The 72089-nt window shown below is 40.1% G+C and overlaps 1 long non-coding RNA gene across 3 annotated transcripts; it reads right to left on the minus strand.

Moving 5' to 3' along the window:
- Positions 1-7491: 7491 nt before the first annotated feature.
- On the minus strand, positions 7492-54517 carry LOC117828278. 3 transcript variants are annotated; one of them, XR_004634376.1, is made up of 5 exons: positions 54307-54517; positions 52567-52631; positions 42371-42554; positions 11966-12033; positions 7492-7646 (listed from the first exon to the last, which is right to left on the minus strand). It is a non-coding gene; the product is annotated as an uncharacterized LOC117828278 (long non-coding RNA). The 3 variants fall into 3 exon arrangements; XR_004634377.1 differs by lacking the exon at positions 11966-12033; XR_004634375.1 differs by lacking the exons at positions 11966-12033; positions 42371-42554 and having other exon boundaries at positions 54307-54511.
- Positions 54518-72089: the final 17572 nt, after the last annotated feature.

Consider the following 72089-nt stretch of genomic DNA (forward strand, 5'->3'; position numbering starts at 1 on the left):
CATCTGTTACATATTAAAAAGTCTTCTGACACACAAAAATAGCATTGATAAAAACAATAATCAAAATGATAAAATATGGAGATACAAGGTTTCTGCTCAACTGCAACAAAATGTGAGTATGCTAAATGTGGAGATATTATTTGATATATCTAGCTTATTGAACAGCAATGCAAGCACTGACATATTTGAAATTGTATCATGATAAAGTTACAGTCAAAGCACAGTTAGCAACTTGTGTTAGCATGTTGTCCTGTCATGAAAACAAATAATAAGACAGGCTGTAGTAATAGCCTTATAAACATCGATTATGTTGTTGTGTGTGTAATTGATATAAGCCTATCTTACATATCTACTATCTCAATATTTTCATTTTAATGTAGCACTGAAACGATAGCATTGCCAATATTTCTTCACCATAGTTTGACCAAATTATTATCTCAAGTAAGATAATGATGAATTCAGTAATTTCAGTAGAACAACAATGATAGTCTTAAATTATCCAGAAACAAAAACACTGGCAGTGAGCTAATGCAGATGTTAGCCTGACAAGTTTCTGGCCAAGAAAAGTCTGACGTAAGCTAATGTTGTCTCACATTAAGCATCACAACAAGATTGTTATCTTCTGTGGAACGAGTACCCTGGACTCTGAGCCAATGGGACGTGTTCCAGCAGTAAATAGTAAGGGAACCACTGATGAACAACAGCAAGGACATGGTTTCTTATCTTGACAAGATTATCTTGACAGTTGAACCTAGAGTTAATTGGAAAGTGTCATTCATACAGGAAGATGGTGGAATGGGTCAAAGAATTTTATCTTGCATCTGGCTTTTGGCTAACTGTATCTAAGAGGAAACATCAGGTAAGAAGTCCCCTCTGGGCTGGTGAGTTTTGTGTTAATGTATCTGTTGTGTCCTCTGCTTTTGTGTTTCTGATGAAAGAGACACATGTCATTATTGGTGGCAACCAGCAAACCTTTGACTACAACTTGATAAAATTGGAACACACAACCAACTTCATGGATATTACCTTTGCTAAGCAAATACATGGAGAATAATTATGTTAATGTATGTTGCAATAACAAATACAAATGGAGTCACTCAAAGCTAATTACAGCAACTAAAACGGACACAAAGACAGAATATTTAGCTAGCTCTGGTTAGCTAGCTTAGCCACAAAGACTACATGTGTAACTCATGAAAATCAAGCTAGCTTAAGTAAAACCCCAGTTATTGTTGAGAAATTATTAAGAAATTATTAGCAACAATATAGTCACCAAGCATTCTGTAATTCAACTAGATGGCATTTCTGACACGTTACATGCATACATTAAATATTTCAAACAAAAAATAATATCCTGTTTCTCCCTTTGAGTGAGGAAACTTTTAGTCTCTGCAACATTCCTGCCTCTTATTGATTATGGTGATGTGTTGTACCTGGGAGCCTCGGCTAAATGTTTGTTCTCTTTAAATAGTGAATATCACTGTGCTCTGAGGTTTGTCACGGGTTGCACACGCCTCACTCACCACTGTGAACTCTACGCCAAAACTGACTGGCCATCCCTGAGTGTGTGCAGGCATACACATTGGCTACGTCTAATTTATGAATGTCTTCTTGGCTTGGTCCCAATGTATTTATGTGTTTACCTACAAAGATCAAAATGCCACTATGCCTTGCGCTCCTGCGACACTTTACAAATGTGTGTTCCCCGTGTTCGTACAGAGTTCGGTATGAGAGCATCCAGTTTTGCTGCTCCTACTGCTTGAAATAAACTCCAGAAGGACTTGAATCTGTCAAATTTTATCTCACTGGACACCTTTAGGTCCATCCTAAATGAAAGACAGACTCCAGAACAGTGCCTGTGTTTTTAAATGCTGTTTTGTAATCACAAATTGCACTTTACTTGAAATTAAGTTGCACTTTTAAATTATTGTTTGCTTCTACATACTGTCTGTATATATATGCTCCATGTTGTTGAGTTGTGCTATTTATTTTGACATGTGCTGCTGACCTCTTGGCCAGGTCACCCTTATAAATGAGGTCTTGATCTCTATGGGACTCATCTGGTTAAATAAAGGTTAAATAAATAAAAATATTAAAAAGGTACCAAGATACTTTTTTAATTTGTGTTAGCATTCTCAGACCTCTAACAACACGCAATACTGAAGCTTAGTTCCATTTGAAAACTCAAGGTTAATCTCAATTAGGAAAACCATAATTGTTAAAACACAATATTATATAACATTAATAAAAAGTGCTTACTTTACTTTTCTAGCATCAAGTTACGTAAAGGGAACCATTAGCTCTGCTATACTTGTAACCTTGACATTAACTTTTCTTGTCACAATCCCATTTTTCTAGAATATAACATTTTTAGAATGCCCTACACATGGATCATGAAAACACTGATTTTTAATTATGCATGAACTGACACTAGATGTATTATGAGTGCATAATATTGGCGTCAAAACTAAATCATACAATTACAATGAATTATTTTTTGAGTGTGTATTTCCGTGTGTAGAAGTGCCTAAACTCCCTGAAAGTGCAGCCAGCAGTGTTGTACTGATGTGGTGTGTGTGTGTGGTGACTAGCACCCTCTTGTGATTTCACCGCAGTCTCGCTGTCACCTTTGAGCTGCTTAGAGGATAAGATGCAATCCAGCTCCTGCCTGGAAACTGAGAGCTGTGATCCAGCCCTGGCACTGCCGCCAAGCTATTTGGTGTTTTTGATGGTGATAACATGCAGCCTCAGTGGCGCTCGGGAAAACTGTGTTACTGCTGAGAGAGCTAAATTTATCAAAAAGGACATGAAACCTTGCAGATTAAGCTTAAATTGCCGGTCTCTATAAAGTCTAATCCTTCAAGAATTCAGATATTACAATTAAGCGATGGTACAAGAACACTTGCACATAAGCAGTGTTCAAGGCTTGTATGTTAAAAAGGATTTGTGTGTTAAATTTGATTTACTACTGTGCAGGCAGCAAACAAGTTGACACTAGAGCAGGGGTCCTCAAATTTTGCCATGCAAAGAACCTACAAACTCTAGCAGGGATTCCCCCACCTCTTGAACACTTCCCATGCTGAAAATCCAGACCCAGGTACAGATTCTAAATTTTCAGGTAGCTTGATTTTCTTTTTTCCATTTTCCCCCTCTTCCCCTCAACTTTCTGCCCTTCCTCCCCTTGTTTTCTATGTCATTCAGTTGAATGTGTTTTATGATGAACATGTAAGAAAAGGCTGCCTGAGTCTGTACATGCATCTGCGCCTACCATCATAAAAAAAGGGTTTGGCTTCTTCCACTGTAAGGCCTACTGGTTCCTGGTGTCACTGAGGCGACAAGAGCTTCTCCCCACACACTTTGACGTGCATGGAAGAACCACTCGATTAATTGTGTTTCATATCTGCTGAAAGGTGTCAGGACAGAACAGCATGACAGTCTTACACCCTCTATTTTTACCACCACTGACAGCTGTGCAGCGCAGCAGATCTGGGCAGCACATGGAACCCATTCCGACAGGTCGGAAAATACCAGATGCCGGACCCCCTATCCGCTTTGATCCCAACTCTGCGGATGAATTGATTCTTAAATATTGATACAGTTTCGGTTTTATGCCTCATGCAAAAAGTGAGACCAGTTGACCTCCTGTGGAACGACCTCATCAGTTTGAACTGCGCCCGTGGGGATTTGGGAACAAATTTCTTGAGGGTTACAATAAAAATAAAGTAAATAGAAAACACACTATCAGCCATCATGTTTCATTAAGCCTGGCTTCCTTTTTATTTCCCCAATAACAAACTTTTACAACCAATTTTATTGTAATTGATCGAGGAAGTCACGTTAAGCTAACAGACCACCCTCTTGGGTGTGTTGCTTTGGGAGATCCGGAGATGTCTGAGTTTATCTGTAATAATTTAATTGCTTTTACAGCTGCTTGATATTATGTTCAATTTCTTGCACAAGCTGTGATATGAGCCCACTGTAAATGCCACACTCCACCTATGAAATGATGTATTTGATTTGGCATCAGGATGCACACAACTGTCGACTTGACATCACTAATGTGACAGGAAAAGCTGAGCGCACGCCAATAAGCTCATTTAACGTCACTGTGATCGATGAAAAGTGGTTTAAGCAAAAAGATTTTCTCTCTAATTGCAGAAGAGTTCCATGACTGCGCCAACATGGTGTGTCGACGCACGTAACCCTGAGTGAATGTGATTAATCTGCAAACCGACACGTCCCCCTGTGTGTCCCTTAATAAATCTGACCTCAATTTAGCGGTTTTAGCCCAGAGAGCTGCTTCATTTCATTTCAGTGTTTTGCTTAATTCCCTCTTCTCTTAACCACAAATACCTGAGCTATGTCTGGCTGTGAGCTGCCAAAATGTTTCCAAGCTTATTACCGCCAGGTCTCTCTCGAGTGTCCTGTACATGGCTGGAGAGATGGCATCTGCGCTGAAAGGATATTCCTGCTCTGGTGGTTGAATGGGCTCTTTGTGAGACGGACTTAAACCCACGTTCTGCGGAGTCTCACGAAAAGTGCTACTCATGTCCTTATCGGAGAAACGGACAGAAATGAGTTCCAGACCTGCAGGGGGAGAGGAGGAAAGAGTGTGCTATCTTAGATCTTGTAGGTGATTTGTCATCCCTTTGAAGGCCACTTTTAAATTCTGGCATCATGTTTTAAAATATTGTCACTGTGAGTCACACTGCTAGCACTGAAGAGCGTAGCAAATTACATTTTCACTAAGTTTAGTTTGGTCTAAAATCAGATGGCTCGCTATAATAATACTTTAAGTAATGTTTTCCGTAATTCAAAGCTTGTGGAGCTTTTCACTCGAAGAGCCTCTTGAGTGCTGTAAGGCTTTATAATTCACTGTTCTGATCTCATCCCAGCTTTAACCTTTATTTATACCTTAACTCAAACTACAGCAACAGCAGCTTCACCTCTATATGTGCACATCTGAACTTGACTTTTTAGCCCCCTAACAATAAATAACACACTCACTCTGGCACTGTCCTAAACTATCCATGTGCTGGAGCTTAATCCTCCAAATAATAAACAATATTTTTAAAAAGAGAGTCCAACATGACCCAGTGATAGCTATTGTAGGCACGGCTGGAGGAAACTTTCTGGAACCAAAATCAAATTTTTTTCCCCTCTGTTAGCAGAGAGACTGATCCTTCTCTGCTGGAAGATGGTTGAATGATGAGGATGAAGACATCCACCAAGCTAGAGTCACTGGCTGAGGGATGTAATGCAGCAACTTACTGCCAAATTCCACCGATCCGCCACCAGATAGGTTTCTATTCAAGTCAATCTGTTAACTTCCACTGGGTGTGCTCCGTTGCGTTCCAGAGCCCTCCAAATCAGATACACAAGACTTCTATTTTGCCGGATCTCAACAGTGCAATGAGCGAGACAGGAAGTCAGGCATCAAAACAAATTAAAACATCTGGTTAATTTTCAGAAAAAAACTCTTTGTGTTATCTCTAGATCGTATTTCACTTAATTGCGACGACCGTCGTGATGAGTCCAGCCAGGCCTGGAGTCATCAGGTCAGAGGTTTTCAGAGGCCAATAAAGACAACATGGACGAGGAGAGGAGTTTGATATTCATTCATTCAGTAATTACCGTGGGAAAACCTCGGTCACATGACTCCAGCTTTCTGGGGGTCCTGCTCCGTACTACGTTCTGAAAACGCGGCCGGTGGGTGTTGTCAGACGCGAGAGTATGGAGCTGGACACGGATCTGGTGGATGTCTGATGTTAAGCTTGAAAAATTGAAATTCAAAATACATGACTTCTATAAATTTGAGAAAACATGGAATCCCTTTAAGGATTAGCTTGAAGTTAAGCTTAACACCCCACTCAGATGGATGTTACTCAACAGGAGCTGAGACACTTTCATGTATAACCATAATTTGTTGCCGTCTTTGTAATCCATTACTGAGAGAAGTATTGATTCATGTTTGATGCGACTGCCTTTTCAAAAAGTGTGTTTTGTTTGGATGTCTCGTTGGATTAAAGAAAACAGTTAAAATGTATGTTGAAAAGAGCTTTTTGAACAGTTTATTAACTGTACATCCATTGCAGGAGATCATCCTATGAGTTCAGCCACCTCGCTCTAAGTATATGATAACATCACAGAACTAACTTGGTAAGCTTCTTCCTTTTTTTCTGTTATATAAATACATTCCACGATTTGTGGGCCCACCTCAAATCAGATATAAGTTCCAGCTACTTAGATACTTAGTAATAGCAGCATCTGCCAGTCATTACTAGTGTCCCCAGCTGACACTATTGGTGGCCATAGGTTACCATTATTGCAGTTGTCTCTTGGTTCTGGCCATCGGATTAATCATTTTGGGTTAAGAATATGTATAAACAACACTTTAAGCTAATTTACTTAAGAAGGTACATTAAACTTCAAACTTCAGGTGCTGAACAGGAACGCTGCACAGACAGAGAGATCAGAGCTCTCCAGCTCTGCTCACCACTTCTCACTGTGAAAGCTCCTTTAAGATAGCACGTCTGTAGAAAATTCTGTCCATAGTTCTGATAAGGACAAGATGGAAAGTGTAATACGTTTTTCCTCTTGGTGAGGAAGGATTCTCTTCTTACTTTAAAGCACAAGTTAATAGGGTCCAGAGAATTGCTGACTAAGCTTCTTTAAACTTTCTACAAGTGTCCTGGAATATATTACTGAAAGTTTCAACAGCTCATAACAGGCTGATTATGATTTGTGATGTGAAGAGTCAGTATGTGTAACTGTGTGCAGCACATTTTGTATCCTTAATAAGTGTTGATTTTTAGTGACAATTATTTCAAGTGCTGATTTGAGGATAGTTTGTCCATTTACACAGCTGACGGGGGTCCGAGGCAGCTGTTGAGGACTATAACCGTGTCAAATCACCTTCCATGAGTGTGAACTAACAGGCACATTGGCATACTGCTGAGTTTTAACACTTGTGTTGTATTAACATGATAATTTGGTTGTGTGTATTTAAAATAGAGAGGTGAAACCGGTGGTTTCGTGCTCAGTAAACCATTGGCTCCAATTCTGTCACCACGGGTGGAAATATAGCAGCTGTATAACAAGGGACCCAAAAATACCACTGAACCACACACCTCAAGTCTGGAGATGAAGTTTACATCTTAAATACACAGAGCTGATACATCCATTATGCAGAAATGGAAAACACTTCAAGTTAAGTATTTTAAGAGAGTAAGGATAGACAATTCTTTATTGTAGCTTATGTTACTGATAGCACCTAAAAGTTCATAAAATATCCGCCTTTTCACTAATAAGGTATTATTTTGACTATTAAATGTATACATGATGGTAAATATGCTTACTTTCTTCTTGTAGATGCATTGGGAATGAGGCTAATGGCCGAGGTCAGTAGCTTAGCTCAGCAAATAGATTAATAGGAGGGATAGAGCTAGCATACTTTGACAAGGATTAAAAAAAGAAAACAGTGATGAAAAATACTTGAGCAAGTTATTGCTTTATTGTGAGCAAGCTAAAAAGTTGAACTCAGATTCCTTTTAGTCTTGGACAGAGCCATGCTAGTTGTTTCCCCCTGCTTCTTGTCTTTGTGCCACACCAAGCTAGCATTGAGGCAATAGCCAGCTTAGCAGAGACTGTAAAAAGAGAGAAACAGTAAGGTTAGTGCAAAGTAACACAATAAAAAAATATTCAAATGCCACAAATTAACTGTTAGCAAGCTTTGCAACAGAGTCTGTATACTCTTTTCTCCTAGTGTTTAGACTGAGCTGACGTTTAGTGCACTGAGAATCAGGCAAAAGCCAGAAACCCAGCTTAGCAGAATGACTTAAGAGGAAAACAGTTAGCTTTGTTAAACAAAAGTAAATATTCTACATTATTTTGCAAAGGTGAGTGAATTTGTCTCTGCTCTAGCTTCATATTTAGCTCAGGGGGAACATTTACAAGAGTGGTATTAGTCCTCTTGCTAAACTATCCTCCAAGATAAGGAACATATGTGAGCAAAGGCTAGCTTGAAAATAATTTGTTAACTTAGCAGACTGTATTTTCTTTTAGTTGTCATAATGTTTTACTACACTACTTTTCAATAAATTATTTATAATGACACTTATGTCAGTGATTTTAAAAACTAACAGAAACAACCAACACAAAACTTTTCTGGGGTCAAGAAAACGTTCATGAAGCCAGCAGGCCCAATTTGTTCACACTTTGCTTTTCAATTGGAAGCAGATTTGTTGTGAAAGCAGCTGTGTAGCTTCAGGGGGACAGTACGTCAACTCCTGTCGAGGGTTAGCCATAATGGTTCAGATCTATAGTTTGTGTGACATGAGCCTGATTAGAAACACCGTTCCCTCCCTCCAGAGATATCTGATTAGAGAATTAGAGAAACATAGAGAGGACTCTCTATTTGAGATGATGTCATGGTTACAGAGCAAAACTATGGTACTTTATCTCTATCTCTGCATTGTGTGTGCATTTGGGTGTGGGTGTTGGACATTTGTAGCAATGGATGGAGACAACAGAACTCGGCTTACCTAAAACCTTTAAAGTCCAGAACCTCTAGGTAACCGGTTTCAAGGCACGCAACAGATAGAAGGTCAGAAGGTTGTATGGGTGTGTGCATGTGTGTGTCAGATGGGATGGTTTAAGGAATTGAGACAGATAACTGATAGCGAAGCTCAGGGCCACAAAGCAGACAGAAAATGCTTTTAGTGTAAACCACAGTTGTTTGAGAAAGACTGTGGGCCCAGTGCCCCCTGGACTGAGGCAGACTCCAAAACTGCTATTTTTGAGATCAACTCAGGGTGACTTTCTCTGTATTTGACTTTGGGTAGCTGTACTTAGCTGGTGAAAGTACTTTTGTTGGGTTACTAGCAGACATATTTTTGAGTTTTGGAGAGAACCCAACAGGAAGTTTTAAGTCAGTTTGACTTCATTTGAACCATTGGTGGTTTCTTTGGCTGTTATTACACTGATTCCACCCTACATTTAATCTCCCTCTCACACCTCTCCTGTCCCAAACTGTGCCCAACATGTCTTTGTTAGTTTGAGTCATAGCTTTGGTCATAAAAATGGTAATGTTAAAAACATCTGTGTTTGTTAGAGATGTTCAAAACACCAAGAGCTCTCTGTAGAAAGACAGAACTGGACCAACTGGGCTAACAGCAGTTACGGCGTTGCTCCAGTAAAGTCTAACCGCCAATCCAGTAAGTCGATAAGAGTGAAGAAGAAAGATGAAAGCCAACAAGAAAATCTCTTCTCAATAAAACATGATCCAGCTTCAACAAATTGAAGATATTTGGGGTTGGTTTTCGTTCATGTTTTTGAGTACCGTTTTTGGGGCAGCAGTTGTTTAGTAGTAGAGTTGATCGTGGCGTTTTGATCTCAGCTCCTATAGTCCACGTATTGGGGTGTCCTTAGGTAAGTTTCGAACCCCAAACTTCTCCTCGTTGCATAGCCAGCAATAAATGTGTGTATATGGGATACGTTGATACTGATGGGCATTTTACATAGCAGCCTCTGCCATGAGGGTATGAATGTGGTGTGAATGGGACATGTAGTGTAAAAGCTCTATTCAACTAAAGTCCATCCATTTGTTTTTACAGTAGTTAGTGGTTATCGTCCATTGAGATAGTGAGGTCATAATGGCGCCATCACTATATTTTTGTACTTTTACACTTTATTTAACAACTGCATTATATTGAAGCTCCTACTGTTTTATTTTACATTACTTTTGGGGTTATGAAAGCAAACTCTAGTGTTTACGGTGACACTGTTTTGCCCTTGTTACCACCTCCGATGCCGGCTCAGCAGTGAATGATATTCGCCCAATCATTTCATCTCTGTGACATTACTGTTGACAGAATTGTGTACCAAATGCATAACAGACCCCTCTTGAATAAGCAATGTATAAAGGGCTGGTGAGGTCAACAGGAACCATGCTTTTTTAACCAAAGTTATCACCACAAAATTCCTAAAATAACAAATTCCTAAAACTGATTCCTTGGCTCCTCTTTCTTAAGAAAATCTATCTTTTTCCTCTTAGTGCTCCCCCTAAAGCATGGAAACTTATTTTGTTATGACAGGATATGCATGGTTTTAGAAGGTAATTTAATTTGTGGCTTTTTATGGTTTTTCACTTTGCAGTGTTTCTGTGTACTTGCAGCATTTTATTGCTGCATTATTTGGGCATTTTGCAGCACATTGTTTTCATTTTAGACACATTCCAGTCGCCTTTCTTTCGATTTTTTGGTTGTTGTTTAGAAGTTGACATTGTTTCATAATTTGCAGCATGTTTCTAATTTGCCTCCCGATGGAATTATTTTGGGCCATTGTAACACACTTACCCTTTCAGGACACCCAGCTGACTACATCTGGCTGCCTTGCATTCACAATTTTCCTGACTTTTAAATTCACACTTCTTACAATGCTTCATGGATATATCAATACATTTGTCCCCTCTACGACCCATACCATGAAGAATAACTAGCATGAATATAGTTCTTTGAAAGTTGTGGAAATAGAGAGAAATGGAAGTCATTGCAGGGAAACAACAGGGCATCCAGCAATACTTCAGGGTTATGTAACTTCTCGTCAAGTAGGAACATTAAAACTGTTAATAGACATAGCATTATCTATTCATTTAAGTGATAGTACAATGTTCTTTCATGTGGTCTTAAAGCTCTCATTGCTTCTCCCCCCCTGGAGTCTCTGTCTGTTCAAGCAACTAAAGGAGGCATTATGCAAATGACGAGGAATCTAATCTGAAGTTAACAGCGTCTGAGTGCTCTGTTGCAGGGATCAAAGGAGCCTGTGTATTGCTGCTAAGGCCTAACAAACCCTCAGGGCAAATGGGTCATGAAGCCCTCTGATAGCTACTGCCCCTGGGGAAGGATTTGGACAAGAGAGAGGAGGTTGGGAAGTATTTATGAGACCTACATTATCTTTTCAGAGAGACAAAGAAAGGGCCGACGATAGCAGGAGAAAATCCTCAGAGGGGTCTCTTTAACAGTCAGGGAAAGTAAAAGCTGCACTGTTTGATTCTTCTTAGTTGCATCATTATTCTTCAGCTGGACCACCAAAGCTATTGGAGCCTGTAAAAGCAGCCACGTTGATAAATCATCCTTCTGCGTGTCTTATTTTTTCTCCTTCTTTTTTAGTGTGTTTGGGAATTCCATATCTATCAGAAGAAAAAGGATCACTGATGTGAGCTGTAAATTGTTGCGCTGGGAATTGTGTCGATTTAAATGAAACGTTCAGAGACAAGGCTTTGATTTTCTGATTTATCTGAACTGCCGAAAAGATTACAAATGGGATTAGGGTGGAAATATGGGAAATAACTGAGGGCATCAATCTTTCACTGGAGAGATTTGTCATTCAGGTTTTGTTTGTTCTTTTAGAAACTTTAAATTTAAGGGAAGCACGTAGACACAAGGTGTTGCTTGTGTCAGGACCCAAGTGCAGAGGATTACAGACAGAGTTGTGTGAAGTTTCGTAAATTAGATGACTTGCGGCCAAATTCCACCAGATCCATGTCCGGTCCATGTCTGATCCATCACGGCATCGGTTCTGATAGGTTTATATTCTAGTCAATGTTTTAACTTCTACTGGATCCACTCCGTTGCTTTTCAGCTGCATCTCTGATCAGCACGCCAGAGCCCTCTGGATCCGAAATGCAAGACTTCTATTTTTGCCGGATGCCGGAGCACAACAGAGCAGATGGAGCAGGACAGGAAGTCAGGCACCAAAACAAAATGAAAACATCCGGTAACTTTTCAGAATAAAACACTCTGTGTTATCACCAGATTGTTTTTCACTTAACCGCAACAACAAACAGTCATAATGAGCGGAGCAAGGCCTGGAGTCAACAGGTCAGAGGTTTTCAGAGGCAGATAAAGAGAAAATAGATGAGGAGAGGAGTTGGATATTCATTAATGCAGTCAATCTGAAGGAAAACCTTGGTCACATGACTCCTGCTGTCCGGCAGTCCTGCTCTGTGCTGGGTTCTGAAAACGCAGCCGGTGGCTGTTGACGGATGTGAGAGAATGGAGCCGGGCCGTAGTGGAAGTCCCGGATTACGGGTACAGATTGGGTACATAGGAAGGCAGACAAAAAAAGAACACATTATACACAGCACAGAAGAGAGGCAACAAGTCAGAGTAAGGAGGTACAAACAGCAAGAAAAAATAAGAGCTAAGAAGCATAGATTCAATAATAAGACGTATTCTTGTGTTTTGTTTATAGAGACCGACTTAAAGAATTAGAGCGAGTTTGAAACCACACATAAGTGGGGTTAATTGACATGAAGTAAAACAACGTACGTACAAATTTGTGTAAATGTTTCCGTTGAATAATATTAGTCTCATCATGACAGATTTCCCTGTATGTGGGTCAAGTGTTTCTTAAAAGCTGCAGAGAGAATAAAAGTCACAGTACAGCTTGACTGCCACCTGTTGGATGGAAAAAGGAACACCTAGAAAAGCTAAAACCAGCATTAAAAAGTCCTGTACTCATCACACCAAGGCTTAGCTTGCTTTCTCAGCAAACACACCTCCCTCCATCAATCTTGTCACAATAATCTCATTTAAAGACGAATTCAATAAAATCCGTTAGAATCACAGAGTCATCTGAATGGCAGTGTTACTGTTGAAAAGTAAACACACACACACACACACACACACACACACACACACACACACACACACACACACACACACACACACACACACACACACACACACACACACACACACACACACACACACACACACACACACACACACACACAGCTGTGGACTATGTCATAGCTTGGGGGGTTAAGGCCTAGACACACTGTCTAGAGGACCGCTCATCACTCAGCAGCCTTGGGGGCTGTGCTGCGGGGTGTGTGCTGTAAATGTAAGACTACTCAGGGTATTAACTTCTGTTGGAGTGTGTATGTGCGTACAAGAAGTGTGTGTGTGTGTGAGTATAGAGAAGAACCTATGGTAAATCTGTCTCTACTTGTTGGGCGTTATCATAGAGTTGCTGCTTTGAGGAGGGATTTACGCTCCTTTCTTTTCTTGATCCACGCCTGACCTCACTATATATGAAAAACACTAAACAAACATGTACAGGGGCAGAAAATATCTATCTACAGTTAACCTCCTAATGTTGTTTGTAAGAGGAAGTGTTTGCCTTATTGGGGGGATTTGACATGCCGCTTTACAAATATCCTACCTACTTACACTGCAGCCCACCAGCATGAGTGTTTGTTTTGGCTCTGTGCTCCAGCACAGTGGATATGAGGTGGAAAAAATGACTTTGAGGTTACAGTGCAGACTCCCACCGCTAATTTTAGGGTGTTTACATCCACCACTTTGTAGAAATTATAGCCATTTTAATACATCTCCCCACCCAGAGACAGAATGTGCTACATGGTTGTGACTGCCTATAAAGGGCCTTTGACTCTTAAACCTACTATAACTGTTTATTTTGTCAATTTGGGATTGTAGAAACAAGCTGTAAATACACACAACCTACGTGTTATCCGAGTTGAAAACGCCTTGCTTGTTTCAGGTCCAACTAACTATCACAACAGCTTAAACCAGTCCAGTTTTATCTCTATTATCTTACTATGGACGCAGTATAAAAAGAAGGATGCTAAAAGGAGGCTAAAAGCCGGCCTCAGCTCCACCTCTTTGCCTGTTTCTTGACTGAGTCAGCATTTCCGATATGGCGCCCCCCCATCGTTGTGCCTCAAAACACCTCTTCAGAAACCAATGGGTGATGTCATGGACCCTATGCGTATGTTTCATACAGTCCTAGGTAAGCCATGGCATTTGCAGCCAACCTCAAGTGGACACTTGAGCAACTGCAGTATTTTGCACTTCAGCGTTGGCTTCATTATTCAACAACAGAGGTTACCTCTTGGTAAAAACTCCAATTCCCTCCAAAACAAGCATTTCCAATATGGCGCCCCCCATCGTTGTGCCTCAAAACACCTCTTCAGAATCCAATGATTGATGTCACAGAGCCTCTGTTTATGTCTCATACCATCTTTGGTAAGCCTTGGCTTTTTCAGCCAACCTCAAGTGGACACTTGAGCAACTGCAGTATTTTGCACTTCAGCGAACTAGCTTCATTATTCAACAACAGAAACTGCTGCTTGGTTACAACTCACCCCCCCCCCCCCACACACAAAACCAGCTAACAGGCCTGTAAACAGAAGGCAAACTCCATTGCTTGGTGACATTTATACATTCACGTGAAGACTTTCACAATAAGTTCTCATTAAAGCTGGGGTTGGTAATCAGATTTAGATACACTTTTTGTCATACTGGTTAAAATTATCTTTATGTCCCGATGGCAATCAATACATAATGTGTTCTTAAAAAAGAGTGAAAAAAAGCTGCTATCTACAGCCGGAGTAAACCTGGGAAAACACCAACCATTCACCGTCATTAGGGTCCAATTTATGAAACCAATCAAATCCCGTCCTGCTGTTCTGCCCGCCTCCTTCGCGTACATTTCCCCAGCATGCACTCCGAGTCCCTGTCCCCTGCCTCTGCTTCCCCTGACTCTACTGACTGCCCTTCACGCTCTGTCCCCTCTGACCCGATGAGGTGCTTTGCTCAGGACTGTAGTCCAGATCAGGGTCTAAAAAGCTCTCACCACGGGGGCTCTGACAAGCAAAAACAACAATGACATTTAGTAAGTCCTACAGAAAATTATTTTGTAGTGTCCATTCGAATGCAGTAGGGATGGCGAGCTGAATCGTGAACACGTTGATCTTTAAGATCAGACGGAGTCCTGAAGACTTTCTACATTCAAATTCATGCTAGTTTTCAGTGACTACCAACCCTAGCTTTACAGCAGCTTTTTAATATGTGAGTAGTGATAATGGCTGCAATAAAGACATCTTTAACACTGAAAAATTTGCTATATACTGAATACAGCATGAGTACAGAGCACATTGTGGAAAGCATGTCACTAAATGAAAAATAAATTAAATTAACAGAAGAAAAATCTTGTTTCTTTCAACAAACAAGCTTTTAAGATTTTGAAAAACATTGCACCAATGCCTCTATTAATGTAAATGTAATTATACAGTTCATAAATCCTAAATGAAAGAACTGGACAGGAACAAATTCTATGTCAACACTAACAGACTGTTAAATCCTGTGTTTGTGTATCTAAAGAGTCTGCTGGGCTGAGGTCAAAGTGGAGACAGAAAATCATGTTGCCCCTTTTAAGTACAATAATGATTTATTTTCTAAGTTCAGCACTACAAGTCTAAATGTATTCCCTCATGTGGTGCCCATTTCCCCGTCATTTCCCAGCAGTATTAAAGGAAACTGTTTTTCACCCCAGGGGGCAACTTGGTCTCTGGTTTGTTTACGTCCTGTAGTCATGTGAGGCTGCACCACAGAGAGGTGGTGCTGATGTTTAGGCTGTCTGCATCATGTCTTACCCTCTTTAAGAGGTGAGTCAGGGCCCAAAGGGTCCTAAAATACCCCTTGGTGGACAGTCAGACACAAACCAGACTGTACCAGAGGGAACAAACATGGACATGTGAGGACAGAGGAGTGTTTGTGCGTCTATATACATTAGTGTAAGTTTAGATGTGCGTGTGTTTTTAAGAGGTGGTTTTGTCTAATACGAATCTTCACCACTGGAGGGCACTAGAGTATTAGACACAAAAACATGGCACACATCCTTTTTGTTTGCATCCACACATTCAATACTTCACAACACAGGAAGAGATAAAGCAGCAAGCGGGCACAACATATGGGAAGTAGGCTTTTTAATCTGTCTGTCATTTAAAATGTGCTGCCCATCAGAGGGTGTTAAATTTGCATTAAAATGCAAAGAGCATCTGCATATAATGAGCTTATTCGTTTCAAGTTTAAGTTTCCCAGGGGCGATAAGTGTCTGGATGATGCTCAGGTGGGAGCTGCTTTTTATTTACCTGCGTCTGTGGCACATAAAAAGAGAGAACAAATCTATCTCCACTATCCAGCACTGTGGCTGTGAATAAAATAAGCTGTTTTACTTTTAGTGGAAGAAGAAACAGTCTAATGTTACACCTTTATAACTCTGCAGTATAGAGGCCGATTGTCTCCTATGGTTTAAGTGTTATAAATGCCAAACCTGGAACGTGATACCTGACTAGCTGAGTGGAATTTAATGGGACATTGCTTCATAAACCCCTTTGGGGCTAATATTTCTGTATGAGACATATAATTTATAGCTGGTTCAGTGAGGTGACCGTAATGAATTTGATATACAGTATGTCTCCAAATTGTTGCTAGAGGTGAGAGGAATAGCAGTTAAACCCTCTATTAAAAACAGCTCTACTCTATAGTGATTTATGTGTGCATGTTTCATTTAGATACTAACTGAAGCTAACATTAACTTTGATTGTCCACAATGAAGTAAAGCAGAGGAACATGAACACTATGTGAATATGTTAAATGATAAGCTACTTTTATGGCTATCTTGGCGTAACTCCATTCCTTAAGGACATGGCTACTTTTAGCTAGCTAGTTAGCTTCATTATTTGTATAGCTGTGAGGTGAGACTTAAATGCTTTCTTATTTATTCATGTGGATCAGACTATCCAATACGTTCAAGGCGCTGTTGGCCAAGCGTTCTTAGCACACCCCATATACAGAGGCGATAGTCGTTGTTGCAGCAGTCTTCCCCCACTCTCTACTCCCCTATTTTTTTTGCTCTGTCAACAAATTATAGTTACAATGTTGGTCTGGCTGCCACGGTGATGTAAAATAATGACATCGGCACACTTTAGAATAGCAAATTTCACTTTAACAAAACAGCTTGACAAGTCAAAATTAATATGTACTTTGTGTCAAACAGATATCGCATCACAAGAGCTTGCAGAGCACTATTTTAAAGTGTGTGAATCACCAGACAAGTGGCTCGGATCTAAGGGATGTCCTCAAATTGGCATGTTGTGACCAGTCATGATCACAACCTGTGTGAAACAGAGAAAACAACCAAAGCGGAACTCCTGGAAAGTGCAAGTACTGTCACATTAACAAGGGATCACTGGACGTTGGTGAGTAATCACAATTATTTCTCAATAACTACACACTATATTGACGATGGTTGGATATTTTGAAAATGAATTTTTCGTAATGTGTAGAAGTCTAATCTTCTGTTTTAAAACAATGATAAAAAATAAACTGTATTTCACAGAATCTCTTTGAAGCTTCCTCTAAGTCATGGTTTTAGACCATAATGGTTTAGAACTGCAGCATTTCAATGTTAATAAAAATCTAAAAGTCAAGATCCTAAAGTATATTTCATTGCATTCATTTGATTCCCAAATTAAAACATTTGTAGGAATAGCTTCACGTGGTAAATATGGACTTAAAAACATGAAAACTAATTTTAAACTTGTGATTAAAATGAGATGAATCCTGATTAACTACTGAGATTAATTGAGATTAAAATGATCAACAGTTTGACAGCATTAGAAAAACAGGGCAAGTCAGTATTTCAAAATGATTCTTCCTCATTGAACTTTCTCTAATCCACCTGATCATTTTGGAGCAGAGGGGCTGGCTAAAGAGAGACTTGTGTATAAACATACTTTATGCACATTCCCAACATTCACACCCCCTCCCCACCCACTTCTCCTCCCCCAAATTTTTGTTTTGTACGAGTGAGTCTGTGATGCTCTGCCAGTGGCACCCGGGCCTTCGAGCGCTTCTCAAATATTTGAGCTCATACGCGGCCAAGTTGACTTAGCTTGGAGCGCGGCGTTCCCAGAGCTTTGATGGGATGCCTGTGCCGAGCATGGGGCTTCCAGGCAGACTGCACTGAGAGCCTCTTGTGCCCCACTCCATCTTGTGTCTGGTGGGCTTGGAAACAGACAGGCTGGGCCGAGGGGCAGACAGCCACATGAGAGAGGACCGTGGCTTCCCCGCCATCAGAGGCAGACTCTGGCACAGGACTGCTGCTGTCCTGAGATGCTGACTGGCAGAGATCAAAGTGTTTGGTGGGTAGAAGCGATGTTGGGCTTCTTCGAGGTAACTGTGGAATAGTTTGGCCTCCATTTAGAAATTCTATCACTTCTAAATCATACCCCAACACAGTGGCCTTGTTTTTCTGACATTCCAATTATACGATGAAAATGTCTGAAGAATACCTGAACTAGTTAGTGAACTTATTGGGTCTTTTTTATCTTACAGTGTCTTTACCGTACTGTTCATTCTCTGCTGATTACAGCATACTATAGTTCTGTAACATTGTCTTACTCCCAGTCTGTCAAGTACCGCACCTTAATGTGTGTCATCAAGCTTTAAAACATAGCGATAAAGATACCACTCTAGAGTCAGTTCAGAGTCTGCAGAGCTCTGTGGCCAAGTTGCTGGACTATAGGAACAAAGAGATAAAGTAAGTGCTGTAATTAGGCAACATCTTGATAGATTTTTGCAAAAAATCACGGCAAACATTTCAAATTCATGAATGTTGGATGTGAAACAATATAAGGAAAGGCTTAACCTTAAATGCAACACATTCAGGTATCCACAATAACAAGTTGACATGAGTAAAATAATGTAAATTGCACACTTCATGATGTGTTGCATAGTGAACATGTATATTGCACAGTTAACAAAATGTATCTTGTACCATATATAATGTATTTGGCAATGTAAAAAATATGTTGCACGGTGAAAATGCATATTGCACTTTAAAATGTATATTACACTATAGATAATGTATAATGCACTACAGATAATGTTTATTGCACTGTTGATGACATATATATTGCACTGTAGATGATGTTTATTGCACTGTAAAATGTATGTTGTACTGTAGATAATGTATATTGCACAATAAAAATGTTTATTGCACAATGAAAATGTATATTGCTCTGTAGATGATGTATATGGCACAGTGAAAATGCATATTGCAATGTAGATTATGTATATTGCACTGTAGATAATGTGTTGCACAGTCAGTAATGTATATTGCACTGTAGATAATGTGTGTTGCAGTCAGTAATGTATATTGCACTGTAGATGATGTGTATTGCACAGTGAAAATATATATTGCACTGTAGATAATGTATATTGCACAGTCAGTAATGTATATTATACCTTAGATAATACATACTGCACTGTGAAAATGTATGTTGCACTGTAAATCATGTACATGTACACCTAAGATAATGTATATGAAGATGTATGCGATGCTCCTAATTTTTGATGGGTAACTTCTTCCTTTCTCCTAACAGAAGTCAACATTGTATTATTTTCCAGCACAAGAATCAAAAACCATGTGTCTGGATAGAAGAGTTTGTTTGAACCAGCTTTCCCCCCAAAAAGGACTTTGGCTGTCTACATTCAACATCACCTGACCTCCATACTACTTCCATATATTCTGCTCATGAATACTATCCAGAATTTGCCCTATAGGAGCGCCTACTTTTTTTTATTTAACTGCTGAATTTGTATTTGCCATTTTGTTTGACTATTTGGCAGTAAAGAGAGTCTTTCACCACAAAGCCACCATGCTGTATTAACAGCTGATCTCAGCTCTGTTGAGTTGGTTTAACAATTAAAATCATTGAAAAGACAGTAGATGTCAATTTGAGTTCAGTTCAATACTGCACAGTGTGTAAAAAGCAAAAATCCATTCAGTGTTATTCTCCAGACAACAATTACTTGAAGAGTTCAAACCAGTTAAACAGACTGAGGATATGAAACTTTGAGCTCAGCAGGGGGATGTTCAGTCGTTGATCAATATGTGGTGCTATACTTAGTAAACGCTCTGCCTCTGGAAAAATCTCTCCCTTTGTTTTCTGATGCAGTCTTGTCATTATTTTCCTGGTCAGACAATTGTTGAGGCAAATTTCTGAGTCTGTTTCAGTCCCTAAGTTGATGGTTTCTTTTTTGCCTCTTATTCAGCACATCAAAGGATTCGGCTTCATTGTGGCGTGTTGTGATGCTCGCTGAGGTGACAGGACCCCTTCCTGTTTAAACACTCACATGAATTATTTCCATTTTGAGATAAGAGACAAATCAGGCTTTAATAAATGAGTATTTGAAACACAAAGATGGACAATTTCCTCCCCTTGGCTTTTAGATAGCAGTGGAATAAAAAGTGAAAAAATCAGGCAAACACATCCGACAGCCTGACAGTGGATCTGAAAGCCTGTAATAAAACGTCAGAGAATAGAAATGAAATTGACTGTATAGGCGCTGGAAAAATCCCACGAAAAACACGAAAACAGAGAGGGTGAGCAGGCATGGCAGAGAGAATGAAATTCCATGAATACCTATAAAAGGGTTTGATTTTCTCAGAAAACCAAATCTGTCTTGCTCTGAGTGTAGGTTAAATAGGAGATGTTTGCAGTCCAAGGAGATTCCCATGAGAGGCTAGAACCCTGTTGTTTCCATGAGAAAGAGGAAACCGGGCCCACGCAGACACAGCCGAGCGCTGCAGCCCACGGGCCTGTGTGAGCTGGAGGTCATCCAATCGAGACAAGTCTGACAATGAGAAATCTGCCCAACAATCTGCACACATATGTATTCCCGCTGAGCAAACCCAATGCTTCCTCTCTTATGTTTCTCTCTTTGGTTTCAGTTGTCTTGAAGCAAAGGGTGAGTGTGAAAAAGTCATGAAGTCAGTTGTATGCTCACTGTTTCTCTTTTTTTTGCCGTTAACCCTTTTTCCGTTGTTGTACTTGCATCACATATTTTTCCAGTTATGGCTGCTAAACCTGTCATGTCTGATTTAAAAGAAAGGTGGTGAAGTTTGGCTGCAGGGGGATGTGAAGGTTCCACTTGTCCATTTTCAAATCTATCATAGCCTCAAGCTACATCCTTGTGTCCTGATTTCACATGTTCCTGTTATATGCAAAAACCATGGCCCTAATTTCCATTTCCTCTCTTTAGATAAACACAGCTTGTGACAGCCAGGGTGTTATTAGTTCATTAAACTGCTGTTATCTTTTGTCATTGAGAATATAGACATGAGGAAGTAAGGCCTTATTGTCCCTTCTAACTGGCTCATCAGGCTGTGATTATTGTTATCATTATTGGTCTGATGGTGTACCAGTCATTGGCTATGAAACATGTGGACAGGGCCACCATCACCAGCATTTTTGGTGACACCATTTGTTTTTTATTGAGCCAGAGAAACCCTGTAGAGACAAAAAGTAGTCACATGGTGTCATGGTATGATATGTAATTATGTGTGCCTTACAGGACACTGTAGTCACTCAAGAGTTATACGTCATCATCTGTTGTCACGATGCAGTCTAGCGTATTAGCAAGTTAGCAGTTACGTGTGTGCTCTAGTAAATAAAGAGCGTGTTCAACCATCAGTGGAGTCTCACTTCTTCTTGTAACATTCCTGCACATGACACATGGCTTAGTCTATTTCCTTGTTTGAAAGGTCACTATCACATTCTAGAGCTTACTCTGCTTTATCATCACTCTACATGGGAACATATTTTCCAAACTTGGCTTTGTACTGTATCGCAGCAAAAAACTTAAGATTGGGACTGTTAACTCATTTTCCTGAGGTATTGAATAAACAGAGAAGGGTCACTGTGTTTCATAAAATGTGACGCCCCCTAACGCCCAATAGAAAGAATGCAGGATTGAAGTACTGCAGCAGAAGCTTCAACTATAAAAGCAAGAGGCTTTCCTTCTTTAATATTCAGTCTATGGGGAGAGCCAATTCTGAAGTTAAGGCCAGAGAAACCATTGGCTGTAGTTGCCATGATAGTAGCAAACATAAACAACATACAGTACGTAGTATAAAGCACAAGACAGTTCAGACAAGGAGGTGGATGGAAATGATAGCAAAGCAGATGGACAGGCCGGAATCCATGTTTGTCATCAGGCACATCCATGTTGCACAGATTCAATCAGATAGGCATGTTGCCAGCATAGAATGCATAAAAAATGGACATAGTATCCGTGATGTCAACATCTGTCCCTGAATGCCGTTTTGAAACCAATCACCAGCGGCTGCCATATTGGAAATGCTAGGACAACCAAACTTCGACCCAAGCTACTGTGAGGTAAACAGGCGGGCTTAAGCCTCGTCGCTAATAGCTACAGGGTGACGCCTGTCAAACAAGTCAGCCATGCCCTTATTTGGGCTAAACTCGTAAGTTAAATTTACTCGAAAAATGCCAAGTTATAAAAAAAATCATTCCCCATATAGTGTGTGCCGATCAAGAAATAAGCTACCCAGGCCCAAGCTGTTTTTTGCACCAGGCCGCAACTATGTTTATTATTGCTGCAAGGATCATCTTTGTTGAATGGGTGTGTATTTGGTTTCCGGTGTTTCTGCAGCCAGCCTCAAGCGAACGCTCGATGAACTGTTGTTTTTAGCACTTCCACATGGGCTTCATATTTTAAGACCAACAGGTTCCCTGTCAGAGAATGGCTGGACCAATCAGAACCATTTCAGGCGAAAGAGGTGGTAGCTATGGGCGCGGTTTCGTTGTGTGGTAAGCAAGAAGCGACTGCAAGCCTTTTAACAACGAAAGCCTATGAAAAGATTAGCATTGATACCTGCTTTAGCTGCAGTTTTATCATAACTGGAGAATGTTTCTTTGATAAAAGAAGAGCAGAGGTAAAATTCTTTTACCATTTACATCATATATATGGTTGCTCTAAATGGCCCATAATGGATATGACAGACAGAAGGAAGCCAATCAACCTCTGAGTGTTTTCCTTGCCTATATGGATGTTAAGTACATCCCATGTCATGGGTATGTGAGTGGTATATGTAAGTGGTCTATTTGGCGAGTCAGGTTAGGATGGAAAGGTTTGTCTTAAACATAAGAGACTTGGGTTGTCAGAACATACGTCAAAGTTGAGTGCTGTTAATTCACAGCAGTACAGTTCTGACTTAAAGCAACTTCACTTCTTTACTTCCTTGGATTTCTTTGTGTTTATTATTGTGACATGAAAATAATGGCCTGGTTATGTTCTGTGCATTGCTGCAGATGGGTTTAAGGTTATAAAGTGTTACTCTTCTGAAAGATGCAGTAGGCCCTGTCTTAAGCATTCTAACAGCTAACATTTATAAGAGCCAGTTTTATGCTCTGACAACACTTGAGGTGGCTGCTTGTGATTAACATCTCCATTTTAGCTCAAACAAATCTCCTTTATAGAAGGTAATGATTCAGAGTAAACCATATTGAGGTCAATTTGACAGCACTGGCGTCTCTCACTACATTTGATAAGCATCCAAAAGCTTCCAGCTCGACTCAAATGATTTCCATATAACTGAGCGACTGAGAGATTGCATGTTTTAAATTCCTGTTATCAGTGCGTCAATACAGTTGTAGATAAGTGTATCTCTGCTTATTTCCATATGTCAAATATAGATTTTCATCATACATATACTCTGAGAGACTTATTTTGTCCTTTCTGTTTTTTTCTGACCTGGAAATGGAACCAGGAACCTTGTTGCTGGGAGCACCAGTGTAATGTAGACTTTTGGCTTATTTATGCTTCTTTTGCATATGAAAATAGTTCCATTCATGTGAAACAATGTAATGGTCCATACCCACACACTCCAATGAGTCCTATGTTGCTGTGGCTGCTGTGGCTCAGTGGATAGACTTGGTCGTCAATCAATCAGAAGGTTGGCGGTTCGATCCCAGCTCCGGCAGTCACATGCCGAAGTGTCCTTAGGCAAGACACTGAACCCCAAATTGCCCCCGCTGTTGCTCAGCAGAGGGTGAATGTGTGCAAATGAATACTGATGATCCCTCACTATATACAGTAGCAGCCTCTGCCATCAGTGAGTAAATGTGGTGTGAATGGGTGAATGTGACAAGTAAGGCATTTTTCGACCAGAGGAACTTTACCCCGGAACTGGGTGCGTTTCAACCGGTGGACCCAGGGTCTAAATTTAGTTCAGGGGTAGATAATCTCCTCCCTAAAAAGATTAAAAATATCCTCATCAGATATTTAATGATCGTCTAAAGACGTTTAGGAGGGATGCATCCGGCTGAAAGTCGGCAGTTAACAGGGTCGCTGTTTAAACCAAAGCGCCGGCCGATCTCTGCCACAGCTTTTTGAGTTAAAAAAGGATTTTAAAGCCGCGTTGAAACGTCTTTGCTACTCACACTTATCTCCTCTCACGTGTTGATTCAGTGAATCCATCTGTGATTAAATATAGCACGATCTAAAACAGTGTGAGCTGAGTCTTTTCCATACTAACAGGCTAACTGTTGTGTTGCTCATAATGATACTTGCCTGTTCGTCTGCTTCTACGGTGTCATCTGTGATGAATGGCATTCGTCTTTGTCCTACTGCCCTCTAATGGTCTGATGGTGTAGTGCATTTACTCTGTGTTTCCTCCATACATCACTGGCCTGATTTGCACAATCTACCCGGGACTTAAGCCCGGTCGAAATGCAGACAACAATGTGGGGCACAGAACCTTTTAGTTCAGGGTAAAGTAGTTAACGGGGCTGAAAGACCCTGGAACTCTTGGTCGAAATGCACTTGTAGTGTAAAAGCGCTTTGAGTGGTCGGAAAGACTAGAAAAGCGCTATATAAGTACGAGTCCATTTATCATCCATTTACTTTATCCTGGGATGAACATTAAACAATACCTCCACTAGATGGCGCTGGAACAAACAGGGGTAGTGTCTGCGACATCTCTTTCCTTGGCATCCAACTGACAATCAGTTCCCATCCGGTATTGTCCTAGCTGTTCAGGTGCCTGTGCAAGGTTTCTAGCCATTTCCTCAAAAAGTTCTGCATTTATCTCCCGTGTGTTTTCCTGCTCTTGTTGAGCTGCTAGATTTTTACCCAACAGATTAGATCTGTTAACGTCATTTTCATTCAGGACACATGACAGTTGATGGACTGCTTCCACAGAATTCGAATCACCTATGCAGGTAGAGTCTGGCCCTTGATATGTTAAGGCCAGACGCTAACAGACTCAGCATAAGGATTAATTTCAACCTTTAAAGTTTGACTGACATTCAGAAAGTTTCCCCTTACTGCCCTTCATTGTGGTTTAATTTTCATAAAACCACCCAACTCATGACTTAAACCATTAGCTCCACTGCTCACCTTCCTATAATGCAGCCAGTGCACACCACACTCATACACAACATGCATCCCCATGAATGCACACCAACACGCACTCACACATAAGGCTTGGTCAAGTCTCATGTCAGTCAGTGTGTAATTAAAGGGATCTTAATTTGCATTTTTAATTAAGCGGTGCATAATGGGGATACAGGGCCCACATATTGGAGGTATTTAATGGTGTGGAGGCAATCTGAGAGATGACTGTTAATTACAGATACACAGTCTGATTGCTTTCTGCTTTCTAATGAATTGTCTGCCAGGATAAATGGCTTTGATCTAATGGACGTTGTCCCGGTGAACCCATTGGACCAGCTTTAATAGCCATAAAAACATCATCTCTACCTCTCTATTAGAGAAATCCCTTGAAGATATTCAACTGAAATACAGTTTATCTTAAAGCTTATAACATATTTAGTATGCAGAGATTTAAGTTTGCTTAAGCTGTTAATTACTTCTGAGAATATCTTAAGAAGCTGCCCAGAGTTCATATAAAAGAAGATAAATATTAATCGAAGACTGTGACACTGAACAAATCGAAAAACATTAATGCCTTTATAAAAATGCATTCAGTCAAACATCGTCTTCGTTTTGGTCTTTTTATGTTTTCTAATAATGTGGTTGAGTGCTCTGTCAAGTTGAGTTAACGGGAGAAATAAAAGCATAAACATAAAAAGGTTGTGTGGCATCATCTGACCATGTTCAAATATATTAGTGTGTAAATTGTGCAGGAAGGCCACAGGAGAGTGCGATCTTCTGCTTTGGAAAGTTACAAGAATTATACAACGTTTATCAGCATAGGAGATTTCAATTTAAGCCACTTAGCTTGAAGCATACAAAAGGTCTTCCTAACCTGACCTCTGACCCCATTAATAAAACAGATGGGAGGTTAATGGAGGTCTAAGGGAGTATAACTTATTATTATACTGCACATTTTAAAACTGGCTTCAGAACATTGTGTTAATATTGTTAAAGTGCATCCTGTATGCTGTTAATTCACAGAACATGCATCCAAAGAGGAACTCCTGTTTAATGATTCACATGTGAACACTACAGACCAGCTGAGATCAATTAAATGTGCAATGACAACTAACAGAAGCCACTTTTACAAATGCACTGCTGAAAATTTCAAGAACTTTTCAGGTCAGGCTTCCAGTTGTTTCTCTGTCTGACTGTGGGGGTCTTAGGGGATAGGTCTGGATGTGAAATTCCAATCACTTCCATTTCTAGTCACTACCAGGGGTTCCCCAGGGCTCGGTCCTGGGGCCTCTCCCATCCATAATCTATATTCTTCATCTTGGCCATATTTTCCGTAGATTTAACATCAGTTTTCAGTGGCATGCAGATGACACTCAGCTCTACCTGTCAACAAAATCTGTCTCCTCCCTCCCACCTATTTCTCTCTCTGACTATCTAAATGAAATAAAATCCTTGTTCACATGCAATTTTCTGAAATTAAACAGTGACAAAACAGATGTTTAAGAGAAAGAAACGCACTTTATTAATCCCCATGGTGGAAGTTAAATTTTTCCCCTGTTATTTTGATGCTACACACATAGTTTGATATATACATACAATTTATGCACAGACATGCTATGGATATGCACTTAGGGAGAGATGTCAGAGTGAGGATGCTGGTTCTCCACCATATCAAAAGCTTGACAGTCTCTCACTTAACATTGACAATTCCTCAGTTTCTACCTCTCCCCAGGTCAAGAGTCTGGGTGTAATCTTCAACAGCACACCATCATTGCAAACTCACATCAATAATGTCACTCTGTATATTTCCATCTATATAACATTAATCGCCTCCGCCCGTCCATCTATAAACTTCAACTGGTCCAGAACTGTGTCGCTCACATCATCACCAGAACCCCATTTGCTGCATTTGCACTGTATCATGTCTTGTTGATTTTATAAATAGAGTCTGTTGTTCTTTCAAACTCTGCTTTGTAATGTGACCTTGAGTGATTTGAAAGGAGCTTATAAATAAAATGCATTATTAAAAAAGGACGCCGTGGAGTAATGTTAACAAGATAACCGAGATGTCAGCAAAGCAGAACCTGCGGCTTTAATGAGAGTTTTTGCTATTAAAGAAATCTATCTGTAAATGATTGTATTCACAGTATATATGAAACAGGGAAGATGGAAAGAGAAAGAGGTGCAAGAGGTGCTTCATGAGGTGCAAGAAGGTGGCACCAGCAACCCATTGGCTTCATAATATTAAGGTTGGCAGTCACACATGCAGCCCAGTTCAAAAATCTGGGGCGGTTTTAAGGAGCTTTTTGCATGTTTAACTACGGAAAAGTAACTGTTAAAATGATCTTTAAAAAAAATAATCTTCAAATTTGATTGTGCATGTTGGAAAGTTCATAGTGGACAACCCAGGGTTTAGGAATCCTCTCTGACGCACAAGATTTACTCTTTAATATTTGATGTTTTAACCACATGACCTTGAGACGCTCCATAGAAATGTGTCCAAATTACACAGACTGAGGCTTTAAAAGTAACAAACTATGCAATATCTTCCCCTTTTCATTTTCAATCTAAAAAGCTCTGCTGTATTTAAAGTCAGTATCCAAACTTCTCATAACATCCCACAATCATCAGGAACATCTCTGCTGTCATCTTGAAGTTTCCCATCAACACAGTATGCTGCTGTTTCCAAAATCAAGCTCATATCCTGCAAGCTTTTGTGGGTGAAGATGACACTGAACGTCGTATAAAGGCAACAATTTCTTCTGCACATCTTGGGGCGTGTTTCTCAGCGAGTCTCGACAGGTTTTTTTCTCCACTAAAAGGCTCATCTTTTACTTTCATTTTCCAGCACACAGCCATTTGCTCCGGAGATAATGACACAAGGCGAGATGACCTTACAAGGACACACAGTAAACAAGCACAAGTAGTTTTTGTACGCTGCATCCATTCACAGTGACGAGGCCAGGATGATCTGACACAGAGGAAGTTGTGATGTGTAGACTTGTACAGTAGATCGAGCTACGAGGTAACATCACCGTGCGCTTAGAACCTTGAGTGTGTCAGAAATAGCGCTTTCAGCCTCGTCGATAACGCTCTTTTGCCCTTTTTATCAGTGTTTCTCCTTAGCAAGCAGCACTCCAGCAGAGACACACAGAAGTTGTCTACAACACACATACACCTGCAAGGAGAAATTCCAGCAAGCACGTCCCTCTGCTCTTGTTAAAAATTAATGACTGCAGCTACACCATTTGGATAGAGGAAAGAGAGTGGTGAAGCAGCAGAGGTAAGCATGGGGTAAAGTGACACTGCAGAGAAAAATGATGGCCTCAAACGTCAGCATGAATATCTCTGAGGTGGTTGAAATGAAATCTGAACCATGGAGGGAAGAAAGTCTTTGTTGCTTTTTTAAAAGAGGAGGCAAAAAGGCCAACGAAAAAAAGACAGGAGGCAATTATCATTAGAGAGTGCGACAGGTGGAGACACCATCATCAGCCTTTTGCCGCGGTGAATATGCATCATTAGGGAGCATGGAAGAGAAGCAGCCAATCAGGATGAAGAGTTGACTTCTGGGACAAAAATGGATCAAATAATTATGAAGCTGCTGGAAGTGACATGCTGAGCAGCTGATCAGCTGTTTCACACAAACTCCAGAGGAAATGCGTGTTAAATGTTCAGTGATGACTGATTTCCTACACACAGGGTGGTGTTGTTTCATCCTTCAGCAGCACAAAAGAAATGAGCTCTTTATGATGAAAGAACCAGAAAGGTGATGTGGAGTCGATCAGATTAACCAGAGGCCCATATTACGAAGCAAGATGGCACTTAACAGTCCCAGGAGGATGGCTATCAACCTGTTTGGTGAACCCAGAGTTACCGTGAGCATTCACATCAACAGGGCCGAGTTAGCAACATTTGAATGAAAGGCAAACTTAAACATGTCTGTAGTCAGCAGATTATCAAACTTTATACACTCAGAGAAAATGATGTTAAAGAAATATGAAGAGGAAGAATGTGATCAGGACTAAAATAAACAGCTGTGTTTGCAAAATAAAAGTAATGGCAGATAAGAAACAAAACAGAGTCAATGCTCAGATTAAGACTTATAATATCTCTTTCGAACATTAGTGCAAACAGATAGACAGATCTGACTTTCATACCTCCCATTTATTCCGTTAAACAAATCTTTTGCTCTGATTTATACTTGTGACCTGTATTAAATCAATCAATCTTTATTTATATAGCACCAAATCACAACTAATTTTATCCAAAGCCGCTTTACAAACAGAGCAGGTCTAGACCGTACTCTATGGGAAATCAATAACAAAGTTCCAACATCGAGATCTAGTCCCATCTTACAGACAGGACTCAGTCTGATTTCATCTTAATCCACCATGAGCAGAGCACTTTGCAGCATTTAGCAAGTTACAGCGGCAAGGAGAAACTTCCTTTAACAGGCAGAAACCTCGAGCAGAAGCAGACATGTTGGACAGACATCTGCCTCGGCTGTGCTGGGGTTGGAAAGAAGGGTAGAGGGAGATGAAGAGAGAGAGAGAGAGAGAGAGAGAGAGAGAGAGAGAGAGAGAGAGAGAGAGAGAGAGAGAGAGAGAGAGAGAGAGAGATGATAGTGGTGAGACGGATAGTAGTAGTTGTAGGAGCTGGAGTCTGGTGCATCCATAGCAGTAGGCTGTCTACGGCTGCGACTCAGGAACCTACGAGACAAGGGAGCTTGGGGATTCAAGAAAAGTCTATGGATAGTAACTTTAATGAGACAGAGAGAGTTAAAGTAAGAGACAGGCAGACAGAGGACAGAGAGGGAAAGACAGGATCCCAGTGTGTCAGTTCCCCTGGCAGCCAAAGCCTATTGCAGCATAACAGGCAGAAACCTCGAGCAGAATCAGAATCATGTTAGACAGACATCTGCCTCGGCTGTGCTAGGGTTGGAAAGAAGGGTAGAGGGAGATGAAAAGAGAGAGAGATGATAGTGGTGAGATGGATAGTAGTAGTTGTAGCAGCTGGAGTTTGGTGCATGCATAGCATCAGGCAGTCTACGGCAGCGATTCAACATAATATTTAAACTGCAGCACCGATGGTATCAAATGGAGCGGTATGGTATGGAGATAATACAAATTATAATATCAAAAAAGTCATGCAGTCAAAGTGTTCGGTTTGTCTCTCGATTAGCTCAGAGCTTCATTATACATGATAAGCTAACATCCCAAAGCTCCTGCGCCTTTTTTGTTGACAAAGTTTATATTCAAAGTTCCACCCCTTCTTGATTTCGACTTTTCAGTGAGGGAGAGATGTTATTGATGAGCCCAGTGGTCTTCCAAAAGTTGATCTATTTTTAACGGTGAGCTGCAAGTGCGGCGAAAAAAAACAGCTGATGCTAGCGCTAGTGCTTTTGTGTGGTGCTGAAAATGCTGAACTGCATTGGTTTTGTATAGAAACTAGGTAAAAGCTGCTGTTAGAGTGCACATGCAGTTATCATGTTGTCACTTCACAAACAAATCAAACTGCCTTCTTGCTGAAAAAGCTTTGATGTTAAGACATCTGAAGTTTCTTTAAAAGCAGAAAGTAAAGCACGACACTCCCATCTCAATCTGTTTGCAATAATTTCGGAATCCATGGCTTTGAATAAAAACTAAATAACATCTGAGTCGTTAAACCAGAGAGTAGGAGGCGTTGGATTTGTCATAGCATATGTAGCCAGCTGGGTCCTCTTGAGGCTTGATGCTTCACATTAAGTTTGTCTGTAGTTGCACCCACTGACAGCCTGTTTGAGCACCCAAGCAGCCGCAGGTCATACTGGAAAGAAATGTTGGCCCTTGCTGGTGTCTGCTGACTGTCCGCCTGGCTCTTCAGACATGGACCTTCCAGCTTGTAACAGACAGATCTGGGCCTCCGCCTCACTTTGCTCTGTGCCTCCGAGCACGTTTCTTTATTCTGGGTTGCCAGGGCTGGAAGGAAAACATCCCACTTACTGTCCACACAGTAGAGACAGAAAACCTGACAGCCGGAGAGAAAGCAGAGCAGTCTATGTGTGCTGGGATTTAGGTACAGTAAGTGTGTTTATCACCGTGGTATGTGGCGCTGTTTATTTCCAGCCCTGCCCTGAAATGGTTTTTATTGTCACGCTTCCAGTTCTATAAAACATGTTCTCATAAAAGGAGAAAGTTTAGACTCTTGATGGCACACCTGTAGGCCAGCGTGTGAATGTGCTCTTTCTCTACATGAAAAGCCACACACGCTGAAGGAGGCGAGCATGACGCACCACAGAACAAACTTCGAGACCGCGGAGAAATATGTCACTGAAATAACATCCTGGATGAAAAGCTGGAGAAGACGGTCTCAAACTCAAACTCTGAATCTGTTACAGTTTCATCTTTAGGAGTTCTCTGGTTTTCATTTTGTTCTTATGGTTGTTTTACATTAGTCAAAATTGTTTATAGTCCACAAAGAGCAGTCGTCAGCAGTCAGTTAAGGATCTTGAACCAGCCAATCAGTGTTCAGCCAATCAGATTCAACTTCTACAGGATGAATCAGAGATTGCATATGCAACCTCAAAAATGTTAAAATGTTGTTGCAGTCAATTTGATAAAGAATGACATTTTACTTTATACAAATCTTCATTGTAATGTTGGGGTCGACAGTAGCTCAGTCCATAGGGGCTTGGCAACTGGAGGGTCGTCAGTTCGAGTTCCAGCATGGACGAAGTCTGGCAAGTGGACTGGTGGCTGAAGAGGTGCTGGTTCACTTGCCTGGGCACTGCCAAGATGCCCCTGAGTACCGAACCCCTAACTGCGCTGGTTGATTGCAGCATCCACATTCTGACATCTCTCCTTAAGTGCATGTCCACTGCATGTTTGTGCACACAATTGTATGTATGTACACCAAACTGTGCGTGTAGCATGACCACAACAAATATGACATGAGTGGAAAAATTGAATTCCCCCCCTGGGGATTAATAACGTACTCTTCTTCTTCTTCTTCTTCTTCTTCTTCTTCTTCTTCTTCTTCTTCTTCTTCTTCTTCTTCTTCTTCTTCTTCTTCTTCTTCTTCTTCTTCTTCTTCTTCTTCTTCTTCTTCTTCTTCTTCTTCTTCTTCTTCTTCTTCTTCTTCTTCTTCTTCTTCTTCTTCTTCTTCTTCTTATGGACTTTTCACCCGTTAACAGAAATTTTAACAAAAGTAAATCTGGTTGATATTTAGGACGTAACAGTATCATAATTTCACGATACTGAGGTACTAAAAGGGTCTTGATATCATCGTGGACCTGTGACGGTATGGAACGATAGCAGGCAAAAGGTGTAGTTTTGTTTCAGACACAGTGGGGCAGATTGGAGGAAAGTGGGAACTACAGAGACAGTCATCCCATGTGTGTCTACCTTCCTTTGCACTCTGCTCTCTGCCTCAGATCTTGTAAAGCGCAAATGGCAGAGGCACTGTTAAAGGAGAAAGAGAGACGACTTTGGAGTTTTGGATGCTCCTGTGGCTTTAAAATCTGTCTGCAGACACAGCCAAAATGCATTGACGCACACGTCAGTATGGTTGCACTGATGTGTCAGCTTTACTCATCTAAATCAAAGCCTCATAATTTAGAAGCTCTACTCATGAGTTGTGAAAGCAACATTTTGATGCTTTAACTTGTAAGTATGTTGTGTCACAGCCATAGACTATATAATAAATGGACCTAGTATCCGTGATGTCACCCATATGTTTCTGAGGCACTGATTTGAAGCCAATCGTCAGCGGGAGCCATATTGGTAATGCTGAAGTCAACCTAACTTCTGTCGAGCTAGTGTGAGGTAAAGAGGCGGGCTTTGAGCCTCCTTGCCAACAGTCACGGTGTTCCCGCCAGTCAATCAAGTCAGCTGTGCCTCTCATAATGGAAAATTTGTTATCTTAATATCTTTGAAAGTGCTGGGATATGAAATTCACCTCCTGTGCAGTGTGTGCCGATAAAGAAATGAGCTATCCAGACTACACTTGTTTTTTCTACCAGGCTTTAAACATGTTTATTTCTGCTGTAAAGATCGTCTTTTTTTAATTTGTGTGTACGTGGTTTCTGGTACTTCTGGAGCCAGCCTCAAGTGGAAACTCGATGAAGTGCAGCTTTTAAAACTTTGCATTGGCTTCAATTGTTGCTACCGGAGGTTGCCACTTGGTTACAGCAGAGGAAAACTACAATAGAGAAACAACTGATCCCAGGTGGAGAAAAATAATCCTTTCTACTTGACTAAACACCATTTGTCACATTTTAGTTATCAGTCCTAACTTACACTTCTGAACAAAATGACCTTCTTCAATAAGAGCCAATATTTAATTTGACTATTTGTCAGTTTCATGCATATTTATGAATCCTTTGACATGCCAAAATCTGGATGAATTACATGGATGCTGACAATCTGAGTAAACATTACCTATGAATATCAAATAAGAAAAATGGCTGCGCACACACACATTTCCCAACACAGATTCCTGATATTCATATTACAACCGGCATGTCAGAGGAGCTGCAGAATCAATGGAAATTCAATTCCAGGAGGAACGTTTCAGCACTGAAGGTGCAGAGAATTCAGATAAGCTTTATGTACAGGGAGAATAGGAGAGGGGTGACAGGTTGACACCACAAAAGGTTTTGTGTCGGCATGTCACTGCCATTGAATACACTATATGTAGGGATTTTACGGATAAATTACATCCACAAGATGTGTGGTAACACTGAAAACTGGGCAACCTTCCTCTCCTTTGTGAAATGAAAATGTTGCTTCTCTTGAACTCACAGGTTTCTGTCTTTCTGAAGCACATAGAGCAAACATTCATTCAACAAAACATATGACATGGTGTCAAATGAAGCCGCAATATTCAAAGACAAATAACAAATGTAGTGTTGCTAAAAATCCAAATGCTGTTTCATTTGTCATTTAAAAATGTGAAACAGTGACAGGCTCAGGATGCATGCCCTCTAAGAGCAGACTAATGCATGACTAAATTACCGGTTGGATTGAAATGATTTGTCCAATTATCCCAACAAGCGACCGGCAGAGCAGGGCCGGACGCAGGTTTTATGCAAATTGGTCGCGTGTGGTGGGCAGGCAAGGTAATGCTTGATGACAAGGGTTGATTGAAGGTTTCATGCTGCATAAAAGTTGTAACAATATTCAAATGTGCCTCTTTATAATTATGTGTTCCTAGCCTGACTGCTTTGTCCAATCTGAGTCTGTCACACTATGCTGAACATTAGAGCAGTATTGTTGTATTGCAGAAAAGAAGTAGTGAATGTTAATGGAACTAAATGATTAGGAAAAACTGTAAAACATTGACATGAACACTAATAGTGACCAGGACTAACTTTCAAACATAGAGTAAATAATGCACAGAGAATGTGCGAGTCCTAAAAAGTGTAAAGGCTGGTTTATACATCTGCGTCGACCCTACGCAGCAGTGGTTGACGTGGACGTGTACACTACATACTTGTGAAACCTTGGTGTAGTCATAGACTCAGACCTTAATTTCAGCAGCCACATTAAGACAATTACAAAGTCAGCCTACTATCACCTTAAGAATATATCAAGGATTAAAGGACTTCTGTCTCAGCAGGATGCAGTAAAACTCGTCTATGCATTTATCTTTAGCAGACTAGACTACTGTAACGGGGTCTTTACAGGACTCCCTAAAAAATCCATCAGACGGCTGCAGCTCATACAGAATGCTTCTGCTCGAGTCCTAACAAGGACCAAAAAAGCAGACCACATCACTCCAGTTCTTAGATCTCTACACTGGCTTCCTGTCTGTCAGAGAATAGACTTTAAAATCCTGCTGATGGTTTATAAAGCACTGAATGGTTTAGGCCCAAAATACATTGCTGATCTGCTACTACTTTATGAACCACCTCGACCTCTGAGGTCATCAGGTACTGGTCTGCTTTCAGTCCCCAGAGTCAGAACGAAACATGGTGAAGCAGCGTTTAGTCATTATGCACCACATATCTGGAACACACTCCCTGAAAGCTGCAGGTCTGCTCCAACTCTCACCTCTTTTAAATCAAAGACTAAGACCTTTTTATTTGCCACTGCCTTCCTATCTTAGCTCATTTTAACTCACTTTAAATGCATTTTTTAATTTGATTTATTACATATTTCTAATTTTCCTTTTCTTTTCTGTTTTATTATATTTGTCATTTTAACTGTGTTCTTTTATGCCTGTCTGAATGTTTCCAATGCTTTGCAATGTTTTAATGTAAAGCACATTGAGTTGCCCTCGTGTGTGAAATTTGCTATACAAATAAAGTTGCCTTGCCTTGTGTGTCGATGTGTCCATGATGACAAGCAATGGCTAAGGCTTGAGGGCATTGTGGTCTCTCTGAAAGTTGGGTTGCCTGTTTCCAGCCCCACTACAATGTCGGTTTACTTTTTCCACAAAGATTCAAAGTGTATTACGTTAATTACATAATTAATGTATTAATTGTTATTGTATTATGTTACAGCTGATACATGTTGCTGTTTATCATACAACAAAGATTACAGGGATGAATAGAGAGGAAACATCAAAGGAGATGAAATTGTTCCTGAAGTGCTGTAAATGCAGGAAATATAATGCCGCAGAGAGGACCAATCACAGGGCTTGCGGTCCGTGTCGATTCGATGCGTAGTTACATTTTGGAGGAGGTGTGCGTCAGCTATGTGCGTAGGCCTCTGGATATGTACGGGAGTTACACAGACCTACGGCGTAGGCTAAGCCGTTGATTCGATGCAGAAGTATAAATCAGGCTTAACCCTGCAAACTGATATAGTCGGGTATTATTCTGAATCTGCTCTCTATGTGGACGTAGTGCCCAGTTGTACACTTTTCTCACACTTTTGCATTTTTGCCCCCTGATAACAACAGAAGGACTTAAGCAGCATGTCAGTCTGAGTAAATTGGTATATTTGAACTTAATGCTGGTAAATCATGTAACCCTGATGCTATACTTTGCAATTTCAGATCCTACAAACAACCTGCTGTTGTGTTGGATCTGACAAGAGGTTGAAATGCCAGCGCCAGCTCAGAGAATTATTATATATTAATTTAATTAGCAGTAATCTCATGGATAAAGCTTTGAAAAAACATCAATCTATTCTGTCACTATCACTCTGAGCAAAAAAAAAGGGAAGATGTTTTGAAGTTATCAATTTGTTATGCCTTACTCATGCCATGAGTCATAACTATAACACGACGCCAGCAACACTTAACATTTCCAAGTTTGAGTATTTAGTGGGACACTGCCTGGTGTGACTAAAGCGTCAGTTGGAGGGATTAATTTCCTCAAACTTGGATTGAGAATAGATGAAAATGTAAACAGCAGAATCTCATACTGACACAACACATTATGCAGATTGTTTGAAACAAACTAGAGACACTGAAATCAGTTCACACCAGGTAGTTAATTCATAGCATCAATTTACAGACTCTAGAAGGGAGAGGTCATGTAAAGAAGGATGTATAGTGAAGAGGTGATTAGATGGATTAGAATCTCGACCTAGACATGAAGCAGACTCTTGCTCAACCTTGATCAACCTGAGATGGAAACTAACTCTTTACCACATTGTTTAACAATTTAGAATGCTGACACAACCTAAAGTTATTGCCATAGTGTCAACAGGCAGAGGTGAAATGCACCAGGAATTGATTTTACATGTGTGATCTGTTTTTTCATGGCATTGCTTTGAGCAATCAGAATCAACTATTTAACACAGTTGGGTAATAAACTCTTTTAATTTATCAACTCATGTTATTCTCAAAGGCGGAGAGAAGTCTTAAAAATCGAGAAGCTCATTACTGCCTTAAACCATTTCATACTATATATAATCAGTAAGGCATTCCTTTAATAATAGTAAATCTGCATTGAAGCTAATTAACTATTGCTCAACTGCTTATTGAAAGGCAGACTTAAATTGGCTTTAGTTTTGCAATCATTAATATGTTAGGGTAAGTCTAAGATAATTAGACTGACACATTCAGAGCTATGAAAACATATTTAAATACACGAGAATTCAGTAAGAGGATTACTGGTTTCAAAATGTTCAAAATTAACTGGACTGGGTTTACAGCCAATTATTGTGGATCTACAGTACTTTTTCTATGTTTATTAAAATAAAAAAATAACATTAACCTTTTTTTTTAAATGTTGCACTGTTGCGATCAAATGAGACCAAATGCACTTCTAGCATTTTTTTTTTTAAGTTAGATTTTTTGGGCTTTTTTTGCCTTTATGATAGGACCGCTGACAAGAGACAGGAAATGTGGGGGGGAAGTATGCAGTACATGGTAGCGGTCGGGAGTCGACCCGGCAACCTCTGCGACGAGGACTATGGCCTCTGTATGTGGGGCGCTTAGACCACTAGGCCACCAGCACTCAACTTCCATCAATTTTTAATAATAATCTACATTATGCAGATTCTTACTTTACTCTCTGAGTATGATAAAACTTGTACTAACTTGTTAATTTCTAAAAGTGTAGCATTTTATGTTCATTTTGCTCTATATAAAAAAAAGACATATGTCTTAGTTTGTCATGCCAATAACATATATATTGTATAAAAAAATGTTTTCACTTACATTATTTTTCAAAGTAACTTATACGTTTTCTTCCCTTTTTAAATGTGGGCTGCCTTTTACTTTAAAAGGACCTCATTATGTATTTAAAGAACATTTTCAAGGGCTTCTTAACACTAATTCTAATTAAATATCCATCTAATGTTAAATTTAAGCAGCAAGAATCATTTTCCCTGCAATTCAGATTTCATACTCTTTACTTCTATGATCAGTAGTCTCAGTAAAATGACTCGCTCATCTTAATGACCTGTCTGATGACTGGAACCTTGGACCCCAAATGTTTCTTTAAATCAACAGTGTGATGACAAGAGGCTGCAGAGGGTAAGCTACTTTTCAAAAAGGAGTGATCATTTTCTTTCCTTCAGACAAAAATCAATAAAAGGTTGTTAAATGTTCACTTTGTGGAATCATCTCATTCCTTTTTGGAGACTTTAAGTGACTTAACCTTCATTCATATTAATCACCCCCTTCAGTACAGTGATTTAGGTCCCCTGCTTCAACTCCCTGAGCCCCTTGCAGTCATTACATTCCTCACCACAGCACTGAGACTACATCATGATGCCATTCACTGCAGCGCTTAGGTTACAGTGACTGGTTGCAGTTTGCTCAGCCAGCCTTCAGGGTCAGAGGAGACTGCACCGTATAACACCCTGTCAGCAGAGGAGGGAGGGTACGTCAACATGTGGTTACACACCTGTAATAACACGCTGTCCACCTTCTATACACACTGTCGCACACCTGTGAGCCGCGTCTGGCTGAGTCAGCTTTTTATTTGCTTGCATAGCCACACTTTTTTGTAGCCTGGGTGCTTGCCTGTGTGTATTTTATGCCACTGCCAACAAACAGCACATTCATTCGACATAATAGTTTTTCACAGGCTGTGTTTTGTTATGTGGTCAAACCTCGGCACAGTCGTTATGCTGGACAACGTTTTGATTGCCACAGGGAACACAGACATGCTGGACAAAGGTTTCTAAATTTCAGCTTGGTACCAAATAACTTAAATACAAGCAAAAGGGTTCGTTTTTTTAAGAAAACGACATTATATGTTGCTGCTCAGAGATTTGAGGATGTTTCATCCTCACTAATAAACATAAACTCCATGTTTGATTTGTGTTGCTGGTAATGATTAGCCTAACATCACAGATTCTCAAATAACATAGATGCAACAGGTAGGATACATTTGAGGTGATGCAGCATGTACTTCTCTAAAAACATAACATGCAGTAACATGCAGGATGCTGTATTTAGCTCAACTATAGCATAAAAAAATGTTTGAATGTGGAGTTATTTTTTTGTGGCAATAAACAACCCAGAACACATAGACAGAAGTGTAATGCATGGGTTAGACTTCTTCAGCTCAGCTAGTAGTCACATGGGGTCGTTAGTAGAGTTGTTGACCTTGTTCCTGAGAGTCACTGACCTAGTTCCTGAGAGTCGTTCAGGTCATCTGTGAGTCGTTGAGGTCACATGATCCCTGGTCTGAGTGTGATGGAGAGTTCAAAAGGCCACCACCTCTGTCCTACCAACAGTCTTAATAAATAAAATGTTATAACACCAAAAAGTGCATAAAAGCTACTAGTTGTACAGCTGTGTTACTGCTAAGGCAAGATATGCATCATCAGCTAGACTAAATACAATTTTGCAACAGGTTATATAAAACAAAGTCTTAATCAAGGCAAGAACATCAATGTGTTTTGACTTTAAGAGCACAATGCTACCAGAGTTTTGGCTAACGAAAATAGTGTTACATTTTTAAACTCATCATCTAGTCTCACCCTTGAAAGACTTTTCAAAGTTGACAAGTAGAGAAGTGTTTTAAGTTGTCTGGCATATTTGTTAGCTATACTCTGCTCTTCATATTTGGGATGTAAAGTGAAGACATCTCCCTTAAAGCTGGGGTTGGTAGTCACGGAAAACTAGCATGAATTTGAATGTAGCATTTCCTCGAGACTCTGTCTAACCCCTTCCCCTTCTCCACTCGGAGCTCCTCCAAGACGACGCCCCCGCTCACATGCACGAGCGCCGCTGATTCGCGACCATAAGATGGTGACTGATTCAAAACTGGTCCTCAGCACATCGTCTGTGTTTTGCACTAAGTCAACTCATGTCTCACACAGCGGTAAGAAAACACCAAAACATTATCACAGTGAAAGTTGAAAACACAAACAAACATGAAATGTAGGCGCAGGAGGCGGGCAGAACGGCAGGACAGGATTTAATTGGTTTCATCATTTCGCTCCTGATGGCAGGGATTAGTTGGTGTTTTCCCAGGTTTACTCTGGCTGTAGAAGGTGGGGGGTTTTCCCTCTTTTTTTTAATAACACATTATGTACTGATTGCCATCGGGACATAAAGATCATTTTAACAAGTATAACAAAAAGTGTATCTAAATCTGACTGCCAACCCCAGCTTTGATTAAAGCAATTATTCGTGCAATATGTGTGATCTGCTGTTTTAGAGTTCCAGTGCATATTTTATTGACTTAAGCTAGCATTTTTAGCAACAAGGAAAAGTTGAAGAATGATTACAGTGGTTACAGGAACCATTTAGTGACTTTGATTGAACATTAATTTCCTTTATTGACTTGTAATAAACCTTAAATTAAACTCTACACTTCAATACTAAGACAAGTTGTTTGTTCTTGTAAGCTACCCGTGGTATAAACTATGCTATAAACTATTTCAGAATACTTTTACAAGACTTACTTTTTAAATAAGTCAGATCAAAACATCGAAAAGTCAGCCAAAGACAGCAACAACTTTTGCATCAAACGTTAGCTTCACTAGCAATCTAGAGATGTAGCAGCAATATCTGCCTATTATATTTCAAAATTTTGATGTTTTTGAAAGACTAAGACGTTAGGGGCGCCGTTGGCCTAGCGGTCTAAGCACGCGCCACATATACAGAGGCTTCAGCCCTCGTCGCAGAAGTCGCAGGTTCAATACCAGCCACGACCATTTACTGCATGTCCTCCCCTCCTCTATACTCCCACACTTCCTCTCTTCAGCTGTCCTATCCATTAAAGGCAAAAATGCTCAAAAATATAACTTTGACAAGTAGAGATATTATAGAGGCTTTGTCAAAAAACAAGGACTATTTTTTTTTATAACTATGAATAACAAGTGGAACCACTATATGCCACTCCTTTAACAGATAGCAGGCTTAGTGGGGGTACTAAGCAAGAGTGCGGCTAAGCCAACTGTCAACATGTCAGCACCTCCAACAGCCCACCCCTCTATGATCACCAGCTCATGGGGTTGGTGGTTAACATTTAAGAAAAACTCAGAATATGAAGGGGAAGGGGAATTCCTCATCATTTGTAACACATGCTTCTCATTCTCTCTATCTCCCCTCTCCCATCTCTGTCTAAAACTTCCCATGAACTCCACCGCCGTCTTCTCAACGAAGGCAAGTCTAATTATTTTGACAAGATGGATGAGGTCGTATATCTCCTGGCCAGGCTCAGGAAACTATATGTCAACTTGAATGAATATTATATGCTCAAAAAGAGACAAATAAACTGGGTTCGTAATCTGTTTAGAATTTGTTTTTCCTACTCTCAGAGCAGAGGAAGGAATCTGGCTCATTCAATCGGCCTCAATAATGAGCTGGATGAAAATCAATACACCCTCTCTTATTCAGAGGGTGTGTGAGGGCTATAATTAGCTTATAAAACAGACTGACTTCTGTGTTGGTTTGTGTGGTTCAGAACACACAATCTAGGTCTTAGAAAGGATAAAATACACAAATTAAAAAAGCAGTTATGAGCTGAAACAGATAAATATTTCTACAGAATGTTCATTATTTTGCCAAGTAGTTTATCTCCCTCTTTCCTCTGCCCACAGAGAGAGCCCTGGTGTTTGAAAGTGGTTATAATTGTACATCTGGTAGCAGTTAGGGGTGCGCACTTGGCATCGACGAGGTTTCTGAAACAGCACGTTCCAAGAGTAGCTCGGGCTCCGCTCAGATCTCTCACTTCATCTACTGAATAGAAAGAACAGAGCCGTTGGATTAAGGGGAGGCCGACCTTTCTCTTTACGGGATGTAAGAAAGATGAGATATGCTGAAGTTGCTGGCTTTTCCTCACAGAACTCAAGATTCACTTTTTGACTTGGTAGTTACTGGTGCTAACATCTTTCCAAAGTTAAAGAAAACTTTAAGCACAACTACGATATTTCATTTAATTTCATCCTGACGAATAAAAGCTTGAACAATGAAACCTGATTCTGAATCCTTCTTTGCCACATGCTCCTCCTCATTTCTTGTGTTTGGCACTCTATTCATGTTTGATCAAGCTCTCCCGCTTAAATGCGTACCGAACGCATCCACCATCCCACCGGCTTAACAGTGAACGCGCTGCATTGTGCCATTTTCAAAGCAGAGCCAGTCAACGTCTTTCAGCCACTCTCTTCTAAAACTGTGAGCCTTGATTGCAGCTGGTGCATCAACATTCACTACATTTTACATTATGTGAGGCTTCAAAAGAAGTCTCTGCGTCTCTCTTGAATTTGTGCTACTTATTGCTCCATCCCGTAACAATAAAATGTAGCGAAAGGGAAGGGATTGAAGGCTAATATAAACCAATCTAAAGTGAAGATTGAAAGTTCGAAAGAAGCGTGGCTCCATTTTAGTAAAAGAGATGAGAACAATGCCATGTGCAATCAGTGAAATGCTGTCATCTCATGTAAAGGTGCAAATACCTCAAATATGCTGAAGCATTTGTCGACTCGGCCTCGAAGCTTGGGGTTTGCGTCGGGCCAAAGTGGAGAAGGGTTCCATGTGAACATGTTCGCGTCAGGGAGGCGAACCCCCGCCTACCTGTCCCCTTTTGGAGTCTGGACGCTTTCCCTCAGGCTCGAGGTGCCACGTCCGGACTCACACGACCTAAAATGAGACACAGAGAGCGGGTAAAATACCTCTGCGATGACCCCCGGAGGAAAAACATTTTTCCTCTCCAAATTCAAAGTCTTACCTTCCAGGCTCGAGGGGCCACGTCAGGACTCACATGGCCGAGAATGAGGTCAACCTATTGTTCAGTATGTTCAAGTTGAATATGTTGACGGTGTAGAACTACTTTTTTCCCCTCAAAAAAATACTCAGGAATCGTTAGGAGAATTGATAAGGAATCAGATTGATAAGCAGAATCGACAATGGCATTGACATTGATAAAATCTAATCAATTCCCACCCCTACTCCCATACCTACGCAGAGGCCTTACACGCAGCCAATGTGCACCTCCTCCAAAATATAACTACACATCGAATTGACGCAACGGCACATCCTGTGGTTGGTCTGCTCAGCTGCATTGTATTTCCTGTATTTACATCACTTCCTGGCCGTTTATTTTATCTCCTCAGACATGTCCTCTCTATTCTTCCCTGTAATCATTGCTGTATAATGAACAGCAACATGTATCAGCTCTACATTAACATAATACGCTCTCAATTGCTTTGAAAAAGCTAACAGAGAACCTAGCGGGGCCGGAAACAGGCGACCTGACTCTCGGAGATACCACACTGCCGTCAAGCGTTTGGGTGGAGTATTGCTGAGAGAGACAGGACAAATCGATGCAGAAGTATGCAGTGCTAACATCCGCGTCTAAGCGCCAACCCATATACAGAGGCAATAGCCCTCGTCGCAGAGGTCGCAGGGTCGATTCCAGCCTCGACCATTTACTGCATGTCCTCCCACACCCAATACTCCTCACATTTCCTGTCTCTCTTCAGCGGTCCTGTCCATTAAAGGCAAAAAAATGCCCCAAAAATATAACTTAGTTATTTCTAATATAACAATCTTCTTCTCTCCAGGTGGAAAAACTGTTGTTATTTTCAGTCTCTCAATAGTAAGAACATAAGCACGTTCAAACGGCTGAGTCTAAAGCTTGGACATGCTTTGTTTTATACTCCCCATTTTTTACATCCTTTTCTGATAACAAAGCTTCTCTATAACCTCAAACAAAACGACTTTGGGAAGATGAAATAGAAAGACCTCCTATGTAGTGCAAATAGTATCATCCCCCAACAGAGCCATTACTATTTGGGTTATTTCATGCCACTTCTCATCCCAGATGAGTCCCTCTGCTTTCAGCTAAAGCCAATGTTTGCTGGAATAAAATAAGGTTGTGTGATGCCAGCTCCTACCAAGCATTCTGTCCTCGTGAGGCACAACACAAGAATCAAGAAATCAAAAAAAAAAATCACACACCGGCTCCTGGCAACGAACCAATGCTAGACAACAACACGTTTTCGTTTTGTATTTCCTAGAATGAAGACAAACCTAAATACAAGTGACTGAAATGCCTGCAGCAGACTCTGGTTCAGTGTTTTAACAAGTCTTTGACATTTCACCACGACAATGTCACGAAGACCTATAATAAATGCTTAAATACTATAATCGAAGTAATATGCGCCTGTGTGTTGCCTTATATGAATACATTTTCAAATTAAATAGCCAAGGGTTACTGTAGGTCAAGTAAATTTCCTCAAGCAGTGTACTTCTCATTTCTATCACGATTTTAAGGGAACTGTTGTTATCTTTCGACTCATTTTTTAACTTTACAGTGTTTTTTTTTTTATTCTCTACAATTTAAAATGAAATATTCATCTCCATCATCTGATGTTTGAGGTTACTGACTGTCTCCAGGGTACTATTACGAATCTTATCTTTTTGGCTTGTAGAGATACACTGTATATGTTTTGTCCAGTTTTGTCCAGCTCTGAAACTTCCATATTGTCATCTTGATTTTTGGAGGGAGAAGTGGCCATATGTTGGTGACAGTGGGGATACATAATTGTCACACCTCAGGTTTTGTAGTAGTGACTTGTGAGGTTGCCAATTATTTAGATACTTTTCAATTATTTCAATTCAAAACTTTTGAACCCACGTGCTTTAACATGCTACAAATAGTTATTTGTATGTTCCATAGCTTAAAAGAGCACCAAAGTTCATGAAAAACAGATCTATACTCATTGTAGGAGCCGTATTCTAGTTTATTCTAGTAGTTTATTTTCTTATTTGCATAGTTCGTACATTTTCTGCATTTTTTGTCTTTTGCCTTTTAATTTCGTCTGCGCCCTCCACAGGTGGTGAGGGCGCTAGTACTTAAGTTGATGCGCATGGCACAGAGGGGAGAGGAGACGGGTCACGGCGCATACCGTCTTTGACCGCAGGACAAAAGACTCACGACATTCCCCCAGTTTATCTCTACTACGAAAAGATTGATTTAATTTTGTTCATTAGTTGTTTCTTCCCTTTTTGTAATAAACCTCCAAAGACACTTCAAATCAGCGTTCAATGGATTTTTTTATTTCTACAACCTGCGCGTGTGAAGCCAATGCCCGTACCCCCTGGTTACAGGACAGGCCAGATTTTTAAAGTTTTTTGCTATTTCACTCATATTTTAAACCCTAAGCTGCCAAGCAAGAGGAGCCAAGCAAGAGGAAGGGAATGACACAGATAGAGGTAGAGAGATAGAGAGCATCCGTGATTGATAGACACAGAGATAGAGTAATGAGATAGAGTGCTGGTGAAGAAGACAGATTGATGAAAAAAGACAAATTAGACATTTTCCCCCTAGTTTCAAAGCAGTTTTGCTCTTAAACACATACAAACACGTCCACACCTTTGCACAGACGTCCAAAAAATGTCTAAAATAAGAAAATCAGATAACAGACAAAAGGACACACTCTCGGTCAAAATATATCACCACACATTTCTGGATTATAAATAATAATTCAGAGGAAATATTTATTTTAGCCCCCATTACTATTAACAGTTTGTCAAATGTTGGTCTGTCCTCAGTGATTACTTCTGTACTAGCATGATTTGCAGGTTGGAAATGAAGATAAACAAGTTAACTAGTTTTGGGTGCTTAGGAGTTCATTTTTGTTTTTGACTTTAACTGATATTTCATTTAAGTTACTCTGACATCGTGGGAACTATAGTGATTGGTAAATCACATGTAAAGTCTGTGGTCTTCTAGTCAGTTTACTCTAAATTGGACACACCAAAAAGAAATATGTCCTGTACTGAGGAGGATATGAAATCTATGAATATCTCATTGGGATAACATGTCCTGAGGTATTGAATAATCAAAGAAGTAGGCTTTTTCCAATCTGACTTTTTTTTATCGCCTCCTGGTGGCCATTAAAATGATTGTAGGTTTAAGGTACTCCCATATTAGTTTCCTCTTTGAAACCAATGATCCATTTCCACCTTGTCCGTACAGTCCATGCTTTTCTCCCCATTTTGGATTTACTTGTCACATTTAACTGGCTATGAGTCGTCAGCGGCTCCACCAGAGACTCGCCCTGAAAAAGCTGTTTCATTTGAATAAGTGTTTGACAGATCATAGAGCTAAGACAGCTCTCTGTTTGACAGGATATAAAGATAAGAGTTCATTATGATGTATTATGACATTTTGGTATTGGCACTTCAGAAGTATATCCTCCACTGCTATCCAACCCAGTGTTTCTAACACAGGTTTGGACTGCTGCTGGAACAAAAGTGCTGTGATCAAGTACCACGCTTCAGCTGGGTAGGAATGTAATTATAAAGGCATTATGAGGTGCTGAGAGCAGCAAGAACGACACGTGCCAGGTAGAACAGCCTATACCCTCTTTGCCACTAGGTTACTTTACATATCTGCAACCCAAGCAGCTCAACCCTCCCACTGCTCCCTGACTCCTGACTGTGGTAATGACCAGGAGCAGGCACAGTCTCCTTGGCACAGCCCATCTGTTGTTTGTGTTTTTCAGACGAAGGGGGTTGGAGGGGAGTGGGTTGATGGGTGGGCTGGTGTTGGCCAGGGTGAGGAATGAGAAAATGATGGGAGGCTCTAGCCACAAATTATTGCCGGTCTGTAATTACAGTAGGTTGAATGTTCGTAATGCTTACACGGCCAAACAGTCTGACACAATGGCCGTCTCTAAATAAAGCCTCAGCCCACTGACGCAGTCGGTCGGCCACTTTGGACTGGATGAGGAGACGGCTGAAGCAGAGGCAGCAATTTCTAGCTTGGCCATACCCACCACAGCGTCAGATGAGCAGGAAGGAAAATACAGAAATTTTAAATTGATATCAAAGGTCAAAATGTCTCTATTTCAGCACCAGGAACATTCTATTTTATACATTTACTGTGCAGCGGGGAGGCTTAGGGGCAAGAACTGGCTCCCCACAGCAGGAAGGTACAGTCTTTAAATCTCCAGCCTGGACCTCTCAGAGGGGAGTTAGAAACTCACCCTTGTTTCTGTGGATTTCCTGTGGTTGCCTTAGCTCCAGAGGAAGCTAGGTTAATACTCCTGCAGTTGCCCTCAACCTTATGAACTGTAAAAGAGACTAAACGTATTCAAGAATGAGTTTACTGGTAATGGTAATGGACAAGATGATAGAGGATTATTAACGGGCTTAACCCACTTTAAAAAAAAGACCTTTTCCACCCCACCACTGAAGTCCACAGCTGGAGACTGTACACTGTTGGTGAAGTAGAGGGACTGGAGGCACAAGAAAGACGCTATCTCTGACACAGGTGGGGGTTTGACCAAGCAGCAACCTCTGGTCTTAAAATATGAAGCCGATGTGTAAGTGCTAAAAACTGCAGTTCATTGAGTGTCTGCTTGAGGCTGGCTGCAGAAACACAGGAAACCACATAGACACCAATGAAAAAAAAGGCGCTCTTTGCAGCGATAATAAACATGTTTATAGCCTGGTGCAAACAACGGTTTAGATCTGAGTAGCTAAGTTCTCTATCGGTACACACTGTATTGGGGTGAATTTTTTTATAACTCAGTATTTTCATAGATATTAAACTTACCAGCTTTGCCCAAATAAGGACATTGCTGACTTGATTGACAGGCGTCACCCTGTAGCTGTTTGCGAAAAGGCTAAAAGGCCTGCTTCTTTACCTCACACTAGCTCGGACGAAGTTAGGTTGAGTTCAGCATTTCCAACATGGCATCCGCTGATGATTGCCTTTAAATCAGCGCTCAGGATCAGATGGGTGTCGTAACAGATAATACGTCCGTTTTCATACAGTCTATGGGTTTGACTCACAATACGACATGTGATGTGTTGCTCATGATAACGATAACATCCCAGTATAGCAACTCCGTGATATTCAATATATTGCAAGATGTCTGATTACCTAAAGAATACAAGCTAGCTAAAAGGCCCTCAAAAAGGTAAAGTGCAGAATTAATGTACAGTTATAGTGATTCACTGCATGTTGGTTTGCTTTCACTAAAGGCTGATTTATACTTCTGCGTCGCCCCTACGCAGCAGGGGCTGACGCGGACATGAGCCCCACATACTTGTGCGTCGATGTGTCCGTGTCGCGCAGCAATTCTCCTCCGAAACGCTTGAGGGCAGTGTGGTCTCTCTAATAGCCAGTCGCCTGCTTCCGGTCCTGCTACGATCTCTGTTTACTTTTCCACATCGATTCAGAGTGTGTTATGTTAATCTACAGCTGATACATGTTGCTGTTTATCATACAGACATTATTACATGAAGAATAGAGAGGAGGAGATGAAATACACGGCCGATGTGTGGCCGATGTCTGGCCGATGTCCGGGATCCCGGAAGTGCTGTGAATGCGGGAAAGACAAAGCCGTCGAGCGGACCAATCACAGAGCTTGCGGTCCACGTCGGCTCTACGCGTAGTTACATTTTGGAGGAGGTGCACGTCAGCTACGTGCGTAGGCCTCTGCGTAGGTACGGGAGCTACGCGGACCTACGGCGTAGGCTACGCCGTCGATTTGACGCAGAAGTATAAATCAGCCTTAAGATGTAACAATGTTTTCAATCTGTACATCGGATTTACAGAACTACAGAAAAACTGTAAAATGTCCAGTCATCGCAGGTGAAGATAACTCACTACTTCTTCTTTCTTTTTTTTTGGTTTCAAAACCAAAAGACTTCTTCTTCTGCAAGCTAACTTCTGTTCATATCTAACTCATTCATGTCATGAGCACCACAACAAGGAGTCACGAACCAGTGAGTCTAAGTAGCAGGGTAATCTATTCACAACGGCATACTTTTTCCTCTATCTTTCCTGCATGGAGCAGGTGAGCAGTAAAAGGCTTATTGGTGAAACCCCCGACTGAACCTCTCCTCTCAGGGTTTAGTATTCAGGACCTTCAGCCATTGATACTGGTGTAAAAATCTAACGCTCTGCTCTAAATGATCCCCAGACAGGCTTCTTTTGTTTGCAATGCATGCTGCACTCTGGCTCATGCTCACTCTCTTTGTCTCATAACCAGAGTCAAGGCTGAAGCCAGCTATTGTTACAGGCCAAGATAATAGTATCAGACCTTGACAGGAGGAGTAACAGTGAGATCTACACCAGCTGTTAAAGCAGGCTTGTACTGCGGACCTGATAAGATTACAAAATTACACTCGATCTCATATGACATTAATAATTGGACCAAAAACACACAGCTAACTGAGGTCTGTGCAACCAGGACTACAAAGGGTCCCTGGGCTCCAGAGTGAAGAGAGATATCTAAACCTGCTGTCAGTGTTCAGAGAGCTGTGCAGTAACGTGTTGTGAAGACTTCAGCAGAGAACGTAGACAGCTTAATCAGTACTCCAATCACAACTCTCAGAGGAAATGAGAATGTTTTCCATTGTTGGCTAATGTAGTAAGACCACCAACTGAGTTTAATGTGAGTCTGTTGTGCCACTATGTGTGGATTTGGAGTTTGAATTTCCTCAGTGTTTGCCTGTAAATGCAGCAGGTTTAAGATGTGATATATTGTGTATCTCTTAGACATATTGTTTATCAGAATGCAAAATAATATCTTCAAATCATTGGTATACAGTTGTGTCACAATCCCTCCCCCTGACTCCCCATGATGTGTGTTAATGTCTTAATTTTGTATGAATGTTCTTCGCTTGGTGTGTTTGTGTTTTCTTCTCTCTCTCTCCTTCAGTGGCCTGCCTTTCACAAGTGTGTACTTCCAGTGTTGCACACTTTGATGAGCATCTCCATCAGCAGGTTGTTTAAGCTTCTTCATCTGACCTGTGTTCACGCATGCACAAAACTTCTCCCAACTTCCTGAAATGTTCAAAGTGAGCTTCATCTGTGAACGCAAATTTTCACCCTGACTTAAACCCTAGTTTTCCCTGCCAGTCGCCTTACACTAGACTTTCACCAGATCCGTGTCTGCTACGTCTCCAATCAGCTCCATGCTCTCTCCTACATCAGTAGGAATCAACGATTATCAGACTCCTCTCTTCATCCATGTCGTCTTCATCGTCGTCTGAAAACCTCTGAGCTGATCACTCCAGGCCTGGCTCCGCTGGCGATAACGCAGAGTGTTTCATTCTGAAAATTAACCAAATCTTTTCATTTTGTCTTGGTGCCTGACTTCCTGTCCCGTTCAAGTGGCAACCTCTGGCCGCGAGAATTGAAGCCAATGAATAAGTGTTAAAAACTGCAGCTTCTCGAGTGTCCGTTTGAGGCTGACTCTGGAAACCACATACACACAAATTCAAAAAAGATGATCTTTACAACAGAAATAAACATGTTTACAGCCTGGTACAAAAAAATGAGTGTAGTCTGGATAGCTAACTTCTCAATCGGCACACACTGTACCGAGGGAAAATTTTTCATAGCACGGCAATTTCGAAGATATTGAGATTATGAGTTTTCCATTATGAGAGGCACAGCTGACTTGATTGACAGGCTGGAACACTGTAGCTGTTGGCGAGGAGGCTCAAAGCCCGCCTCTTTGCCTCACACTAGCTCGACAGCAGCTAGGTTGACTGCAGCATATCCAATATAAGATAAGATAAGATAATCCTTTATTCATCCCACAACGGGGAAATTTAAGATGGTTTGGTTCCCGCCGACAACTGGCTTCAAAACAGCTCTTCAGAAACAGATGGGTGATGTCACGGATACTACGTCCATATTTTATACAGTCTATGGTCCTGCTTGATCTGCTCCGTTGAGTTTGATGCTTCATGCTCCAGCATCCTGCAAAAATAGAAGTCTTACGTATCTGATCCAGAGGGCTACGACCTGCCAGATCAGCGATGCAGCTAGAACACAACGGAGCGAAGCTAACACATTGATTAGAACAGAAACCTATCAGATCTGGACGGATCAGACACAGATCCGGTGGAATTTGGCCGTTATACATTTGAGCAACTATGCAGAAGTGATGACGTTTGTAGCATGTGACCAGCACGAACATGGAGGGAAATTAGGCCAGATGTGTGATTTAATGATGAAGTTAAAGTATTGCATTAGCTTTGTTTCTCACCTGCATTATACTGTCGGACATACTTATAGAAACACCCCCAGAACTAATTACACACAGGAACTGGTCTGCATAATCTAATCCTGCAACAAATGATGAAACAAGGATGAAACCAGGACATGAGCAAAATCATCGTTGGAGTAATTTCATGCATTCTGTCTTGTATGACTAACTCACACAAAGGGCAACTTCAAAACCAACCAACGCACTGCCATCTGTCCTAACCACATCATGAGCACGGCCCTCTTCATCTGTAAAATGATATATACATCACTCTAATTATTACTCACACATCTGCTGTCACCGCCAACTAAATCCCTGTATGGAGCAGACAACAGGCAGCAGAGTGAAGCCCCAGTGAGAGAGCGGGAGTTGGGATGTAGGTAGTGAGAGATTTACAGAGTGACGCATGGAGAACAAAGTCTCAGGGATTTACAGCAGGTCTGCTGCGTCTGAGGCGGAGACACCTCCAGAGCCGTCCTGGCTCGTTCCTATTAAGATTAATAATGCGAGTATTTACAAGGCCCAGATCTCTCCTTAGAACCCCGCAGCCTCTGTGCCAAACCACCAGCAGCACAGAGAGGAGCGGCACACAGAGAGGAGGGGAGGAGCGCTGTATGAGTGAGAGTGAGAAAACACATTTCAACACACCTCAGCGATTCCCCTCAGCAGTTCTCTGAGACGCTGTGGTTTTTTAACATTCTTACAAGCTGAGACTGAATTTTATGTCTCATTAAATCTTTGTTGAAAAGTGTAATACTTGGAGTTTTACCCTTTTTATTTCACGTCTTGTGTTTGGCTTGTATCACATCCAAGGACTAGTAGTTCTGGATTAGTTTTTGCTTAAAGCTATAGTGTGATATGAAGAGGAACATATCACAACTCTCATGTCTGACTGAAAGAGATGAAGCTGCAGAAATGTCCAAGTCAAAACATAAAAGGAGGAGAAAATAAATGTTGCAAAGTAACATTTTACAAACTAAAAACAAAGAGTTGAACTTTCATTTCTCCAAACCAACACACTGTTTTCAATAAAGCTAACTTGCTATTGCAGCTTTATTGTGTGTCAATTAAAAAGATAACTGGTTCTGCTCTGATGCTAATAGCAACAAGCATCAAATGCAAATTGCTACATTTATAAAAGAAGACAGCCACCACCCTCCAAGGAGAACCCTGATACACATGAATGACGTTGTGACAAAATGATTGACAAACATCACGATGAGAGGTCACAAAGTTAATACTCAAATCTGGAGATAAAAACAATCAGTCTCTGGGAGGCGTAGGGGTAAAACATATGTGGAAGAACACAACATGGAGCTCTTTTTATTAATAGGGGCCTGAAAAACTCTTAAAATGCTGAACTACAAGGCTCATTTATCCAAGTTTTCTTAACTGGAGAACGAGTTACAAGAATCCCGCACACTGTCCAAATTCCATATAACATAGTTGCAATTAAATGATTTTATATGCAAGTTGGACGGAGTGTGCAGGATTCTTGTAACTTGGATTTTGTGAGCTTCTTCTCCCTTTTCTCCTACGCACGTGTCTTTTGAAGTTGATGTGCGAAGCCTTTTCTTCTTCTTTTTCTTAACAGGAGAACAAAATCTACAAACAGGTAAGGGCTTACTTACTCAGGTTTGAGAAGCGACAGGCCAGTGGAAGTATTGGTTGTTGTGCTGTCTTCAATTCTGCTCCTCTATGTAAAGAAAAACATAAATATATGAATAATCTGTCAATGTTTATTTCAGTTACACAATGTCTCAACTGTAGGGATGTAACGATATATCGCGAATCGGTAAAAATCGATCAAAATAAGGGTGGATTAAAATCGCTGTTTAATACCGTCAGTTATATACATTGTGTCATGAAGGAAATTTTGATTTAAGGAGAATAACCAAGCGGCAACCTCCGGTCTAAAAATATGAGTCAATGCGGAAGTGTTAAAATCTGCAGTTCATGGAGGAGCCGCTTGAGGCTGGCTCCAGAAGTACCTGAAGTCACATACACATGAATGGGGAAAAGACGATCTTTGCAGCATTAATAAACATGTTTACAGCCTGGTACAAAAGATGAGTGTAGTCTGAATAGCTCATTTCTCGATGTCCTCTCACTGGGAGGGGGGTGAATTTTTTTCTAATGCGGCAATTTCGAAAGGATATTGAGATTACTAGTCTTCCAATGAGAGGCACAGCTGACTGCAGGAACACTGCAGCTGTTGGCTAGGAGGCTCAAAGCCCGCCTCTTTACGTCACACTGGCTCGACAGCAGCAATATGGCTGCCGCAGCCGATTGGCTTCAAATCAGCGTTCAGAAACAGATGGGTGACGTCACGGATACTACGTCCATATTTTATACAGTCTATGGAAATAACGCATTTGGCATTCTTTTTGACATGGAAAACTTTTCTGTTTTTTTAATGATTAAACGACAATTGATCGTTAACATTTTCTAAAGATCGATCAAGGGGAATACTTGTAATTTACATCCCTAATTTTATTTAAAGATTTTTACCTCATTTGTTTTAATATTTAAAACTTTCATTTGGGAATCGTTCACTTTCCATTTCTCTATAATTGTTCTGAAATTTTCCAGCAAGGTATTTTTGTGCAGTCATTTTTAGTTTTTGCAAGGTACTGAAAAAAAAGTGTGCAGTGGTTTTATTTGAGTTACAAAACACCTTAAAAATTTGTTTACAAAGAAATATAGAGAAAAATATATATATATATTTCAACTTGAAATAAAATAATAGTTTTTTAAATTTTGAGTTCAATCCAGTATTCTTGAAAAGCGTTAGAGAATTGTGAGTGAATCGTATTGTGGACCAAAAATTGGGATTCGAATTGTATTGAGTGTATCCTTACATCACTACAACCTAGCACTTGGGTATGATGTAAAAAAAAAAAAAAAACACACACTATCCTTACACAAGGGTATTTCAATTACAAATGTCACATGCTCCATTGTTTTACATTTTGAGTTATAGACATGCATTTACCATAAAAGTGATGTTAAAAACACGTGCTATCTGCTATCTTTTGTTTGTTTGAGAGAAGATATATAGCCAAATAAAAACAAACTTTTTTTTCTTGCTGAACACCCAAAACACTACATTTAGCTTCCTATAGTAAAATATTGACAGTTCTCCAATCTTATCCATTTTTTTGGGTTAGCCCACATCAAGTTATTGTACTTTTTTCCATATGTTTGCATTTTACTGCAGTGCAGAAGTTCCACTCACACTATGAATAATTCAGAATTCCATTTGTACCTGCAGGTCCTCGCATTGTAAACACACAGGTTAATTACTTTCTGTGGTTTAATTACAGACCACACAGGTGCTCTACCTTCCTGGTGTTAACTTGTTCACTTACCTCTGTGTTTGAATCCTTTGGGACCTCCACACCGTGTGAAGACGTCTTAGCCTGTCCTGTCGTGATATTTATCAATGGGCTTAATTTAGGACTGTGTACGTGTTAAATAATACCGTGTTACGTTACACCTGACGAAGCAATATGGAGTCTTCTTTTGGTAAGCACCCACGCGCATAAACGCCGGCGCAATTAAAAAAAGTGCGTCACATGGATTAATATATGGAAGCCCTAAAAGGACATATTTAAATACATCTTATTTTCTCTGCTGTCCCGGGATAACAACTTAATTTAACTTGTTTTCTCAAGATCCTGACTTAATTTTCTCATTATCTCAAGATAACAAACTTTGTTTTATCAAGATAATGAGAAAAATAAGTCAAGATCTCGAAAAAGTTGAGAAAACAAAATGTATTTAATTGTGTTCTTTTAAGGCTTCTGTACTAAACATGAGAAGAGCACATTTATACATATGGTAACAAAATAACTTTAGATGATAGGAAAGGCATGTTATCAGTTTAATACATTTTTGGGTAGTTCTTTTTCACAAACATTGTTTAAAAATGTTTGCCTCATTACAGAATAAAAAATACATTTTGTTACTGAAACATTTATTTTACAGGTTGAAGATCAAAAACACAAAAAGCAAGCTTTGTTCTCTGGATAAAATGAGATAAATGGACATGTTACAGAATTATTATTTTTTTGTATGTTAGTAATGTTTGCTTTTTTGCGGGGGGGGGGGGGGGTTGTTTATTTGTATTTTTTTGACATGTTCGAAATAAACACTTAAAACTAAAAACTTAACTAAAGATAAATGATCTTATTATCACGAGAAAAATAAGTGGAGATCTTGAAATAAAAAGCGTTGTTTTCTAGAGATAAAAAAAGCTATTTTTCCCTCAGATAACGACACAATTAACTAGTTATCTTGAGAAAACAGAAAATAAAATGTATTTAATCATGTCCTATTAGGGCTTCCATACTATACACAGGTTTGACCACGGAAGTTTCAGACAGCAAAAACGGTGAACGTTTTTTTTCTATGAGTGGAGTGGTGTTGAAAATACTCTTGTAAGTGACTCTACAGCAGGATCGAAACAAGCAAAGGTAAAACTATTCAACAAGTAATTGAAATTACAGAATGTTTCTGGTATCAAAGTTTGGCATACTGAAATGTGTTTAAGTGCTGTGGCTTGTGAGGAGGGTATATCTAATTTAACCTCAGTGTGAGCTCTAACTCTTATAGTGAGGTTAAGTCTCATAATATGAGTCTCAGCAGTCAAACACTGGTCACATCCTTTATCTGAACTGCATCTGCTTTCCTCTGCCCTCGACCTCCTCCCTTTATTTCTGTCATTCCAAATCCCTGAATTACTTGGCTTCGGGTTAATGAGATGATTACAAACCAAGGCATCATTTAGAGTTATTACTTTTTGAGGCCTCCTAAAAGGCATCTTTGAGTTGTATTCAAGTAAACCAATTTTGAGGAATGTTGGAAGGACAAGCACATAACACTGGTTCACATTTAGTTCTTCCAGTCTCCTTGGATTTCTACAAGAAAGTGCGGCTCCATGAAACTTCTTTAAAGTGATTTTTTTTAACCTGAACCATAAGTTTGCATCTGAAACTTTCTTTTGAAACTTTGGAAATGTTACTTAAAAGTCCAGGAACTTGTCTTCACACACTTCTGAAGCCCTGTTTCATTCAGAGGCCCACTGCGCCCACCAAATAAATGCTTTTTTTAGAACCCCTCATCCACAATATCTTTTATCATAATTATAAAATCCTTGTCCTTTAATTGTGAGTGCTATAAGTGAGCAGTTGGATTAAAGCCCAGAAAACTTGCACTCTAACCCTGTAGCCATCGCAACCTGGTCTCACAAAGTAACATGAAAAAGCAAAGTGACTGTTTGATACATAAATTAATTACCTGTGGACAAAATATTGGGATTTTCTTGCAATTATAAGATCTTTTTTCGCATAATTGAAAGAAAATAACTTGAAATTACAACACAGGGAATCCAAATATGTATTATTTAGTGAATATGTGACAGGTTGAAGAGTAATACATTAGTTAAAAAACATTTTGCTAAGTTCATTGTTTATTAAAATGCTAAGAACATTGGGGATAAAAAAAAGTTTCATAGAGTGATTAAAATCGCCTAAAAATCAGGAAAGACATTAAGAGTGTTTAAAATGTCTGCTTTACTTTGTTCTGTGTTGTTAAAAGTAATGTTTAACTATGTTGATCAGTTATTTACAAAGTAAGCATTTTTTCTGGATTCTATTAAACGGTCTCGATGAGGAAACACCATATGATTATTTTCATGGTTAATTTTACACTTTTTCAAGGGTGTAAAAAAATACAATGAGTGTCTGTACTTTTCGGCACACTAGGAACAAAAACTTATTTCGGAAACATTTGGGGAGTGTCTTTGGTAAACTTCCAGAACAATCCCTTTGAAATGACCTTTTTGGAAACTACAGAAACTTTAAATTGTATTTAATTCTAAAACCTTAAAACAGAAAGTTTGGAACCTTCTTTATGAAACTTGGAAACATTTGGAGACTTTGAAAATGTTCTTTTAGAAACTGTCCTTCAGAAACATTCCAAAACTTAATTTGGGAAAAACCAAGCTCTTAACAAAACTTTTCTGGTAACTATTGTAAACTTTATTTTGTTAAGTTTCCTGACTACATACCACTGTTTTGCTTTAAAAAATGAGTGAGGGTGATCCTCTTCAGCTGAGGTAACATTCAAGCCCATGTGTTCATACATGTCTGGACTTCATACTGCGTGTGCATGTTTTTCTGTTAAGGGCTGAGTGCAGCCAAAGCAAACTAACTCTTTCTAATTTGAGGGTAATCTGAGCTGGTATGTCAGACTGTATCATAGAGATCCACAGAGGCAGAATATTAACATTGACAAGCTGCAGAGCAGAAGAAGAAGAAATTAGACCATACTAAAGCCAAGCCCTAATATTTCCGTATCTTATACTGTTGGAGGAGGTAGCCCAGCTCTTTTAATGCATCAGTATTTGAGCCAGAGAATGAGGAGTACAGACCAAAGGGACACCAGTAGATAGGAAACAGAATGAAGTCATGACATGGCAGAGATGGAGGGTGTTATTAAATTTTCATGTTAGGATTTGGTAGATAATCATGATGGGAATTGTTCTGCAATTCATCCGAAGATTATACTTTTCATACCTGATCAGAATCTATGTGGGACAGAAGAAACAACACAATCCAAATGTCTCAGAGCAACAGAATGTGATTTAAAGCACATTTTAAAGTATGATAAAATGTTTTGCTTCCCTCGTTTCGTTCCAGATTTTGTCTTCCCTTGAGCAAAAGCTTCCCATCTAATCCCATTTAATGTGTAACTGTACCAAGATGACAAACCAGAAACCAGGCGGCATCTTCATGTGACCGTCAAGTTTTTATGTGTCAGGACGCAGTGACATAATATCCACCAAAATAAATGATATATGTAATGATGCCACACAGTACTCGTCTGTTTGTAGGTTGTTGTGGGAAAACTTGGCTCAGAGATTAAAGTTATCTTATAAGATCCAAGAAGTGTTTCATGTGTTTTCTCTGAAACGCCCCTCCTCTTTATTGCTCTGTCAGAGCCGCACTTAATCCCTTAGCGCTAGCTTTGGACCCAAACACTGTGACATAAAAGCTTTTCAGTTACCATGAAAAATGCACTTCTTTACACATGAAGCAGCACCGCACACTCTCAGCTGAGGAAGGCATTAGAGGACGGATTAATCTGCATCATCTGATTCCACTGTGATGGCCGATCTCTGCTCCGTGGCACTAATTGCTTCAAATGACATCATTGGAGTCTGTTGGCAATAACTTGATTTATATCAGAGCGTCTACATCCTTGAAACACTGGGAATAGATGAAGTGAGCTCTTTGAAGGCAGTTTATGGTAATAAATAACTTACTGTCGGCTGTATGCTCTGTCTTCACATGAAGACACTTGTTTTGCTTTTTGCACAAGTTTTATTTGTTTTCTCCGTCTGTGTTTGACATTCAATAATAAATGTGTTTCCGTATTGTCATAAAGCTTGCCTTTAAAAAGTTTTACAGATGTTACATCTGGGAGTGCTTTGACTGTTTGTTTTCCTTTCCATGTAGTCTTTGTCAGGATACAGTGGCACAGAAGGTCAATCTAAAAAACAGTTCATGATTGTAAAAAAATTACTCAAAATGCCAAAAATGATTTGATAAAACCTAAAAATATTTTTCTTAACTGAAAAATATTTAATGCTATGAAACATTAAGAGATTCACAGAACAGCTATATTTCATGAAATATTTGAACATTTTACTCTTTTTGTAAACTTTTTAAAATTTTTTTAATGTTTTTTGTTTGTCATTGAATAATTTTAGTTTTTGAAGACGTGTTTTTTTTTTATTGTTTTGTGACAATTTAGTGTTTCAGGAAACATTTTTGACGTTTGGTGAAATGTTTTTTTTTTTGCAGTCATGAAATATTAAAAAGTTGACCTTCAGGGCCACTGTAGGACATCCTCCGTTGAATTAAGCTCAAATTTGTCTTTAATAAGGAGTAATGTTTCAATTTCAGTTCACATTCTTAACTTTTGATTTTGTCCTTTTTTTCTTTCTAATTTTTTATTCCAGTTTTTTTTCATTATTATCATAATTTTAACATTTTCAGTCTTGCCATTTTTGGCCTACTGAAGTGAAACACTGAAAGCACTAGACAGAAAGTGTGCTCCTTTCTGTGTTTGAATAAAAGGTAAAAAGGAGTAGTCAAATTGAGCCCTCCTCTTACTCTCTACTGACAATGTTAGATATTCATTTTATATTTTCCCTCTCAGTTAAATGACATAATTACACTTGACTTCCTAATATTACCCATATAATTTGATGAGCCACCTTCACAATTGACTTAATCTCTGATTTAATCTTGCAAACGCTGTCACGTTCCAGTTCAATTAAAAAGCCAAACATTGCTGTCATCTTCCTCCAGCAGCTGTGCAAAGAAAGAACAGATGCAACCCACAGCCTCCTCCAGCAAACAGTTGTGGATCCATCCATGCTGATTATAATCCACCACAACAGTTGGCTTAGTGGGATTCATTATCTTAAGGTAAGCACAAGCGCATAGTTTAATACAGGATTAAGCTAATTAGCCTTCATCTAATCCATACTTGAATAGATACCACAGCTGGGCTCCTCCTCAGTGATCTCTAACCCTACATGCTCTACCAACAACGCCCAGCAGAGGCCACTGTGGCCTTCACAAGACCTTTGACATTAGCACTCACCCCCCTCTCAGACTAACAGGTTTCCTCAGCTTGAAGTCAATTGGCCAACACAGGGGGCCCCTGAAAACGATGCAGATGACGTTTCTTCATGGTCATTTTAAGGGTTTTGAATGTGAATGGTGTCAAGTTGATATCAAATGAAAGGCTCTGTCTATGAATCTGAGTCACATACTCTATTTCTGACACATTTCCATTCTTCTACATGAGATTAATTCCCTTCTTTGACTAAATCACCCCCAATCCAGAAAAAAAAAACATACTGCACAAGTCTTTCATGTCAAATTCACACTATAGCATATTAATCAGTACGTGTCAATCTTCACAAATTGAATATGCAACAGTTATAGATCATGAAAAACGTCACTAGACTCCTGACAGCACATTCCAGGATCGAGCCCCCCAAGTTTGGAAAAATTGAATTCCTAATCAGGCCGGTTTTGTCCAGATTTGATTCTGTTTTCTATAAACTTTGCTCTTTTTTTTATATAGACATTCATTTGCCCTCTTAAAGGTAAAATGATGTAATTAGTGTTAGACTTCCATCTCTCTTATTTCTTCTACATTTTGGATTACCTCTAATTATCCCCTGATCTCATGTTTAGACAATGTCTGACTTTGGGTTCTATTATCCCAAATATATGGGCTGTGAACAAACATTTGTTTCAGATTGTGAACTTATGAAGACCCCTTTGCACACTTGTAAGAGTCTTAAAAAAGCATTAAGCTCAAGCAGCCTCCTCCAGTGTTGGAAATGAGGGCAATGCAGGAGTATGTAAAGCTGCAGTTCCTCAAGTGTCCACTTGAGGTTGACTCCAAAATGTAGATTTACCCCAATAAAACCAATCTTAACATTAAAATGTTAAATTATAACATAATTTTATATTTATGCATAATAACACATAATAAGGGGTGTGGAAGATTTAACAGACAGCTTCAACTCTACCTATTTGCTCATTTTTAGCTCACCTGAAAGTCATATCGAGTCAGTATATCCAATATGTTGACCACCATCTTTGGGCTTTCTAACACCTCTTCAAAACCAATGAGTGGCATCATCAAGTCTGCGTCCATGTTTTAAACAGACTATGATAACAGTCTCTGACCAGACTTCCTGATACTGTAGTTTTGTTTGGACTCTCATGATATTGGATGAGAGCAGTTCAGTGCTCTTTAAGCTCTAGTGCACTGTAGTTATGTCTGCAACACAATCGCTCCAGTGTTGTCTGATAAAGCTGAGCCCCCTGTGTAACATCTGTAGCTGCTGCAGATTGAGTTTTACTGTGCAGACGCAGAAGGCAGTGTTTGCTCTCACTAACTGTAATAATCTTAGTCTTATCTCTCTGTGCCCGAATTACCTTTCACTTTACAACGGGAGGACACTCCAATGAGAAACAATAATAACTGCCTTCCTATAAACAGTCATTTACACAGGTACAGTAGCCCCCAGCTTGCAGAGCGACTATAGGCACAAGATGGATGTTATTGGCCAACAAACACTGAGAGGCGGTGCGTCTTATCTCCCCTCTGAACAGGACTAATGTCCCGTAAGGAAGCAGGTGTGAGCGGGGAGGCGGGGCAGGAGGGAAAGAGGATACGTAAAGCTTAATGGATCAGAAATGGTGACTGAGAAATCAATCTCCCTCCCTTCCTTTTTCTGCCTCTCTCCTCTGATTGTTTCCAATGCCTGGTTTCGTTTTGCGCATGGAAGCGACAAACTCGGGCGCCTCAATGAGTCAAAACCACCGCTCCATTCAACCAATAAACACCCCGGGAAATATCACCACCATTTGTCTTTGAAATTATCTCGCATCCAAATAGAGTTTTACGCCTGTTTGTTTTGTGTTTTCAACTCTACAAGGCGGGGAGAAAAATCACAACAGACTTAGATGCTGAATCTGTAACAGCGTGCAGATTTGCTGACATGAATGATTACCACGAGCTCACAAGAAACCAGTCTTTGTAGATAAACACCAAAGCCTTTGTTTACTGGCGCAGGCAGAGGCCAAACTGTTTCCAAGTCCAGAACTTTAAAAGAAAGAGTTTATTCTCGAGTCTCTGAAGTTCACACAACCACTCCTCACCGCCCTGTCTTTGTTTGTAATGAGCTGAAAGCAACAGCCTGATTTGTTAAACACAGGAAAGTATTTGTATAGTTTCAATGTTTAGATCAAGTACAGTATAGCAGGAGCCATAGTAACACACTGACACACAGCAATTTGTTTTTACCCTGAGATGCTTTAATAATGTGTGTATTAAAGAGAACAAAGATGTAAACCAAGAGAAACAAATCAAAGTGTCGGAATCAGAGTGAATTTGAACAAGGAGCTGTGATGATGAAAATGATGAAATTGGTGTGAAATGACACAAAGAAAAGCACTTTGCATTTCAATAGTGAATCATCAGCAGACACAGTGCTAATTTTTTTTTCTCATTGCAAATCCTCGTTTCTATCTGCTGCTTTTTCAAAATAAAAATGTCTCTCCCGTTGCCAGATTCTCTGACCTAAACTCAACCCTCATAACATGACACATGAGGTCAGATTTTAGCCAGACTGTTAGGCATTACCATGGAGACTGACGGCCTAATAACCCTAAGATAATTCCCCCTAAAGAGCATCCCAAATACGTTTGAATATCATCACCAAAACTCAGACTGAAGGAGATAAACTCAGGTTCACAGTCACATGTCCTCTGTGGCTGCAGGAATAAAAGAACCAGAATCAATGAGGCGACAGACACATTCTTCATGTGTCAGGGGTTAAAAAGGAGCCCTTTGGGTCGAGGCCACATGCTTCCAATTAGGCCTCAAATAGGCAAGAGGAAACAGTTGATTTAGGAATATTACTGAAGAATGACTCTAATTAGACGAGAGACTAAGGGGCGCTGGATGTGGGAACGAGTGTCAGCGGCAAACATGGCCAGACAGAATTAATCAGCAGCACCAACACGAGCTTTCTGAGACCAAAGTCAATGAAAACAAGAGGATTAAAGGGGGATATTTGTTTACGAAAGCCCTGCCAATAAATCATATGCGTTTACAACATGTATGGAAGGAGGAGATAAAGGTAAAGCAGATGAGAGAGGCATCTTGTTGCTCCAGACTGAGCAGCTGTAACCACTTCACTGTTTGTCACCTCAACCCAGCACAGCTGGAACGTGACTTTCAACCCATCCATGGGTTCATTTGAAAGGCAAATGCGGCTGAAGTGAATGTCAATGTGCTGCTCCATGCAAAGCCTGGTTTTATTAGATTGTGAGGGCAGTGACTCAGTATATTAATGTAGTGTTAGTTATACGAGGGGATTGGATTTTATCCTTCAACTGTTATTGACTTCTTATGATACATTCAGGGGTACAAAAAATGTGTGCTTGATGTTTTGGTATAAGATGCTGACAGAGAATGAATAAAATAATGGACAACAAACAGCTCCTCAAAAGTGAAGCTGGAACATCTGGGAGCACCACGCCCATGTTCAACAATTTTTGGAGTGATTTCTCGCTAAGGCTGGCGACACACTAGACCATTTTGAGCCAGATTTAGGGCCCCATTTGCCTTTGGCGATCAGTGTGGTGTGACCTGAATCGGTTACGATGAGCCCCAATTACTTGTCCGAATGATCTTCAAGTATGTGATGGCAGTATGACTATTGTCCCTCGGTGTAGTAGCCTCCACTTTCTGGAATTGTAAATATCAAACATGTTTAATGTTAATGATTCCAGGTCCAAATACCTGCAGTAACCAATGAGAGGAGCGGACTGGGAAGCATCATATACCAGATGTTATGTACTTTTATAGCTCACAAACATGGCAACAAATGTAAACACAACTATACCTTAGTTTAGTAGAATATTGTAAAAGAAGACCAGCAAGTGGCCTTATTATTTACCCAGATAATTTACCTCGTTATTTGGTTGCTGCGTGACAGAATACATGTCTGAACGGCTGGCTGATGACGTTAATCACCCTCCGTGTTTGTTTATCTTCTGAAGTCACGTTTGATCACGCAAGTTTCTGTGAGATCTCATGTCTTTGTATTCATTGCCACAAAAGTTAAGTGTGTGGTCTAGCTGTCTTAAGGAATCGTCTTCTGTGTGTTCAGAGGATTGTGATCAGTCTGAGCTGTCCTCATGCCTGAGGTCTCCGATGGTTTTTAAATCAGTTAAGATCTAAAAGTCGTCTGGCGTCTAGCCAAGCCTAACGGCAAAATTCCACCAGATCCATGTCCAGTCCGTCTCCGATCCATCACGGCACCGGATCAGACAGGTTTCTATTCTAGTCAATGTTTTGACTTCCACTGGATCCGCTCCATCACGTCTTAGCTGCATCTCTGATCTGGCCGGTTGGAACCCTTGGGAAGGTTTTCTACTTTAGCCGGATGCCGGAACACAACACATACTATAATAATAATAATAATAATAATAATAATAATAATAATAATAATAATAATAAAATATATATATATATACACAAGCTGTCGTCTCTGATGGATATTTTCTTCCATATGTATTCTTGCTGAAATTAATGTTCAGAATAAAACACTGTATTATTGCTAGATCCTATTTGACGTAACTACAACAACAACAACAAACCGTCGGGATGAGCGGAGCCAGATAATAGTTGATTCAGTAATTACTGCGGGAAAACCTTGGTCACATGACTCCAGCTGTCCAGCGGTCCTGCTCCGTGCTGTGTTCTGAAAACCCAACCGGTGGGTATTGACGGACGAGAGAGCACAGAGCCGGGCTGCAGCAGATCGGAGACGGAGCAGACACGGATCTGGTGGAAGTCCATGCAAGTCAGGATTGAAATCTCCATTTAAAGAACTTTGGAACAGCCTGGTAATAAAGTACTTTATCTCCAGCACTTTCAGTGTTATACTAACTTGAGAGACATTTCAGTAGACTTGTAATTTAGTGTTATTGTATTGTATTAGTACAGTTACGTCATTGAGTGTTTTCATCCTGCTGTAATGAACTTAAGTAAAGGATCTGAACACTTCCTCAAACACCGCCTGTAGCACATGACTCTCAGATTTCCCTCAGTCACAAATCAAATCAGTCAGCCTCATATAAAATGCCTCTCCGATTTCAGTCTCTTCCTCCTGCAGGTGTAATACTAATCATCACTTTATCAATTCACTTTGATTATGTATTGCGGCGGCGGCTCCCTGGAGAAGTGCTCTGCTTTCAAACTTTCATTGCATTTACATTCTGGCACTGACTTAACCAGGTAGAGACCCACCTAAGATGACTCTTTGTAATTATACCGCAATTACCCAGCAGACTCAGTGAGCCGCTGGAAGAAGCAGCGTATTAGAACCATTATGGGACTCTGACAGCTACACTTAATTGATTGATGCACAGCGACTAACTGGTGATTACCATGCCGTGTGCTCACATGAATCATCTCACATATAAAAAGCTTTCAGCCACACGTCACACCCCGGAGAGCACGAGCACGTGGCACGAAACCTTTCACATGGGAGAGTGTTAATGCACACGCAAATGTTAGAATATTATCACTATGATTGTGTGTGTGGGTGCACAGGTGTCTCTGTGAATATGCTGCTCCATTATGTATGATTACCACCGAGGTTTCTGTCAGAACATTGTGTCTCTCCGCTTGACTTCACACACTGACTTTTTTATAAAAACCTGCAATTTTCTTTGCATGCCTTAAATAGTTTCTGTCTCGGAGGAATGAGTCCCCGCAAGACTGAGGAACAAGTGAGCTGAGAATGAATGATAACAGAGGCTTACAAAGCACGGCTGGAATTGATAATTAGACACATAAACCAGGAATGGCATGAGAAGTGGTTTTAGTATTTCCAATCTTGCTTTGCGTATGTTTCCGTCTCTAAAACGTTAAAACACAATTAGAGAAATAATCATTTTCTGTAGTTTTGTAATCAGACAGAAGTGATGGGCTGGCTTAGTAAAGCTCTTGAGGTAGCCATGTTTTGGCCCAGTCGCCGAGAAGTCGTGTAGCTGAGGGTTCAGCTCAGGTACGTGTTGTGAGGCGGGTCAAAGTATCAAGTCATACTGTTACATGCTGTGGTTTGGATATTATTTCAGCACTGTGGGGAACACGCTTGATCGCTTTCTTGCTGAGACTTAAATGAGAAGACTTAATTCACTCTCACTGCCTGTGTGGTAAGTATGAAGCTGCAGGCAGGAGTTAGTTCATTAGCCTAAACCTTGTCTGCACTGAAGGTTTTTTAAAACCTGAACAGATGCCTGAAATGTGACGGACCCCACACAGGATGACATACAATAATAGATTTAAGACTTTTGTTCTCACAATTCGTGGAGTGCAGCGATATGACCAACACATCCCACACAAACAGATTCCAATCACCAACATTTGATGTCTATCTGCCTAAGGTCTACTAATGTCGCCATGGTCGCGTTCATTTTCTGATTTCCAATCATTTCATTCTACGTGACAATCCACAGAGTGCTTGCTCGACTGTCTACTGGGTTCCCCCAACACCACAAGATATCTGATTGGAAATACTGAACATATTAAATCTAAATGTTGCAAGATAATCCTTAGGACTATCATAAAATCAGGACTTTGCTGACTTTTGTCCCTCAAGGGCAGCAGTTTGTTATGCTTATGAAAGAAGTGAAACGATGGTCACACTGCTTTAAATGTTTTACCCAGAAAACAACTGATAATCTGTAATATGTTGGTGTCCTAAATGTTAGAGCCCTGTCAGGACTCAGTTGGATACAGTGGCGTACAGTAAGGAGCCACATCCCCTCCATTCTTGTGCACTTTGTCCTACATATTTGTATATTTCTCAGCAGAAGCGGCGGCTTGGCCCTCAACTGCTTCCAGATGTGGAATGCCGGAGATAATCTGTCTTTGTGGATCTCAATGTGAACAGGGTGTCCTGCAGAAGCTGAAGGTCCAGATCCGCCTCTCAGTTAATAGACACTCTACACGTGCAAGGGATAAGAACAAATACACACATTGCCACACACGTATACAACCACAGAAACACGTACAGTAAGGCTTCTCAGGACATTTGGACTCCAACCAAAGAAAGAAAGTCAAAATTGTCAGCTTACTTTGACTTTGAAGACATTTTTATGAAAGCTGTGTTGTAAGGTTTACAAAGAAAACTTTTAGGAAACCAAACATTTACTTTATCCAGTAAAATATAAGCACTAAAAACACCACAGAGACATCTTTGAGGTCCCAGATTTTGGATCCTGACATGCATTTATTCCCGGTTGTGTTAAAACTTGACTCTGATTGGCCAAAATTCCCCAGAACAATGGTAAAAAATCTTAGAAGCAAAAACAACACCAGGGAGAACCTGATCACACACACATCAAAAGAATTCCACTCAAAGTACTCCAGCACTTTCTCCCTCTGGCTGTTGACACTGTGGCAAAACTGTTAGTGTCATTTCCTTCTGGTCTTGAAATTAAGGTCAAAATGACTGTTAGTGGGCACATATGTGAGAGCAGCCTAGGCCCAGACCATATCTGATAGGGAAAAATGGAGCAACATCCTGTCCCGCAATCAGGGCACTGGCCGCAGAGCTGGTGACAGCATCCCTTGCGTTAAACTTTAAGCGGTGGTGACAACAGCAGCTGCGTTAACATTTGTGAAAATTGCCTCAGTTATGTTTATAAGTGTGTCGACTGCAACTACAAGTGCAACTCCTAGCTTGCATAACCACCCGCTCACTATACATTATCCCTACTGTAATTCCATCTTTATATTCTGCAGAGACACATGTGACTACACAGACCTTATTGTGATATTTTTATTGGACTAAATACAATTTTGGACATCAAATTTGCAAATAAATTCACAAAAAGGGAGTTGCCATAACACTCTTAAAATCCAAGTCTTTAGCAGTCCACACACACACACACACACACACACACACACACACACACAAACACAAACACAAACACAGATAAATATTTTCATGTTCTTTTTTAAATGAGAAAACATCGCACATTCTACAAACACTGTCAAAACAGTGAGGGTGTTTTTAATTAAGTTGTGGTTTATTTCTTTGATTACTCTTCATTCATCTCAGTTTATCCATCTGTTTTCATGTGTATTGATTTGAAGTGGTTTGTCACTGATGGTTAACAGATGCTTATCGAGGAATAGGGAACACAGAAAGCTCTGATGTCATTTAAAATGTGAGAGCAGTGTGTGTTCAGTTCCTTTCATCAACATCACATACGTGACAAGTGTCTTTGTGAGCTGTGTGTTCACAAATAAGCGAATGTGTACAACGCATAGGAGGGAATTTAGGATGTTTAATGAACTATTTACATTCTGTTTTGGTTTTGAGGGGAAATATTCAGTATAGCATTTCATTACAGCTGGGCTCCAGGATAGTTAGCTGGCCGGTCTCCCACATCCAACATAAACAACCAAGCCTGTACGCCATGTGCCAGGCATCACAGCAACCCAACGTGTACATGGCAACAGAACAGAGGACGGGCACTCGGGCAGCGAGTGTCCAATCCAAGTAAAGTTTTCCAGACTGGCAAAAGTGTCCAAAATAATCATTGTAGTTTAGAGGGAAAACTGAACAAGAACTTAAGAAAAAAATCCCCTTTCCAAGCATAACTGAGTGGAGAGTTAATGTCATTGCTGTACTTCTGGGTATTTTCTGGCTGCAAAAACAAAAGACTGGCTTTGTGTGTGAGACAAAATTTCCCTGGCACCGGAGTAGTCATTATAATGTTTGGCAGCAGGTTGCGTTCATGGATGACTTTTAGAGCAAGATACACATCCATAGAGGGTAAAACCAGTCAACAAGACTGGGCTGAACTGGAAACCAAGAGCATCTAAATGTGCATCTTCAAAACAGGCCTGAAAGTACATCCCCATCCTGGACCAGACCTCGACACAGTTTCATGTGAGGGATCGCCAAGTGTGTTATTCAAGGGTTCTCTCGTGGTAGAGGAGGCAATGTGTCAGTAAGAAGCCAGGTTGCAGATCATAAAGCATAACAAGCTCACATTTCTCATAACACTGTGCTTCTGCTGGAGGGGAAATTAAAGCATTTCGAAAAAGAGAAAAGAGAGGGGGAGAAAAATATTCTGTCAGATGTTGGATTCCAGTCATCGTGGCTCATTGTTGTCTCTGCAGAGAGCAGAGATAGATTTGGGGCCCCTTTGCAAAGTAATTCCGAAATTCAGAGAGTCAAATGCCAAAAACTTGCTGGGAAATTATCCAGAAATAAAACAGGGGTAGATAAATCCGATGAAGACTGAAGCAGAAGTAAATTTAAGTCATGCTCCATGTATTTTCTCTGGTTGTTTTTATGTGCCTGAGCAGCTGACTTTGCTGAAGTTCACTGGTCTTAGTTATGGATGCAAAACTCTCTCTTCTTGCACAGTCTAATAATATACAGCGACAGTTTCATGACACATTTATCTGGGTTTGATCACAGACAGAGGAAGAAAAAAGCAGCTTTCAAAATACCAGTTTTTATAAGCTGTAAATTACTAGCTAAATGAGCTACTGTTGGCTAAAACCACAGACTATGTATAAAAACAGATGCCATGAGTGTTCATTTACTGTGAAGCCATAATATTTAGAGCTCCCCCTGCTGAATGACCTCTAGGATAGGTAATAATAGAGGTCATAGCGTAGCTAGTTGCTACACTAAGTGAAAATATTAAAAAAAGGATATATTTATATGATATCACATTGTCTAGATGCTAAGCTAATATTAGCATATGTGTTGGTAACTTCAAACTTTATGTTTGTTTTTTTTCTGAAGATTAGTTTTTTATTGGCAAAACGCAAACATAACAATACAGGTCCATTATTTCAAACATATTTTCATGTTTTAAACAGTCATATAAAAGCATATATATACACATCCAAAAAAAAAAGAAAAATAAATAATAATAATAATATATATACATAAATTGAAATAATAACTATATATATACTGTGTATACATACATACATACATAGACGCATACACACATACAAATAAAATAAATATAAAAGATAATAATGTGAAATAAAATAATTGTATTTATGTACTTCTAATGAGTAAACAGGTAAGTAGCTGAATTAAGCAATGAATGTAACAATGATAATTAAATAAGAGTAATAATAGTTATAAAATAAAAAAATGTAGATTCAAAGTAATGATTGATCAAGGAATTGTGAAGAGAAAATAAAAATGAATATAAATGAATGTACACACATATCTAGTTTGAGTTTGAATTATCTAATGAATGCGTCAACTGCAATCAAGTGAAGAAATAAAATAAAATAAAATGCTGCTTTAACACCTCCTCCCCCCACCCATTACCCACCCTCTACCCTTGTATGGCTCTTTCAATTGCTTATTTTTTGTGTTTGCACCTACATTCATCCAAACATATTTCAGCTGGTGGTCTTTATTGTATGTTTTCATTTTAAAAGAGATCTTACAAGTTCTGGCGAGATGAGTCTCATCTTGGTGAATGTAGTTTAGGGCTGCTGAGTCATCAAACAGCCGTACGGTACTGCTAACGTAAACCCTTTAATCCACACCAGGTTCTATATAACTGTGATATATAATAGACCAGACATGGCAATCAATAACATAGATTTATCCCAAATTGTTCAGGTAATGTCATTAACATTTGTTCAGAAATTGTCATCCATTTTATTTGAATCAAAGTCAGTAGGCAAATAATGTAGGCATTAAGCCAGCTAGCTTAATATGCTAACAATTGCAGCTTCAAGAATGGACAAACCTGAGAGTCAGAAATATGTAAGAACTTATGTTTAAACTGATCTGGAAGATGGGTCTGCTTAGTGTCCCACTGGTCCAGGTAAGGCTAACCATTTATCTCAAAGGGAGCTATAAGATAAGACAAGATAAGATATTACTTTATTGATCCCTGGGGGGGAAATTCAGTTGTTACAGCAACCCAGACATAAGTACAATCAAGAAGAAGTTTCAGTAAGTAAAATAAAATAAGTAAAAAATAGATAGATAAAAATAGAATACAATTTAGATATATACAATGTTACAAATGGAATTTAGATTAAATAGCAGTAATTACAGGCAGTATTAAAAATGATTCAGTAGTGACAGGTTGACATGGTGTGATTATGGTTGGTAATGACAGATTAAGCAATAAATAAAAATAAATATGGGTATGTAATATGACCGTGAGTTGTAGTGAACAATAATAATGTAATAAAAACATAGTATAATATGGCAAAGATAATTATATAATAGAATATATTATGCATTATAATGCCAGCAGCAGTCAAGAGAGTCTGTTCGGGATGAGATGATGGAGTGTGACAGACAATGCAGGGATGGTATGGATCTGTTCATGGGGGGGGGGGGGGGGGGGGGGGGGTCAGTGGTCAGCGTGATGCAGTCTGTGGCCTCTGTTACTGTTTAACAGTATAGTAAGGAGCATCAAAAACCAAGATGGCTGCCTGGAACGTTGACCATTCAGAGTCTGCTAGCTCATCAGCATTAAACAAACATAAACACATCATCAATGCTAATACATTTTCAATATTACACTTTATCTTACATATTTCCAAGTATGGTTTGAATGTTGGAATTAGCTACCTCTGACAGCCTACCAGTACAACACAAATTGCCAGGCTAATCTTTAGTGATTTGAAAGACTTTCACTTTTGAGAGTTAGCCTGTGAATGTCAGTCTAGACACAGCTTTATCTGTTTCTTTAAACTATTACAGTAGTGCATTGTGTTTTGATAACTCTCTTCACACAGGTATTGTGATATTATGTTGAGGAGAACTCAAAGGTGAAGGACATGGGGTTCATAGAGTTTATAGGCATTGTATGACTAAAGTGTGGGCTCGTTAATTAACACCTTTGATATTACAGTCACCTTACCTTAGCTGTTTAATATTTTCTAGCTGACTTTTTTCTTTCATCTTTCCTCCCAGCCTCCCCACCACCTCTCCAATAACTCTGTCTTCAATCGTCCCTGAACTCTTGTGTAACTTTCCTCATTTCTCGCCTTATTTCTTGCTATTTCAACAGGTTCCTCATGTCTCTGATTGTGTCTGGTGTGGTCTCATCTGATCTCTCATCTGATCTCTCTCATGTGATCTCTCTCATCTGATCTCTCTCATCTGATCTCTCTCTCTCTTTTTTCTCTCTCTTTTTCTCTCTCTCTCTCTCTCTCTTTCTCTCTCTCTCACAGAGATGTGAGGAGCGCTGCCCCAGGTTCTGGCCTCCAAACAAGCGGTTGCCTTGTGAGGCTGTGTTTGCTTTGCGAGGTGTTTTCTCACATAGCGGCGTTTCACGGCTTGACCTGGCAGATCACACCTCTGTGTGTACTCTGTGTGTGTGTGCGTGTGTGTGTGTGTGTTTGGTACACTCGGTATGAAGTTCTCCGAGCTTGTTTATTCACTCATAGTTTGGGTACATTCTCAGCTGCATGGATGTAAGCACGCATCTGTGTGTGTTTTGCTGCTTTCTTTGTG

Source organism: Notolabrus celidotus, chromosome 16, assembly GCF_009762535.1.
Source record: "Notolabrus celidotus isolate fNotCel1 chromosome 16, fNotCel1.pri, whole genome shotgun sequence".
In the NCBI taxonomy this organism is placed as follows: Eukaryota; Metazoa; Chordata; class Actinopteri; order Labriformes; family Labridae; genus Notolabrus; species Notolabrus celidotus.